The sequence below is a fragment of the Rhinolophus ferrumequinum genome, chromosome 4 (genome assembly GCF_004115265.2).
Source record: "Rhinolophus ferrumequinum isolate MPI-CBG mRhiFer1 chromosome 4, mRhiFer1_v1.p, whole genome shotgun sequence".
Taxonomy (NCBI): domain Eukaryota; kingdom Metazoa; phylum Chordata; class Mammalia; order Chiroptera; family Rhinolophidae; genus Rhinolophus; species Rhinolophus ferrumequinum.
This window is the reverse complement of record NC_046287.1, coordinates 88,826,215-88,880,099: the sequence shown is the minus strand read 5'-3', so window position 1 is coordinate 88,880,099 and position 53,885 is coordinate 88,826,215. Positions and strand designations below refer to the sequence as shown.

Genomic DNA, 53,885 nt, shown 5'->3' with positions numbered 1-53,885 from the left:
GAGCTTCTCTTGAATGTTCTGCATAGACAATCCAATTCTCTGGACATAATATTTCCCTTCCATTTCAATAATTATCTTTCATTGATTTTTCTCATTTCTATCTCTGGTGAAGACCTCTAGAATTAAGTGGAATGGAAACAGTAAGGGTGAGATCCTTGCCATGTTCTTGACTTCTAACAAAATGCTTCTATTGTTTCACCACTTAGTATGATATTTGTGGTAAATTTTTGATAAATGCTCTTTATCAGTTGAAGAAATTTCCCTTCTGTTTCTAAGTGCTAAAATGTTCTTTTGATTGCTTTAAAAGCATGAATAAATGTGGAATTTTATTAAAGTTTTGGGGGCATATATTGAGATTATCATATATTTTTTAAAGTTATCAATGTGGAAAATGACATTCATAAAATTTCATGTCTTAAATTATCCTTATATTTCTGAAATACACCCTAATTAGTCATGATAATTTTTAATATATATTGCTGAATTCAGTTTGCAAATATTGTATTTGTGATATTTGTATCCATATTCATACTTAAGCTTACCTATACAGTTTTCTTCTTATATATTTTGGTCTAATTCTGATTTGGGAAGTGGCTTTCCTTTTCCTATTATCTGGGACATTTTGTATAAGAAAAGAGTTACTTGCTCCTTAAAGTTTGGGTAAAACTTGTTTGTAAAATCTTCTGGGCATGGTACTTCTTGGTGTGTAGACTTTTGACCTCTGATTTAATTTCTTCAACAGAGATGTATGAGATTGATAGTCATTTAATACACATGGTAAATCTATATCAGCTGTTTTCAGCAATTGTCTGTTTAGACTTGTTAGTTGTCCTTTGGTTTTTATCATTGTCTGTCCCATATCAGTTGCTGAATATTTTTAAATAGTACTCCTGGATACAAAGCTATTCAAATTTTTTTATTTCTTTTTTGAGTCAAGTTAGATAACATACATTTAACTAATAAAAAAGTCTATTTGATTGATCTAAATTTTCAAGTGTATTATTATAAAGTAGTTAAATTTTAAAAATCTTTACAGTAAATTCTTTCGTTTCTAATATGGTTTAGTTGTACCTTCCTTTTTTTCTTGATCAATCTTTCCAGAGGTTTCTTTAGACTTTATTAATCTAATCTTAATTAATCTAATTTGGAGGTGTGTAGGCTGTTTTGATTGAACACTGGGCTCATTTATTTTCAATCTTTTAAAAAATGTAGACATTTACGACTATGTTTTATATTTTTTGTAAGCATCATTGGCTATATCTCATAAGTTTTCAAATACAGTGTTCATATAACATCATTCAGGTTCAAACATCTTAAAGTTAATTATGATAGTTTTCATTTCAGGCTAGTTTTAAGTGTCAGTTTCTAATTTTATTGCATTGTGGTCAATATGGTTTACATGCTACTGAATGTTAGTACTTTTAAAGACTTCCTTTGTGCCCTAGCTGAGAGCTTGGTTTTCATAAATTCTCTGTGTGTGTTCAGAGCTTTAATTGTTGGGGACAGTTTCTCGTATATCCTTATATGAAGCTTTTTAATATTATTGTTCACATTTTCTATTTTTTTCTGTCTTCTTTCTTTTCTATGTCTTCTTTTTCACCTATTCTGATATTTTATCAAATTTTCCTTTATAAAAAATGTGTGCTTGCGGCTATGTTGTTCATTGTGCAAAGTCAAGATTACTACCTCTTCCTGGTGAATTGTTTCTATCATTAAGTACCAATCCTCTTTATCACTACAACTAAAGTTTGCCTTAAAGTCTCTTTTGTCTACTATTGCTATAACTACATCACCGTCATTTAGTATTTGCAAGTTGTGTCTTTATTTTTCTTCCCTGCACTTCCAACCTTTCTGTATCATTATGATTTGAGTTTGTTTCTTATAAAAAGCATAGAACTGGATTTTAAACATTTTCTGAAAGAATATCTGGTTTTTAATAAGCTTGTTTAAGCAATTTGTATGTATTGTAAGTACTGATGTATTTGGTTTTATTTCTGCTATCTTATTTTGTGTTTTGTATTTTCCATGCTTTGTTTTTGTCCTCCTCTATTACCATCACTTTACTATATTGGATTCATTAAGTTATCTTGACCCTTCAACATTTCATTTTCATTCTTTTATTGGTTGCCTTAAATTTTTAGGATGCGTAATTAATCTAACAAACTCTAATGTTAATTGTAATAGTCTGTTACATTGAATGCACATGTGCCTCTTGGTATGCATGCCCTTGTGCAGTCCCCAGCCCTTGGGTCTGGGCTTGTCTTTAACCAACAGGACATGGCAAAAGTGATAGTATGTGAGGTCTTGATGTAAGATTTTAAAAGGCCTTCTGGCTTCTGCTACCATACTCTTGGAAGCCCTGAGCTTACATGTAAGAAGTCTGGCTATCCTGCTGGAAAGTCACATGGAGAGGGAGAAGCCCTCAGACTATATAAAAAAGAACTGAGTAACTGAGCTGACAGTGAGAATATAGGTCCTAGCATATGACCCCATTTGTGTTTCAGCCAACACCAGGTATTTGAACCATACTAGTACAAGTACTAGACAAGGGAGTAAAAAAACATTTACCTACAGAATTGTGAGTAAATAAAATGATTGTTGTTTTAAGCTTCTGATACTTGGGGTATATGAAAATAGATAACTGCAATGTTAATGAATTCTTGATCTTCATACTGAATTGTATACCATTCTTATGCTTTAATTCCAATTTTCTCCCTACTTGCCAATCTTTCATGTTTTGATATTTCTTTGGTTTTATATTCCCTTTAAACATCTCAAAATTAGTCATTTTTATCATTTTATAGTTAATAATTCATTGTATATGCCAACATGTTATCCAGTTCCTTTGCTTCTTGCATTTCCATATTTATTTTGAGTCCAATTTCCTTCTGATCTGACTGCATCCCTTAGTTGATCACTCAGTAATAAGTGAGTGGTAAGCTCAGTTTTTATTAGTTTCAAAAGTTCTTCATTTTGTCCTTACCTTTAAATGATAGTTTCGCTTGATTAAAATTAAAGGTTGACATTTATATTTCTCTTACTTTGAAGAGACTACATCATTGCCATTTGGTTTCTATTGTTGCTATTGAGTCATGTGCTATGAGTTTAAATTTCATTTCTTCTTGATAGTATGTGTTTCCTTTCAGGTTGCTTTAAAATTTGTTTTCTCATTACTATTCTCATTATGCAAATTCACCATGATTTACCTATGAGGAATTTACTTTTTATTTCCCCCTCGTACTCTTACAGTCTGAGGATTTTTTCACCAACTCAGTTTAATTCAATCCTAAAATGATAGTCTTTTCACCTAACTAGGTTTTCAATACACAGTACCTACATTTATGGGAGGCATGCAACTATAGAGATTTGCATTATTAAAAATTCACATAAGTCAAGACTAATCCTTGCCACAACATAGAAAGATGTGAGAAATAATAGAAAATAACAACATGAATTTTTTTAAAAAGTGAATCCAGGTAAGGAGAACTGTTTGATTGTCAGATGTGAAACTGCTGCATATTTATCAAAATATGGTGTCTTTAAGATTTAAGGAAGAAAGAGGTTTTTTTTCAGGTTTGAAAATATTTTCTAGGCTTTGGTTCATCCCATTCACTTTTATATTTCTTTGAAATTTAAGAAAAGTAGAGATTGTTTTAGTAATTATTGATGCTTATTTCTATTTAAATACAAATTTTTTTTCACAACATACTATGCTTATTGAGTTTATGAACTGATATATGGACACATTAACAATTAGCCTTTTTTTCTGATTCAAAATGAATTACTACTGCCTCTTAGGAACTGATAGAACTACTATTAGACTGAAAATCAGCAAGGATAGAAGATATAAGTAACTCAATCAAACAACAGGATGTAATTGGCATACAGAACATTCCACCAAACAAAAACAGAACACATATTTTTTTCAGGCAAGATGGAACATACCCAAGATAGACAATATCCTAGGTAACAATAATAATACCAATAATAATAACAAATTTTAAAAAACTGAAATTGTACAGAGATTGTTTTCTCTGACCGTAATGCAATCAAACTAAAAATCAGTAACAGAAAAACAACAGGAAAATCTCTAAATATATGGAAATTAAACGATAGATTTCTAAATAATCCATAGTTAAAGAGGAATTCTCAAAGGAAAATAAAATACATAGAACTGGGAGAAATGAAAATAAAACATAATAATATATGTGGGGTACAGCTAAAGCATTCTTAAAAATGAATGCTTATATTAGAAATGAGAAAAGATCTCAAATCAATAATTTAGATTATTACCCCTAAGAAGCTAGAAAAAGAAGATAAAAATAAGCCCAAATTAAGCAGTAGGAAGAAAATAATTAAAATTAGAACAAAAGTCAATGGAATAGGAAAATAATATAGAAAAGTCAATAAAACCAAAAGCTGATTCTTTGAAAAAAATCTGTGAAATTTACAAACCCCTAGCAAGACTAACCAAAATTTTTTTTTAAAGGCACAAATTACCAAAATCAGACATAAAACAGAGGTATAACTACAGATGTTATAGCAGTTAAAAACTTAACAAAGGGGGGAGCCTCTAGTCAAGATGGCAGAGTAGGTGATTCCTGGAGAGCATGCACCAACCAACTTGTGGGCTCACTCAAGCTCCTTCCAGTGACTTTTCCACACAAATAGCCTGCCTTGGCTCATGTTTTAGACTTTCCTAAAATCTCTCAAAGGTTTGCAACCCCAGACAAACCATCTTGCCTCAGCATGCCTCATACATCTTGCTAACCAGCCTCAAGCCCAGTACTAGCAGAAGCCAGCTTCAGTTCACAGCTTAGCCTCTTGCAGGCACCTCCAAGCCAACATAAGTGGCAAACAACTGCAGATCACTTTGTAGATAATACCAGATGACCACAGGCAGGGCATACACAGCAGCTGACCTTGGCCTGCACCAGATCCCCTACCAAGTGGCTCCAGAACTAACACACCTGGTAGCCAGCTTCAGACCACACCAGAGCACCACCCAACCACCTCCACAAATGATACCACCCAAAGGGAAGATTGGGAAGGCACCAGAGCCCTGCTAAAGTAAATCCTGCTCTGTTTTGTTACCTCTGCACAACAGCTCCCCCATTCTAGTCATGGCCAGTCTTTACAACAGGCCTTAAGGTCAATGCCTTCCATTGATGTGCCAACAGCAATCAAGGCTCAATTACAACAAGAGGGCACAAACAACCCTCACAAGCAACATGCCTGGAACATCTGAATCAGGTGACCAGGGAGAAAGTGCTACTGGACCCACAGAACGCCTACTACATAAGGCCAAGACTGGGAGACACAGCAGCACTACCTAATACATAGAAACAAACACAGGCAGTCAGCCAAAACGAGGAGACAAAGAAACATGTCCCAAGTGAAAGAACAGGAAAAAACTCAAGAAAAAAAACTAAACAAAAAGGAGACAATCAATCTACTATAATCTACATTAACATAGTGAACACAACTTTTCCCACTCTAGTGACTCTCTGAGAACCTGCCTCACCCAACTTGCATAATACACAAGGCTTAATCAATGGCTGAACCTTAAGGGAGCAAGCAGTGGCAGCAGGCCTCAGGGTGTCCAGGCTTTTTGCAGAGCTACCCCAGGCCTGATGCTGGTGGCAGCCGACCTCAATTCGCAGAGTGGTCTCTCCTATGCATTTCTAGGTTTAGCTTTATGGCTCCTACCAGGAAGCCCTGGCTAGCCACAGGCAGTGAGTGACCTGGGCCTTCACCAGAGCCATTCTCAAGAGATCCCACAACCAACATACTTGAAAGTTGGCTTCAGACCACAACACAACAACACCCAATTAGCCCCACAAGCGGCACTCACAAAGGGTGGTCTGAAAAGACACCAGAGCCCACTGAGGCAAATCCCACACAGTAGAGTAAGCCTCCCACACAGCAGGCTATAAGCTCTGGACATGGCCTAACCCCACAGCCAATCAGCCTGAGGGTCAATCCCGCCCACTTAAGTGCCAATAGCAATCAAGGCTCAAGTATAACAAGAGGGTGGTTATCCCACACAAGGGATATCCCTGGAGCACCTGGAGCAGGTGACCAGGGAGACTGTTCCATGGCCCCACAGGGCACCTACTACATAAGGTCATCAGGCCAAGGCTGGGAGAAATAGCAGATCTACCTAGAGATAGAAGCAAACACAGAGAAGCAGCCAAAATGAAGAAACAAAGAAAGACGTCCCAAATGAAAGAACAGGAGAAAAATCCAAAAAAGAACTAAATGAAATGGAGGTAAGCAACCTACGAGATACAGAGTTCAAAATTATGGTTATAAGGATATTCAAGGAACTTAGTGAGACCTTCACCAAAAAGATAGCGAGCATAAAAAAGGACATAGAAACCATAAAAAAGAACCAGTCAGAAGTGAAGAAAACAATAACTGAAATGAAGGATGCACTAGAAGGAATCACCAGTGGACAAGATGAAGCAGAGGAATCGAACAGCAATTTGGAAGACAAGGTAGCAGAAAACACCCAACAGAACAACAAAAGGAAAAAAGAATTTAAAAAAATGAGGATTGTTTAAGGGACCTCTGGGACAACATCAAGTGCAACAACAGTCGCATCATAGGGGTACCAGAAGGAAAGAGACAGAGCAAGGAATTGAAAACCTATGTGAAGAAATAATGACTGAAAACTTTTCTAATCTGGTGAAGGAAATAGACATACAAGTCCAGGAGGTACAGAGAGTCACCAAAAAGATGAACCCAAACAGGCCCACACCAAGACACATTATAATTACAATGGCAAAGGTGAAAGACAAAGAAAGAATCCTAAAAGTAGTAAGAGAAAGTCAACTAGTTACTTGCAAGGGAGCTCCCATAAGACTGTCAACTGATTTCTCAACATAAAATTTGCAGGCCAGAAGGGATTGGCACAAAATATTCAACGTGATGAAAAGTTAGGACCTACAACCAAGGGCACTCGACCCAGCAAAGCTATCATTTAGAATCGAAGGATAGATAAAGAACTTCCCTGACAAGAAAAAGCTAAAGAGTTCATCAGCCCTAAACCAATAATACAAAGAATGTTAGAGGGACATCTTTAAGATGGAAAAAAAAAATCAAAATTATGAATAACAAAATGGCAATAGCGACATATCCATCAGCAATTAGTTTCAATGCAAATGAATTAAGTACTCCAATCAAAAAACATAGGAAGACTGAATGGATAAGAAAACAAAACCCTTGTATATGCTGCCTACAAGAGACTCACTTCAGATTAAAAGACACACACAGACTAAAAGTAAAGGGATGGAAAAAGATATTCCATGAAAAAGGAAAATAAAAGTCTGAGGTAGCAATATTTATACCAGACAAACAGACTTTAAAACAGAGGCTCAGAGGCTATAACAAGAGACAAAGGAGGACTGAGTAATCCCACTTCTAGATATTTATCTGAAGAAACTCAAGGGGAGACATGAACATCCATATGCAGCATTGTTTACAATGGCCAGATATGGAGGCAGCCTGGGTGTCCATTGATAGAAGAATGCATAAAGAGGAGGTGGTACATATATACAATGGAATATTGCTCGGCCACGGAAGGGAATGAGTTCTTGCCATCCTCAGTGGCATGTATGGACCTGGAGGGTATTGTGCTGAGTGGAGTGTCAGACACAAAAAGACAGATGCAATATAATTTTGCTGATATGTGGAATCTAAAGAACAAAATAAATAAACAAAACAGAAACAAACTCATACATACAGAAAATATTTTTATGGTTGCCCGATGGGAGGGAGGTTTAAGGTGTGGGTGAAAAAAAGGGGAAGGGATTAAGAGGTGCAAATTGGTTCTTACAACATAGATATGGAGATGTAGGGTACAGCATAAGGAATACAGTCAATAATATTGTAATAACCATGTATGGTGTCAAATGGTACTAGATTTTGCGGGTGATAGATGGGAGGGGGTTAGAGGGTAGGGTGAAAAAATGAAGGCATTAAGAAGTATAAATTGGTAGTTACAAAATAGTCATGGGGATGTAAAGCATAGGGAATATAGTCAATGATATGGTAATAATTATGTACAGTGCCAGGTGGATACTAGACTAGTCACAGCGATTACTTCTTAAATTATGTAAATGTCTAACCACTATGCTGTATGACAATTAGGGTTAGACAATTAAGTTCGTGAACTTATTATAGAAAAAGTGCTGTATACCTCATTGCTGAATATCACTACAGTCATCTTCGAAGTACTTCCCTTGGGAAGCTATGTACCGACGCCAGTGCCTAGTCCACCCTTCAAAGCAATTTGGAACTCTTTTTCTGGAATGGACATCAGAGCTGTCGTCATATTACCCTTGATGTCCTGGATGTCATCAAAATGTCTTCCTTTCAATATTTTCTTTATCTTCAGGTAAAGAAAGAAGTTATTGGGGGCCAGATCAGGTGAGTAGGGAGGGTGTTCCAATACGGTTATTGTTATTAGCTAAAAACTCCCTCACAGACAGTGCCGTGTGAGCTGGTGCATTGTCGTGATGCAAGAGCCATGAATTGTTGGCAAAAAGTTCAGATCATCTAACTTTTTCATGCAGCCTTTTCAGCACTTCCAAATAGCAAATTTGGTTAACTGTTTGTCTAGTTGGTACACATTCATAATGAATAATCCCTCTGATATCCAAAAATGTTAGCAACATCTTTGCAACAAGTTTGCGAACGTAATTGTCAGACCTCGTATACTTGAAATTAATATAAAATAATATTGAATGTCAACTGTAATTGAAAAATTTTAAAAGGGTGGAAAAGGTGAAAGGGAATAAGTGGTCCAAATTCCAGGTATAAAACAAGTCATGGGGTATGAAATATACAGCATAGGGAATATATTCAATAATATTGTGATAGCATAGTATGGTGTCAGATGGTTGCTGGACTTATCATAGTGATCACTTCTTTAGGTATATAAATGTTGAATAAGTATGGTATACCCCTGAAATTAATATAATATTGCATGTTAACTATATTTTAAACAAAAATCTTAAATAAAACACACCCTTTTTGCAGATAACATAGTTAGCTCCATAAAGAAATCACAAGGAATCTACCAGAAGAAATCCTAGAGCTAATAAGTGAGTTCAGCAATATGTATTTCTACATAATAACAACGAACATGTAGAAACTAAAGTTAAAAACAGGATGCCATTTATAATCACTCCAAAGAAAATGAAATACAATAGTTATGTACTTAATAAAACATATACAGGATCTGCATGCCGAAAGTTACAAGGTGTTGATAATAGAAATCAAAGGAGATTTAAGTAAATGGAAAAAGATAACATGTTCATGGATTAGCAAGATTCAACCTAGTAAAGACGACAATTCTCCTAAAAAGTTCTATGGGTTTAATGCAGTTAACTCAACAAGGTTTTTTGTAAACATTAATAAATATTTTCTGAAATTTATATGGAAAGACACAGGCCCTAGAATAGCTAAAACAATCTTGACATAGAAGAATAAAGTTGGAGGCATCACTCTACTCAATACAAGTCTTACTATATAGCTATAGTAATCAAGACGGTTTCGTATTGTCAGAGGGATAGGCACATAGGTTAATGAAACAGAATAGTGAACCTGGAGATAAATACAAGTATGAGTCACTGATTTTTCACAAAGTTATAAAAGCAATTGAATGAAGGAAGTTTAGACTCTCAGTATATGGTGCTAGAGCAAATGAACACTCATAGGCAAAAACAAAACAAAAAACAAACTTAACCTAAACCTTCCACAGTACACAAAAATAAATTCAAAATGAACTTAAACGTAAAACATAAAACTATAAAACTTAAAAATAAAACAAGGGAAAATCTTTAGAATTTAGACCCAGGCAAAAAGTGCTGAGACTTGACACCAAAAGCACTATCTATAAAGGAAAATTGATAAAGTGGGTATCATTAAAATTAAAAACCTTTGTTCTGCAAAAGCCTCTGTGAAGAAGATGAAAATATAAATCACAGACTAGGAGAAAATATTTGCAAACAACATATTCAACAAGGGATTGGTTGCTGGAGAACATAAAGAATTCTCAAAACTCAACATTCACAAACAAAAATGGATAAAAGCGATGAAAAAACATTTCACTGAAGAGCTCATACAGTTGGCAAATGAGTGTATGAGATGTTCATCAGCACTTGCCACTCAGGAAATCCAAATTAAGACCATGAGAGGTCACTGTACACCCACCTGAATGGCTAAAATAAAGAATATTGACAACACGGGGTGCTGGCAAGGACGCAGTAAGAGAAAGGCAACTAACAACTTATAAGGCAGTTGGATCAGAGAAACTGGATCATTCCTACATTGTTGGTGGAAATGTAAAATGGTGTGACCATTCTGAAAACAATTTGTCATTTTCTTATAAGGCTAAATATGCAATTACCATTTGATCAAGCAATTGCACTCCTGGGCAAATGAAATGAAAACCTGCATCAATATTCATAGCAGTGCTCTGTAATAGTTAAAAACTGTAAACAACCCAGATGTATCCTTCAACAGGTGAATGATTAAACAAACTGGTATATGAATACTATGGAATACTACTCAGCAAGGAAAAGGAATGGACATTTGATACATGTAATGAGTTGGATGACTCTCCAGGGAATTATGCTTAGTGAAAAGAGCCAATCTCTAAAGGTTACACACTGTTTGATTCCTTTATGCAACATTTTTGAAATGACAAAATTTTAGAAATGGAGAACAGATTAATGGTTGCCAAGGGTTGAGGAAGGGAGGAGGGCAGAGTTAGTTGTTGTTATAAAAGGGTAACAGGAGGGACCCTGTGGTAATGGAATGTTCTATATGTTAACAGTGGTGGTACATACATAAACCTACGTATATGATAAAATTGTGTATAACTAAATACTCACACACAAATATGTACATATTAAGCTGGGAAAATATGAATAAAATAGGTGGATTGTATCAATGTAAATACCAAGTTGTGATATTATAATACAGTTTTGCAAAGTGTTACCACTGGGTAAACTGGATTGAAGGTACTCTGCATTGTTTGTTACAATTGCATGTGAATCTACAGTTATCGTGATTTAAAAATTCAATTAAAAATGCTTTACAAAATAATCTAAATTTCTTTAATTTTTCAAATAAAGTTTCATTCTTTGTCCTTTACCTGATTTATTGCATACGCTTGCAAGATAAAATTATTTTGTGTGTTACTTCTTAAAGAGGAAAGAAAATAGTAAGATAGATAAACACGCTCCCAACTAACAAAAAGTAAACAGCTGTTCCTGGTGCTAGTGTTTTTTCAGCTGAGTCAATCATAGTAAAAACCATCTTCTGTAATTAAAGGAGTAAAGTTGTAAAGAAGACACTTGTGTTGGATCTGGTCAGGCAGTACTTCCTTTGATAATGAAGTGGTTAAGACCTTCTGTTCTTAGAATTCCTATTTTGCGCAGCGTCATAGAATTAAAGGGTCATATCTCTTCAAATCTATCTGTTCTATCTTCCTACCACTGCAGAATTGTTCTCTACACTGCACTCATAATAAATGGTGATTACTGTTATTACTGTTAATGCCCCCACATTACACAGTATAATGGCTCCAGTGATTATACTGAAAAGTTTGATAGAAGCTATTTTCCTGAGCTCATCCTAAAATTTCTTCTTGCTCAATATTATCTTGTTATTTCTATTTATTTCTCCCTTAAAACCCCCGTACCCATTACATCCCTTATAATTACAAGCTCACTGGGGTGAAGCCCTATCATTTTGGTTTCCTCTTCACTGCCTGGAGCATTATGGGCATTCAGTTAATGTTGTTTCACTTTTGATGTTGACATCTTCAAATGGAGACAGGTGGCCTCACAAGTTAGGACAATCATTGCATCAACCAGGATTAATTTGATAATTTGCGTCAAGCTCATTATAATACTGGCTCTTCTCCAAGCACTTTGATTTTTGAAAGATTGGTACTGATAACCAGGTGTATTCATTCCTTCCATACTTCAGAAATTCAACCCAAAGTGCTCAGGAATATTTTGTGAATTCATTATTTACAGTGCTATTTAATTTTTAAAAGATATAAGGTCATAGTAAGGTTGATATTTGTCAATTAAATATTGAGAAATAGTAATATTACTATTTCAAGGTATATTTTTTATTATGTAACACAGATTCATCACAGATTAGCATCTGAATTGGTAAACTTATAAACTTTTAAACAGAGGAATAATGTGCATAAAAAAAATTAACTAAGCAGCAATTGCACTATTTACTGCTCCGATGTGTTTAAAAAAGGAAGTAAATAACTGAAAAACACAAAATAACCTAAGCAACTTACAGGAGGTACACTTGAATTATAATAACATGACAGGTTAAATAAACTAGACACTGTTGCCTGAAAGACTGTATTTCCTACAGTACCTGTCAGAACTGTGAGCTCAGTGAAGGCGTTTAGCTAGTGCTCATTGAAATGGATTTACAGACCCAATATACACACACATCTACAGTTGAAAGCAAATCTATAATGCTGCTGCTGCTGCTGCTGCTGCTGAATCAGAAAACAAATCTAATGCAAATAGAGTTTATGTTGACCAGTGTCTTCTTTGCTGAATTTTCCCTGCATAAAAAATGTGATAAACTCTAACTTGAGCTATTTGATACCTTATGTACAGGAAGCACCACTAACCTCAGAGGAAGAGAAAGGGAAAATGAGCATGAGAGAGATGGTAAGAGGCAGTGAGAACTGGATCTGAGACTCAGAAGTAGTTTATTCACAAGAAATGTGGCTTCACGTTTAGACAACATGGAGATTCCCAGTGAGGTTTTCTGTTCTACCACTTAGTCAACCTCATGGCCCCAAATCTCAGACCGAAACATGGTACAATTTCTCTGGATCAACTAAATAATTTATACCAAACTTAAAACCTTGATAAACAAATGAAAGGCTTACTATATGCCCAAAGTTGGACAAAATGTGGGAGAACAACAAAAGATTTTTAAAATGGTTCCTTACCTGGAGTTATCGGTGAAGAAGCCTAATGTTAGTTTTGTAATGTGGGTGAAGGTGAGTAAGGCTGATATAACACAGTGCTATGGAGTTCAAGTGGGAAACGGAGGCTGCAGAGCCTGGGCTTCTGACCACTATGTGCGCCTGTCGAAGTAACTTACATAACATGAAATGGCATTTTCCACCTCTATCTCAAATGACAGGCCTCTCAACCACGATGGTATCTTTCCCTTGAGTTCTTCCCATAGGTCTCCTTTTCAGTGGTATCTCTACTTAAGATTGCTGAAACCCAGACAAATGGCAGAAAACTTTTTATTCTCAGCAATACTTGACTGCCTCCTCTGTCGGCCGAAATGGTTTCTAATGCGAGCTGTTCTTCAATGAAATCAGATAATGTTGAACCTGATTTTCTTCTTCTGAATCTCCCACTGAACTTAAATGTACCTAATGACTAAATGTTCCCAGAAATCAGTGTTTTAAGGCCTAAAACCATGTTCTCTTTGCCCAATATCTGCACTGTGGACCTCTTTCTAGGAGATTCGTATAATACCTAGCACTACAACTACTATAATCAGGATGCAATTTAATTAACAAATATATTTCTTTATTGTCCAAATGTCCAAAATAACATAAATCGATGATCTAATGGAAAAACAGTGGGCCAAGTCTGTTTTGTCAGCTAACTGCCAGCCTTGATAAGTCAGTCACCAGACAGCTCCCAACCCCCAGCTTCCTCGTCTATGAAACAAAGAAATTGGGCTAAATAACCCCCAAATTCCCTCCGCTCTAACCCTGCTCAATTCTGCAGAGTACCAATAGAATCTTTTTCCTAATTATTTTATAGTTTCCATTTATCAATGTCATTCTTGTTGCTTAGTATCCAAACCTTGATGTATTTAAGGGTCATTATCACATTTAAATGTGTTCGTTTGAACTATTAGGTTGGTGCAAAAGTAATTGCGGTTTTTGCAATTATTTTTAACCTTTTAAACTGCAATTACTTTTGCACCAACCTAATACAAGGAACTATAGCCAAAGGAACCTTAACATAAGGCTGTGTGAGCCTGGATTTAATTTTTTAAAGTTTCCTGTCTCTGCATCATCAACTTTCAAGTCATCCAAACTTGCACTGGCCTTGATAGGCTTTTAATAAGCTGTGACTCACCAGGAAGACAAAAGCAATAGATTCTGTTAGTGTTTCAGACTGATTGCTGGTTAAAGCACCCAAGGGAAGACACAGTTGATACACAGTTGCCAACCCGCATCTTGCAAAGACATTGAAAATGAAGTTGCCACCAGAAAGGCAGAAGGGCAATTAATATCCTCAAGTTGTTGTGTTTTTTATGCAGAAATAAAGAATGATCAAGAACTGCTATCTCTTCTCTGGGGTACTGGGCAACAACAACTCATGAAAAAAATGCCCATGCTATTGCAACAAAGAAAAAGTGATGACAGTAAGAGGTGCGGGCAAATCAAGAAGGATGTTTACACTGATTTAAAAAGATCATCTTTCCTCGTCTGTGTTCCTTCCTCTTCGGGCTGCTGACCTATTCTATTCTGACAGTGATAAGAGACACTTTGAGAGGTTTTACTGACTGTGTAAGTTTGCAGTTATCAGTAAACTTGGCCTCGTGCCCCTTATTTAGGCAGAAGAAAATGAAAACAAATTATGCAATGCAGAGTTTATTTTAGAATTATTACGGGAAGGAAATATGTGCGTGCGCGAGTGTGTGTGTGTGTGTGTGTGTGTGTGTGTGTGTGTGTACACGTGCCCCAGATGAGGCACGTTGGTGAGGTAACTTTTCAGAGAACCATGCCCAAGGACAGCACAAGGCCTCAGAGACTTGAATTTCTGTGGACTTCAGGTGACATTCCATATCTTACTGCTATATTTTACAGGTATCCTTACTGGGAATATGAAGGATGGGATCTTAAGATTTATTGTGGCCCATTTGACTTTGTTACATTAAATCAAAATGTCTTCCTTCTCAGAGCCACTACAGATGAGTTTCTCAGATTTCAGAGTAAGTGCCAGCAGAGTGATAGCCTCATCAATGATATTCCTGCTTATGTGTCACAGGACCTGTGACACATAAGTCACTTAGGTGTTATGAGGCTTTAAGACTTTTGAGGTGATGGGATAGGGCATGATGGAGAGAGACTTTATGTATTTAATTCAGTTGTACTTGTTATTAAACTTCATTCAGTATATTTACAATATAATATGAAACCTTGGGTGATGTCTGAATCAAGTAGTCTGTTAAACAAATTGCAATATGTTGGAACGTTATTATACTCTTTCCATCAAAGTGATGACCTATAAATGCAAAGTGAGATGCATTTATAAACTCCATACATCAACACTTGCAGTTTTCAGGGCTCCCTATATATTCTATAATACATACACAATAAGTATAGTGTGTGTTCTTTCCTTTTAGAAAATCCAATACAGCAAAATCTAAAGTTGGAAAACACATAAAGTTCAAAGTGATTTGTCATCATAAAAGAATTCTTTACTGTCCAGAATTGTTTCACCACCCTAAAATGTCCCACCAGCTTCACATTTTCAATTCTTTTTTCCCACCCCAAATGCCTGGCAACTATTGTTCTGCTTATCATCCCTATAGTTCCCCTTTTTCCAGAATGACTTATAAATGGAATTATACTATATATAACCTTTTCCGACTTTTTCACTTAGCAATATGTAATGAAGACTCAGCCATCTATTTGCATGATCTTTTTAACATATGTTTATGAGTTTTGAGTGTTTTCTTACTGTCCGATACATCACAGGCTCATCTAATTTTCCTCCTCCAAGCCTTGAAACCTTTCCTTTTCTCAGGAAGCTGAGTCTAATGGTATTTAGAAACCAATATCTGGGCACAGGTGTGTTTATGGCTATTGAGGTATCACTGCTTCTAGGCCCCTTTAGTAGAGAGAGTTAGAATATATATTTATTTAAATTATGGCTGAATCACAGTGAATCCACTGTTCCTAATCCAAAACCACAGCATTCTTCCTTTAATGGAAAAAGATTCTACATTCATTATCTCAAATCAGTGCCCCCTAGTCAGGAGTATTTCTTGTTTTGTACTCAAGTTCGGAGCTATTTATTTCTTGTTCTGCTCCAAGAGTGGCTCAGTAAGGGGAAAGCTGATTAGTTTTTATGTGACTGGTTTTCCCAGCAGAATACGGGAGCTTCCATTCCTCTCGCCTGGTTCTGAAGGTGCAACCTGTTATTTCTTTTAGAACCAATACAAACAAACAAACAACACTTTCCAAAATCCTATGTACTTCACATGTCTCTAAGGTTCTAAGGACAACTCAAATTGTACAGCTTTCTCCAAGGAGAGCAGAGGAGAGAGAACAGGAAGGACAGGGGCTGACTGTCTTGTGTTCTCTTACAGCCTACATTTGTTATTCTTAATATTTGGAATTCTGTGACACAGAGAGCATTTCTCTCGTCAGAGAGTTAACATACGGTATCTTAATGATCCTTCTATCCCCTTGCAGGTCAAAGGTGTGTTGTGTAGAATGTTGCTGAATTTTCTATCTTTCTTGACTGCCAAAGGCTGCCTTATTTCATCAAAAAAGAGAAAACAGTTTTTCATAACAAAGCTAGCTTAATTTTCAAGTGGCGTTGCATAATTGAAGTGATTGTGACAATGACTAAAATGCGGTTTCCTGTTTCTTTCCTTTCTGTGAATTCAAAGGGGGAACAGAAATGAAATGCAAATAGGAGCTTTTTTTATCTTCTGTCTACAGAGCTTTGTTTGAGGTTCCAAATTCACTGCGAGGCGGGCAGGGCCAGGCACAGCAAAATTTCCAGCAGCTGCAGCCAGGATTAACTGTACTGTCTCGTTCTTTTGCCAAATCCATTTCTGAAACAAAAATGAAGCAGGCCCTGAACATTCCTAATCTTTGGAAGTGAGATGAACACACCGTGCGGAGAGTTCTGTGCTTGGGAAAGTCTGGGCTTGTGGCCCTTTAGGCCTTGGGCAAATAGGCTCTCTGAGCCTATTTCCTTCTGTGCAAAACAAGAATAAAAGTCATTGCTTTGCTTGCCTCATAAGGGTGTTTGAGGCTCACATTAAGTGTGATAATGTCAAAGAGCTTTGTGAACTCTAAAGAACTATAAACACAAGGCGTTATTAGAAGTGGTTGAAAGTAAATGAGACAACTTAATTTAAGTAATTTCAAATGCCTCAGGGTCAAGTAGAGCTGTGTGACAGTGTTAGATATTTTTATTGCCCTTTGGTAAAGGGAGAGAGGGCAGGGCTGGTATGGGGAGGATGGCGCTTTCTTGTCTCCCCAGTTAAATGTGGGGGGTGGGAGGAGCAGAGTTGAAATACTTTCTGGAGAGGGCAAGAAATATCTTAGAGGTTTTGAGAACGCAACTATGATGATGAACCAGGATTTAACTAACAGGAGACAGAAAGATGGCAGAAGTGGACCGAAAGATGTGGCCCAGATGGGGAAAGAAAATAGAAGAAGCTGAGCCTGTTACAGGGCAGAGGAGCGACTGCTGCTCATGGGAGGCTGTACAACTGAGGGTGAGAAGGGAAGGACTTTCCAGGCTTAGGAGCAAAGGAGCCAGCAATGCAGGGGCCGAGCCTGGAGAATCAGCTGGAAAAGGGCTTGATATCCGAGCCCAGCAGTTTTCAGACACTTAAAGATTTACTGATTTATGAGTGTCTACTGTGTGCCAGCTACAAGCAAGGGGACCCTCTTTTTAAATAAAATCTTATATAGAAACCCATTATATAAAACAGGAAAAATTGAAGCTGCTCTGTTAAAAGACCCAGGGCTTCCGAATCCTGTTGGCAGCTCCCAAGGCTCCGCTTCAGGGAGCTAGGGCTCTACTGAGAGACAGAGATAGGACCACTCATCCTTGTTATATCTCTTGTGCCTCACACATTAGGTGCTCGATATTCCCTGAATGAATGAATGCGTGAACGAATGTGTGAATGAGATAGAGAGTAGGTGGTCTGCAGGAGAGAATTCAGATAAATGAGTCCAGTGGATTCTGTCACTACATCGTGAGGCTGTAACTTACCATCTATGCATAGTTTATACATAAAGGTTTCTCAAGCTTTAGACATGGACTGGTGGGTGGATCACGGCGGCTGGCTTGCCAGGGGTTGGGGACTTCCCTAGTCAGGGACGTGTGTCCAGCCATAGGAGTCAAAGCAGTGGAGGGTAAGATGAGCCAGAACCAGAGGACACTTCTGTGGAAAATATCCTGGTCATTTCATTGTGAAAACACAACCAGCCCACTTCTCTTTTCCTGCACAGGGGGCAGGCTGTCTTCAGAACCACAGATCACAATCAAAGCAGCTAACACTTATTGACTGCTGCCTGCTTGCCAGGCACCGTACTAAGTGCTTTATGCTGTGTAGTGGGCAGAATGAGGGTCCCCCAAAGACAGCTATGTCCCAGTCCCCGCAGCCTGTGACTGGATTATGTTAGATGGCAATGGAGGAATTAAGGTTGCAGACGGAATTAAGTGTACTAAGCAGGTGACTTTGAGATGGGGACATTATGCTGGATTATCTGGTGGGCCCTGAGACCTCACAGGAGTCTTTACAAGTGAAAGCAGGAGGCAAGAGGCAGTGTCAGGAAAGGAGACGTGACTGCAGAAGCAGAGGTTGGAGTGATGCGATGTGAGAGCCCCACTGGCCACGGCTCGTTTTGAAGGAGGAAGGGGCTATGAGCCAAGGACTGTGAACGGCCTCTAGAAACTGGAGAAGCAAGGAAGCAGATTCTTCTCTAGAGCCTCCTGGTCCTGCTGACACCTCGATTTCAGCCTAGTAAAACCAGTTTCAGACTTCCGACCTCCAGAACGAAAAGATGAAAATTGTGTTTTGTTTTAAGCCACTAACTGCGGGGTATTTTGACACAGCAGCAATCGGAAACAAATACGACGTTTCTCCCCCCTCCTTCACAGCAGCCCGATCAGAGGGGGACTTAATATTGCCATTTTGTAGAGGAGTAGACTGAGGCTTGGAGAGATTTACCCACTTTACCCAGAGGTGAGTGGGTGGCCTGACTCTGGAGCTGGCTCTCTCAATCACACTGCCACCTTCGCTTCTTCCTTTCACAAAGGAGAAAATGGGGTCCCAGAGATGTGTCCTTGATCTGCCTCAGGTCACACAAGTTGGTGACAAAGCTCAACTGTACCCCACAAGAATGGTGTAGACCAGGACTTCACAGACAAACATGTGCACACAGGTCACCAGGAGTCTTGTCAGGACGCGGGCTCCACTTCAGCAGCTTGGGGCGAGGATCCAGGGCTGCACTTCTAACCAGCCCCCCAGTGAGGCCGGAGTAGCAAGGCCCCGTGTCCTGCTTTGGGGGTTCTGAGCAATCCGGACTCATCAGAGAGCTTTGGGCATCTAGTGGGATGAGGGGCACTAGGGAAGGAGAAAGGATGCTTCAAGTCGAGGAGACACAGGCGCAGATGCCGCCAAGTTCGTGCAGAATCAGATGTGGGGTCTCCGGGAAAGGTCAAAGCTAAAGATAGTCTGTAACTCTTTGGGATCCCCTGGAGAAATATGTCACACAAACGTGATGATGACTGTCATTTGAAATCATTTAAAACTAGCAGGCATCATGATTGTCTCTACTCTTTTTTTGGGACAACACACGTAGGTCGAGGCCGTTCTTTCTGCCACAAAGACTGAAACAGCTCTACATGATTGTGGAAGACAAAGCAACAGTCCCCTGTCCTACCATGTGTTTTGTCATTTTCTTTTTTTAAGAGACAAAGAAGACTGGTTATTTTTTGACAGATGTCTCTAAGGCTTTGACAGAATCAAAGAGCTTGCGCCCCTGGCCACTTCCCCTCCTCAGACCCAACACCACCCACCCAGCACACTGGGGACCGGAAGGGTAATTCTTCACTTTATGACTGCGGTTGTGGTTCTCTGAGGCTGCATTTTGTACTTCATTAAAAAAAGAAAAAGAACAAGAAAAATGTCCCTACCCACTTTGTGTGGGAGCGCCGAGATATTCTCCCCAACCTACTTCACTGTGATGGCAGAATTTCCAGCTGTCTGTGGCTCTCAGAGCTGCCTGAAGGCCTGGAATGTTCTGGTTTCATTTTGAAACAACCCGCACGCAAGAAACATCAGCTTTTCTTTCAAATACATGAACCCAGAGAGGAGACATGGCCTCTTAGGGGTATAGAGTAAAATACATGCCTCTATATGTTTACAATGGCTCAAAAATGAAAGAATTTTTTTTTTTACTCATCTGATTCAGTACTATTAACTTTCAATACTCCCTAATGTACACTTTGCAAAATGGAATTTTAAAGCATTTCTAAACTAAGTTTCCTACAAACTTCTTAGTTCTAGGGCTTGCCTCTAAAGCTAGTGATAATTCTTCTGGAAAGTAATAAAATATGTCGATTATTTGTCTGGGTTGCTCAGCAAGCACTGGGAACCCCTATAAAGTACAAGGAAGGTATCACGCTAGGTTCTTTATCTCCCCCAGGGTCCAGGTGCCCAAAGTGTGACAGGTCTGGACAGCGAGCTCTTTCATGGGCAGGACTCAGGCCATCCTGGGAACTTGATGATACGGGTGGTTTTCAGTTGTCAATGTAGGTGGTGAAAAAACATGGCTTGGGAGCCTTGTCAGTGTGCTGTCTTGGATGGGCCCCTCCTTGGCTTATTTCTCCACAATGGGCTTGTTTCCTTATCAGCGAAATATGAGTAATAATACCTTTTCTCAGGAGTACTGTGAGGATTAAAGGAGATAATATAAGAGGCATAAAGTAGGCCCCTAAAAATGTTTCCTCCTCCAGGAGTCAGAAGTCAACAGACTTTCAAGAATAATTTCTGTTTGGCTATGGAATGTATTGTTATTCTACCTTAAAACATCTTCCTCGTATTTTCCTACCAGTAAAATATTTCTTTCTTTTGCACGTACAAGTGGGAGAGACAGATCCAAAGAACTACTGTGACTGTAATCGACAACATGCAGACAGATAAAGGAGAGACAGCTGTTATGGGGGGGAAATGGTAATAAATAAATTAATTGATTATCTGGGAGATGTGAAACAAAGATTCAATGCCAGAGAGACCTTTGGTGCCTACTAGTAATTGTTGGAGACCGGAAGAGTTAGACTGATTTTTCTTTCTTTCCTGCCTTCCTTTAACATTCTCCCCACTCGCCAGGCCTGCCTAACCCCACTCCCCAACACACACTTCCCTCCCTTGCCAGCTGGCAGAAAAAGCACTTCCAGGATGATGCAGATGGAACACTCCTTTCCTCACCCTTTGCTCACTTAAGCCATATAGCTAAGGTCAGCTCAGGTGAGCCAGGTGCCAGCCCCACCCCAAGGCTGGTCCTCCCCTCCCCCACTTCCTCAGGACAAGGTTATAATATTTCACACAAGGACAGAAGGACTGGAAAGCACGAAGTTTTCCTGCATGAGCACCAGTCAAAGGGAATGAAGCTTAAGCTGGAAGATGCCTCCTTTGCACTGGCCTTTCTAAAGCCCTAGAAGTAGGTTTTCATGGTCATGTAGTTTTTATAAAATTTGCAAGAGTTATTTTAATCACAATCAGGGAAGACCCTTTTTCTTTTACTCTGATTTCCCTTCCATCATTGCTTCCCATCTCTCAGTGGCACTGTGTGTGTCCATGGGCATTTTGGGGGAAATTGAGTTGGAGATACATTTAGTTTGGAGATAGTGACATATATTTATGTCTGCTGTTGTCTCTTCTACGTAGTTAAGCTAGTCCCACTCTCTAGGGATCATGACAGGAAGACGCTGGGGACAGAGGCCACTTCCGGACATGGACATGTCCTGTGGCTTCTGGCTTAGCGAGTATTAGGAGAGTGGAGGAGAAACAAATTTTGAAATGTCTGGCATCAGAAGACAGTCTGTGAAACATTCTTCCAATCATCAGCAATTGGAAGAGTCAGTTCTCAACGACACCTAGTCAAAATGCAAGTTCTTTTCTGTCAGGAATATACTAAAAAAATACAGCACTTAGAATATATCATATACATTTTTTTCTTTTCTGCATTCATGGAAATCACCTGCAACAACACTTATCAGAATTCCTGCGTTTGTAAGCAATGACTCTGAAGCAGTGCTACAAATCAAGGTGTCGGCAGCAGTTTATAAAGGAAAAGAACAAAAATAGAGGAGTTTCAAAATTCAGGACGACAATCTTAAAAATGTACGTGACTTTACCAATAATGATCTGGAAACCAGAGAGAAAGTTTCCTAAGCAGCCAATTGTAGGAAGTAGTTTTCAATCCACCCTGCTAGAGAGAAGACTGAATTATGTTTCTATTCTCTCTATAGATGATGACAAAATCAAAGATTACACATCCAGAACAATATAGGGAAAAATAACTACAGCGATGTGTCAGGTAATTAATTAGTAAAATGTTATGTCACTTTTCTGGATTTTTAGATTTTTGTTAATAGCTTTTAAATTTTTGTAAATTATTGTGATCTATTTTCTCATTCTAAATAAATGTTTATTTTCATACCTAATTTTGGGTGTATTCTTTTGTATTGTTTTTCTTAGAGACAGCCCCCCAAATCATACAAGTTTTAGGTCCCTTAAAACCTGGATCTGCCCCTGGTGCTAATGTGTTATTTAAAACATTTTCCAAGCATGCGAAGGACTCAAAGTTAGAGATTCAGACAGCACAGAAACCAAAAATGGTGTTGCCGATGGGGCAAAATGGCCCTCCTAAGGCACCCTGGACACGACCTGGGCTCTGTGTCTCTCTGGGAAAGATGAGGGATTTGGGATGGACCACCTGCACACCCCTCTCCATCCCCAAAATGACCAACAGCAGCCCTTCTGAGCACCTCCATCCTATCAGTCCTCTCTCTTTATTCACTCTGTCTTGGGCGGTTGCTATTTCCTCTAGCTACTATCTCCAGTTTTACCTCTATGTCTCGTTTTGCTCCTTCAGCTTCCAGCATGTGTATACCCACTTCTATGTAGTAAATCCCTGTGTCTGAAGTACCTAGGATAGTGTCTGTTTTTATGACTGAACATGGACTGATACAAAGATGTTAAATATCATGTCCAATGTCACATACCCAGTAAGCAGCATGGCTATTCCTAAATTCAGGTTTTCCACAGAAGGACCCTGCTTGCGTTGCCATCGCTTCTCTTTCTCCTCCTTCTTTCCCTTCTTTTGTTGTTAAATTGAATTTGTATTTTTACAATATAATAGCTTTACATGTCATAGCTTCAAAAGGCACAGAGCGCTACGAGATTATAATGAGAAACAGCAACTTTATGTTCCCCATCTCAAGAAAACTGATTTTTTTTCCTAGGTGTTTATCTCTATACTTTAACAGAATATGCTAACCTGCAGTTTATTGATTTTTTTCAGTCGTAAGCTTTTTCTGTTAACTTTTTTACTCTTGTAATAAGAGACTTTAGTTCTCTTCCACCTCCCCTTCTTCACTTTCTACCTCCCAATAAGGACATTTCTCAAATTGGGGTTAAATCAATATTTGGTGTTTACATTATTATGTATAGTATATATATTCTTTAAGAAAAAAAAGACCTGTGCCCTGCTGCTCCCATCTGGACTGACTGCTCACTGCGTCTGCTGCTCAGCTGTGATTCCAGACTTCCTTCACCACCACCTTGGGAAATTCCTTTGCCCACACTGTGTCGGGAGCCCCTGTTTTCGAGAACCTGTCTCTTCCTGTTCCATGGTTTGATTCCTTACTTTGGTGGAACACATCCTTCAGGAACTTCCTGAGAAAGAGCTGGTGGAGGGACATTTTAAAATCCTTGTTTGTCTGAAAATGACCCTATTTTACCTTCACATTTGTTTGATAGTTTTGCAAGGCATAGAATTTCAGCTTGGAAAAAATTTCTTTCAAGATTTTGGAGACATTCCTCCATTATCTTCTAGCTTTTCATGTTATTGAGAAATCCAATCCAACACTTTCTTAGCCCTTTCTATAAACTTTCAGGATCTTTATTTCTGGTATTCTGAAGCTCCAGAGTGACATGCCTTGTTGGGTTTTTTTCTCTTTCATTTTTCTGTATCTGGATGTACTTCAGTTCTAGAAAATATTCTTGTATTAGTTCTTTGAAAAACTTGTCCTTTTCATTTTCTCTGCCTTTTATTTTGGAATACCTAATATTGTTTTATATTTTATAGAGCTCTATGCTAAGAACGCTTTAGGCACTTGGGTCATATCAGTGAAACAAAGACACAAAATCCCTGCCCTCATAGAACTTGTATCCTTAAAGTGATGGGTCAGATGTTGGACTTTCTGAATTGATCTGCTTCCTCATCTTGCCTTTTATATTTGTCTTCTTCCTTTACTTTTTTTTTCAATTAATTGACATTATTTTTAAAAGCAACTTTAATTACGGAAAAATTGTGCAGATTTCATAAAGGGTTCCACTTCATACCCTTTTCCTGTATATTTCCTGCCTCTTTTTTGCCTATTATTAACCGTTCTAATTAGTATGGTACATTTGTTATAACTGATAAAGTAATATCGACACATTATTTTTAACTAGACTCCATAGTTTGCATTAGGGTTCACTCTGTGTAGTACAGGTCTATGAGTTTTGACAAATACATGTAATATACCCAGCAGTATGGTATCATACAGAATAGTTTCACTGTCATAAAAATTACTGTGCTCCACTTATCCATCCCTCTCTCCCACCAACAGTTCTTGGCAATCACTAATTCTTTTTTTTTAATTATCTCTTTAGTTTTGCCTTTTTCCAGAATGTCATATAGTTGGAATCAAACAATATGTGGCCTTTTCAAACTGGCTTTTTTCACTTAATAATATGCATTATAGGTTCCACCATGTCGTTTCATGGCTTGATAGCTCACTTCTTTTTATCGCTGAATAACATTCCATTGTCTGGATGTACCACAGTTTATTTATTTATTCACCCATGGAAGGACATCTTGGTTGCTTCCAGATTTTGGCAATTATGAATAAAGCTGCTATAACATTTGTGTGCAGGTTTTTGTATAGACAGAAATTTTCAACTTATTTGGGTAAATACCTAATAACATGATTGCTGGATTGAACAGTAGGCTGTGGGTGTTTTCAGCTTTATTGAGATATAAGTGAATATGCTGTGTTTAGCTTTTTGAGAAATTGCCAAACTGTCTTCCAAAGTGGTACCATTTTGCATTCTTACCAACAATGAACAAGGGTTTCTGTTATTCTCCATCCTTGCCAGATTGTGGTGGTGTTAGATTTTTTGTTTGTTTGTTTGTTTTACCATTGTAATAGGTGTATAGTAGTATTTCTTAGTTGTTTTAATTTGCAATTCCCTAATGACATATGATATGGAGCATCTCTTTATATGCTTATTTGCCATCTGTATATCTTCTTTGGTGAGGTATTTGTTCAGATCTTTTGCCCATTTTAAATTGGTTTGTTTGTTTTCTTATTATTGGGTTTTGAGTTCTTTGCATATTTTAGATACAAGTCCTTTATTAGATGCATGTTTTGCCAATATTTTCTCTCAGTCTGTGGCTTGTCTTCTTATTCTCTTAGCAGTTCTCTTTCAGGAGTAGAAGATTTTGATTGTAATGAAGTCTGACATCCATTTGGATTGTGTCTTTAGTGTTCTGTTTAAAAAGTTATGCCTAACCCTAACCTAGGTCACCTAGATTTTTCTCCTATGTTATCTTCCAGAAGTCTTGTAGTTTTGCATTTAGGCCTATGACTAATTTTGAGTCGTTTTTTGTGTGAAGTGTAAAGTCTATGCCTAGATTATTTTTTTTGCATGTTTATGTCCAGTTAATTATTACAGCACCATTTGTTGAAAAGACTTCTTTATCTCTTTGTTCTACTTTCTGAGAAATTCTTATTGTCATCAGTAGATATCTTTTTCAATTATCCATCTTAAATAATTTTAGAAAACAAAGACCACTGTCTTGACCTTGGGAGGACTGGACCCATGCCCTCAGCACCCTCTTCTAACTACCCAGCATCAGTATGTATTTCTATTTGCATCTCCTGGTCATTGGGTAATTTTTATCCTACTGGCCTCCACGTTATTTCCTACTTTGTGGTTGATCATATTTGCAGGTCTTTTATAGGGATGAGTATTCCAACTTGTGGAGAAAATAGTTGATTTAAAATTCAATCCAGAATAGAGACTGACTTCCTGACACAGAAAAAGGCACTCACAGAGTCTCAGCTAGTTTAGTGGTTCCAAGCATAGACAGCCTAGGTTCAAATCCCAGCTCTGCCTCTGACTGGCCATAAGATCTTGGATGAGACATTTAAACCCTTCCTGCCTCAGTTTCCTCATCTCTAAAGTACAGGTAATAATAGAAATTATTTTCTAGGGTTATTGGGGATTAAATGATTTATTTCACACAAAGGGGATAGAACAATGCTTAGCACACAGGGAAGAGCCGTAACATGTTTGCTATTATCATTATTGCTTGACTAAGTACATGAGTCACCAAAAACTCAACACCAGAACTTTAATCCCCTTGTGTAACTTGTCACTGTTCACTTAAAGACAAGCTGAGGCTGGAATCACAGGAGTGGCTGAGTCATTCCAGCTCTTCCATTCCTGATCAGCTTTCACATTTCAACACCAATTTAGAATGAAGAGGTGCCTGCATCAATGATAAGTGAAAAGGCTTACACTGGCTTAGCAAACTATTTTAATGATCCCAGGAGTAGCAACCCTCCAGTTAAATAGTCCCAGGGGCTAGGACTGCTTAGTAAGGTTACCCTTTGATTTTACCATGCTCAATACTGGATTAGCAACACTAAATCTATGGACCAGGGAAACTTCAGGTTCTTCTGTGATTACCTGACCCTACTCTCTTGGCTCTGCTCCTATCACTTTACAACCCACAGTACCTCTGGTCCCAGCTCCCATGTTCAAAAGCAGGATCTCACCCTGCCAATCTCGCCAGGAAAAGACTCCAATTTTCATATCAGAATTTGAACTTCTATTGAGTTCAGCAACTGACAAGCTCCCCAAGATGTGGGATTCTGCCCTGAGTACTAAGTTAAAAGGAAATAATACTCCTCTTTATAATTTCATCTACTAAGCAGGAGAAGGTCAATTTATTTAGTGAGATAGTCTGGGGGAAGAAATAAAATAATCTTTTGAGGAGTTCTGAGATTTAAAAAATCCTCTAGAAGTTTTTCCTCTCCTCTGCTTCTGATCTATCTCTTTATTCTGGATTTGGGGTATAGTCGAAATGTCTTGGCTTGACGGCTGGGAGACAGGCACTGTCAAGTTGAGGAGTTTAAATCATGGGCGTCTCAGAAAATATGGCTAGCTCTCTTTCTCAGTCCTGGACAGGAAGTTCACGAAGAAGGGGAAAGTGGGTTAGTCCTTTAACAATGCAGAGAGGAGGAGGTTAAAAAGGTTAGGAAGGTCAAATCACTTGAAGACTTGGTGTGGGAATTCCATCACATCATCTTCAGGACACACAGTAATGACGGTGATGGTGTTGGTGGTGCACTGAGCTCACACAGAAGCCTTTCATCTGGAGACTCAAAGCACAACACAACCACTAATTAATTGTGAAGGCAAAGTAGGCACGTATCATTATCTGTAATTTACTTTATGCCGGGAATCCAGGCAGGAGGAAATTAAGCCCTTTACCCAAGGCCATCTCAGAGTGAAGACTAGAAAATGAAGAGTCCCTGCCTCCTCACTGTTCACTGGCCACCCGAAAGGTAGCTACAGAAGGGCTTTCTTTTATCATGCAGGCAGAGCTAGCTCCTAGGTGCATCTGATCCTTCCCATGAAAGAGTTTGGTGAGAGCTAAGAAGAGACCTGGTAGAATGATGTCTCTACCACGGAATGATTTTGGGAGCTGCCATATCTCTAACCATGGAAGCATAAGTGTGGAAGGTGCACATGAAACACTATAATCAACTTGAAGGCCAGAACTATAACTCATACATTTCACCTCCTACAATACTCAGCATAGAGTCTAGCCACAGATTGTCACAATTTTGGTTATTTCTTGATTGATAGTCCTGGTCCTTGGCAAGGAGAAGAGATGTTTCCTTTTTATCTAAAGTCTATTGAGTTAGTTTAATTTTCCTGCTCCAAGAAGGAATTTAAGGAGTGTGGCAGACACAGTAGCTGACCTCCAAGGATTTGTGTTCCCCTCCCATGTAGAGTTGTTTTGGGGAAGAGGCTGCCCAATTGGGAACAATGTTTCCTAGCAGCTTTGCAGCTGTGTGACTGATTCTGGCCAATGGAATGTGAGAGGAAATGGTGTGTGTCATTTCCAGGAGGAAGGGGTTAAGTATCTGAGTATCTTTCTACCTCTTGTAGCCACTGTGGGGCTGTATGTTGAAGCTGGCAGAGCTAAAGTACTTGGGTTCCTATGTCTCCCACTTGGAGGGGAATCACCAAGTAATATCCACATTAGACTTAGGGTGAGAGGTCAACCTCTCTTACGGTATTCACATTTTGAAGTCATTTGTGATTGCAGAGAGCCTACTCTGACTAATACAGGGAACCTTTAGAATACATCCAAGGTGATAAACAACAACTTAGAGTTGAAGCAATTAGGGCAAAAGGAAAGCAAGGGTAAGAAAATAAGATGAACTCAAGGGCAAAGTACAAATATGTACAGAAAATGCATGCTATAGGTACTGTACAAGTTTTTGGAAGCGGGTGACATATTTGGCTTTTGAGTTTTCTAGTGTCCAAAATGAAGAGGGGAATTCTTTGAAGTACAAGATGAATAATGCTGAGAGAGAAAAGCATGCTAACACTCAGGAGACACACACACTTTTCTGGTTCTTCAAACAGATACATTTCTTCTAAAAGGCCTGAGAACAGGGATCGATGCTGTCAGCTGCATTGGGTCACATCTTCCATAGCATCAGCACAGTGCTGATCACAGAAATGTTCCTATAGCTGATATAATGTCCCTTGATGCAATAAATGGCAATATATGAAAAGGAAGTTCAGAAATAGCACCTTTAAGATAATGTAGTGCCAAGATAATGTAGTGCACAAAAGCTTGTCCGGCTTAACCCTCACCCAAAAGCCTTAAAGGGGTGGCTTCCTTGACCTGGCATAGGCTTTGAGGTTATTGCTTGAGAATCAAAAAAAACACCTATCTCTGAATGAGCCATGAACTAGAAGCCCAACCACACCATGTTGCAAGAACACAGCTTGAGCCATTGGATGGATGACCTGTTCTTTAACCAGATCTGTCAGGACGTGACACTAACCATAAAGTGAGGACGGTCTCCCCCTGACCTGCTTGCTTGAGTGGATGCTCCAGGTGTGGATGTTTACTCACTTTCCACATCTCAAAGGTGGTGGTGGGAAGGAAATCAAGACCGAACTTACTGAGGTCATTCTTGGTTTCCTAAGGTGTGGACGAGAAACATCTGGCCAGGAAGCCAGCCTGCCAGAATCCTTGGAGTGAAGGCAGTCAGGAAAGAGGAAAGTTCCTCGGTGTTTTTCTGGCCAGCATTCAAATCCTCCGGGTTTGCAGAGCAATGAACTGCCTCATACAGCTGTCCTGTCAGAGGTCTGTATGCAGAATGAGGTAGGTTGCATCTCCCGATTCCTAATCCTTCCAGAAGCCAGGTGCTCAAAGCCCAGCAGGGATAACACATCTGAAAGAAGTAAGGGTTCTTGAGGAAGAGATGTGTCTGTCATGGGGAATGGTGTGACTTTTCTCCCAGAGAGCACGTTCTCCATTTGCTTAGTGGGAAAGAGAGATGGACACGTGTCAAGGATCTCAAAGCTGATTCAGCTCCAAGCCTTTCCTCTTCCTTCCCTTCCTCCTTCCCTCTCTCCTTTTAAGACACAGGTGGGAATAATATATTAACTATAACCAGAGATAATATATCTATAACCATGGTATTTATAAATGATATTTATTTACAAAGGCTGATATCAACAGGATGGAATATCCTTTTCTTCTTTTTGAAGCTTTTCATGGAATCATTTTTTTTTCTTAGCAAACATTTACTGAGAGAGTCCATGGAGTAGGTGTAGCACTCGTTTAAAATGTGCTATATAATATATGTGTATATTATGTATATATGTATATAAATAAGTATATATGTATATATAATATATGTATATAAATGTATATGTATATACATGTATATGTATATATAAATGTATATGTATATAAATGTATACATATATTAATATGTGTATATATATATATATATGTTATATATATATGTGATTTTTCCTGGCCTTTGGTGAATTTAGTCACTTTATTATTGTTTTTTGGGGATAAGAAAAACCCTTCCCTGTCTCCTGAAAATATTGTAAGAAATACATTCATTTTTCTTCTAAGTATGATAGAATTAAATTGGTTTTGTTTTAAGAATTTGGGTGAATTTCAGACTCCCTTTGAGATTGTAAGGGAAATCATGGTTGTCTGAATAAAAAACAAAGTAAGAATCAAAATGTTAAGCTAAAACTCTGTGTCTTATCATCTCTTTGATATTTGTATTCTTTAGAGCCCCTTCTAAGACCTGTAATTCTTCTGGGCAAAGGGTATACGTGGGCACTTTTCAACTAATTTTTCATCCCCATAGCTTCAAAACCATTTTCATATTCAACCGTCACCACCAAACCTTGGGTCTGACCTGTGAGGAAGTGCCTGGAGGGTTAGCTCCTGGGCAGGCACTGCCCTTGCCAGGGGCATATGTTATCCTGGGCAATCCCTGGCTGCTGCTGTTTCTGCTGCTGCTGTTGCTGCTGAGCTTAGGATGTAGGTTTTAACCTTCAGAGTTCCCTCCTGAGAGCCTTACGTGCCATCTCTCTGACATTTCTGGGGATAATCCTCTGCTTATTGGGAGTGAAAAGTGGCAAGTGAGAATTTCATTGAACATGGATGATAGCCCTTCCGCTCCTTCCTTCCTCCCACCCTCCTGACTTACAGAACACTTAGGCAATGCCTCATTTTAAGGTGAGCTAGGGCTGAGTTTTCTAATTAAAAGTAAACAGAAAGCAACTTTCCAGTGAATTTCCAGCTCACCAGTTTCCTGGTCCCTTTCTTCAGTACCAAGGTGATAAGATTGGTTTCTCAGACCCTGAAGCCTATAGGTAATAAACACCGCCTTTACCTGTGTCTTAGACTTCCGTAATGAAACGATCTTTGCTGTAATGAAAAGACCAGTGACTGGGTGGCTTAAACAACAGAAATTTATTTTTCACAGTTCTGGAGGCTGAAAGTCTAAGATCAAGTTGCTACAGGTTCTGTGTCTGTTGAGAACCCACTTCCTAGTTCATAGATAGCCATCTTCTCACTGTGTCCTCACATGGTGGAATGGGCAAGGGAGCGCTCTGGGGTCTCCTTTACAAGGGAACTAATCTCATTCAGAAGCGTTCCTCATGACCATGCAGGAAAAATGCCATCTCCCAAGGGCCCTACCTCCTAATACCATCACACCGAGGGTTACAATTTCGACATAGGAATTTCTGAGGGACATAAATATTCCATTCATCACTCCTTGGTACAAGTGTCCAGGTGTTATCATCGGGAAATCGGAAGCCAGTGGTTTCATCTAGAATAAGCCAGTGCCTAAATAAGCTAGCTTGTCAGTGGGTCAGAATCACAACTAGTCTACATTCTTGAGAAAGTGAAGAAGTAGGCACAGCCAAAGCCATGCTCTCATGCAGTGTGACACTGGTCTCCTGTAGATTCAACCACAGAGTGAGTGTGTTTTTATTAATTTAGCTAACTGCCTGACCCTCGCTGTTCATTTCTCAGGCTGCTTTTCCCTCTATGGAAAGGTCCACACTGGTAAACTCAGTGGGAGCTGCTGGCTGTTTTGTTTGCTCAGGGAAATGTCATGTAAATATGGTCATTTAATCAATAACTCTTTGCCTTTGGTGGTGGTGATGTTAGACTGTTTTCTGGAGAGTTATACAGTCCTATTATGGTACGCCTTATATCTTTGGAGCTAATCATTTTCTTAAATGTATGAATTTATACATATCCTGGCAGTGCCAAAAAAATGTATACACATGACTTGTATTCATCTTTTATTACCGTTATATATTGAGTATTACAATTTTAATACAGTTTTTTCCTTTCTTAAAATATGTATACAGTTTTGGGGGCAACTTCTGTATTTATAATATGTGCACCTAATATACTATATACTATACATATTATACACATACACACATGCACATGTATAAGTACTTTTAGATGTTCCCAATTTTAGGTAAAAACAAGAGAACTAACTGGTAGCAGAAAGTAATCTGTGGTTTTTATTGTTGTATGTTATACCTGTACCTGTCAATCCCTTGGAAGTACCATGTCTCTTGTCATCGACACCCTGTTTTGATAGTAGTGAAGACAAGTTGGAAGAAGGGCGCAGTGGAGACAGGGGGGCCCAGCAGCAGTTGCGGAGCCCACCATCTGGAAGAGCCCACCCCACCCCCTCACCTGTCTCTAATGCTGGGATTCTTTCAACCGGCAGCACAACGTTTTCTTTCAGTTCCAATTAAACAAGTATTCAAATGCTCACATGGTTAAAACCAACACCCACATGTTAAAACTTGCCTGAGGGCAGTTTTTTACCTTCAGAAAGAGAAGTGTGTGGTCACTTGGCTGGGGGTGAGAATGGGGACACCATAGGCAGTGGACTTGGGAAAGAGGAACCGGGAGCCTCAGAGCTCAAACTCATTACTTCATGCTTTTCTTTCAATTGATCTTCCTTCCCTGTCTCATCTTGGAAAGAAGCTTTCAATTCTTGACACAGCAATGTTTAATATGAACCATAGATCATTTGTTTACGTGCTCTACCTGTGCTTTAAATTTAAATTTTCGATCATTTATTCAAGGCCTGGCAATAATTAACTCACTATAAGGAAATCACATGATTTTCTTAGTGACATGGCATCAGAAAATAATTTCCTGGAGTCACTGAGAACTATAAACAGCTGTAGTCACAGTCAGGCCATTTCGTGTCAGCCAGTGCCAAAGTCCTTTTTAAGCATAGACGGCGTCTGCCCTTCGGGAGGGCTGTTGGACCTAAGCCAGGGTCTGAGCGAGGTGGGGTTTCCCGTGGGGTTTCCTGGGACTCACGTGAGCCTTGCCCGAGTCCTGCAGACATGCAATTGTACTGTGTATTTAACGCAAAGCTTCCCTGGAGCTGAAATAGTGTAACTGTTCATCCATCAAACACTTGTGAGCACCCAGTTGGTGCTGGGCACTTCTAAACTCTGGAAACAAAGAAATTGGTAAAAAAATAAAAAGCAGAAAATAATACTGTTTGGCCTTGGAAAAATATGCCTGTCACAGAGGCCTTTGGTATTTCTGTCCTGGTCAAACCGCTACTCTGTCCTCAAGGCCACAAACGCTGAAGCTCGTTCTTATTCTAATTAAAATTGCCTGTAGGCAAAAGAGGAAAGTTAGCTTCCAAAGAATTATTAGGAAAAAATAAACTTTTTACAGCCTCATAACGTTTTACCAATGCTGCCCTCTGCAGAGCAAAATGAGAATCTCAACTCAGCAGTTTGTAGGAACTTCCCAACCCTGGTTAGTTTGGAGAGAACCTGAAGGTCCAGGGGTCTTCAGACTTCGCTCATAAACCCCGCCAAAATAATTGCCAACAATTATGTACCCCCTTACACGTTTTTAAGTTGACATATAAATTTGTGTCATCAATTTAATAGTTGTAAAGCATGAATTTCCCACCTTTTCTGTGCTTTAAGTAGTTTGCAGATTGAGTTCATCCACCTTGTGAAATATGCCCCCGGCATCACCTGGTTGATGCATCATCAGCCCTCATGGTCAAACCAATCAACCGAATTACAGTGACTTTCTAACAGAAAAAAAGTTTACTTGCTTGATTGCCATTCAGTGAAACAGGGGAGCAGGGGAGTAGCTGGAGCAGGCACAGGTGCTTATGGCATGGCCCCTTAGGATTTCCTTCCAGAAAGCTTCCTTGGCTTTGTTCTCCTGGAACTTTCTTCTTTTAGATCTGAATTTTCTTAATGTGCTGTTGTTTGGTCCATGGTCTCATGCATTGGGACAGTGTATTTAGTAAGATGAAGGATGGGAAGCAGCATCTTTCTTTTGTTAGGTGGGAGAAGGGAGATTGTGAAAGTGGAGGTGTAAACCAGAGGTGAGGGGCAGCCCACTGATTGAGCAACCATAGGCACTTTCTCGGGCAATTAATGGTAGGAACACAGAAGTTAAGCATGTGGAAAACAATTTCTGTAGACTACCTAAGGGGTGATGTCCTCCAGGGTGGAGGCTAACCTAATTCACCTGAGGAACACGGCCACCTGAGAGCCATATTCTGGCCACAGCCAGGGTCCCAGAGGTCGTTTATTCTCAGGTGGGTTTTCTTATTCCTCCAGTCTTGCTATGACCTTTGATGACGGCTTTCTTTCAGGGTCTTCTAGAGTGCAGGACTGTGATGTACCTCTGACATGTTTTTTTTTAAAAGATTAGGCCTTCTAGAAAATAACTTTTCCTTCCCGGCCCTTCTTGAGGTCTCTTGAAGTTAACTTTTAGTCCCCAGGAGTTACTTAGCAAGTGGTAAATGTCACTTTACAGCAGTCTGTTCATATTGACAGGTCAAGAGGTTTCCCATCTGGGGGGTAGCAGGGCAAAGTGTTCCGTATGGATGTGGATAACTAAGCCAGAGGGTCAGGGGGAGACAGAGATTGTGAACATGACCCACCCTAAATGCCAGACTAGGACTAGGTCCTGTGCCACCTTTGTAGGTTCAGCAACTGCTGTATCCTACATCCTACTGGTGGGATTAGAATGTGCTTCCCACAGACCCTATGCTGTTCCCTCTGCCTGGCTTGCCTTGACCCTCATCTTGGTATGTCAAAAGCCTGTTTCAAGGCTAAAATCCTGTTTTCTAGTACAAGTACAAGCCTCTCTCCTTCCTTTTAATCCTATAGCATGCTGTCATTTTTAGGGCATGTATTGTATTTTGCCTTGGGCTGTAATTATTTAACTACGTGTCTCTTGGCTCTTTGAGGAGAGAGGGGCAAATTCATCTTTATATTTCCCAGCTGTCTAGCTCAAGATCTGGTAAGGATCAGGTACTCAGAAAGTATTTCAGGTCCCATGCCCGTCCCATTACCACTGCTATGTGCATTTATAAAATACAACTGCCAAGTAAATACAGATTCTGTTTCCTCAGATCAAAGGATGCACTTCTTCTCATCACACATCTAAAGAATGACAGGGTAGCTTCTGGAGTGCCAGCAAAAGGCATCTGTGAGGATAAGGGAACTAGCAAGGATTTTAGCAAGGACAATCAAGGATTTAATCATGGATGATGACACACTTTGGGTGGTGTTTCTAAAGCAGTGACTGGTGGTGATTCTAGGCCAGTAGACCTGAAATCAGGGATGGCATGCTGTGCACCAAAGGAAAAACAGGAAGCTTAATCTGGATTCATGCATTTCCCCCCACTCTCTTATAGAAGATGTTCTGCTCAAGACCCAGATTTATTTCTTGATTCAAGAAATTTTTAAAACATCAAATTTTTAAACATTCCTAAATGTTGTTTCCAAATTTTGTCAAAGACACAGAAACATAATAAAATAAACTGAAATCAAACTTCATGGCAATTCCCTAAACATCCCTCAGCCCCCAACTAAATGTGTGACTTAGATTTAAATAATGGTCATGTGCCATCACTTAATGGAGACAGGATAAATGAAAAATAGAACAAGGGATGAAAAAGTTCCACCTAAATTGTATCTAAATTGGCAGGGGACAAGCTCATTTAGATATTCATAAATCTGCAAATAAATAGGAGAGTAGCTGAATTGTTCTGTAGTGTAGTGATTTTCCAAAACAAATCAAGTCAGACAAACCAAAGAATTGAGAAAAATGCAGTCTGTGTAAATTGTCTTATACACAATGCAGAAAGAATTATGCCTCTGGAAAAATGTGGTTTTATTTTACCCTGTATGAACGGAAGTCTTAGCTATCAAGTAGGAAAGCAAAATCTTAAAAGGAAGTGTGCCAAGGCTTAGACACAGCAGGACAGTTTCTTGCCTGAGGGCTGTTTGTCCCAGCTGTGTCATTAACCAGTTGAGTGACTTTGCCTAAAGATCTGTCCATTTTTATACTTAAAAAGTTGAACATTGAATGTAGATAAGAAGCTTTGGATTGCTAATTAGTCTATGTAAGAGTCACCTATTCTTTAGGTGCTAAAGTTTAGAGAATTCATCTACCAAATCTCTCACCCAACCCGTCCTTGTTCATTGAGCACCTGCTAAGAGCTCTGCATGCCACCTCCTGAGTACTTGGCAGCCAAGGTGTTCCCATGGAAACCAATTCTACTCTGGGAGAGTTTTCCAGTCTGGCTGTCAATTGGGGTTAGTGGGAGCAGCGTCCATCCTGCTAAGAAACAAAGCCAGCCTTTCATAGGAGTGAGTAGCTGGTTCTTTACCGCATGTTTTTCCAACATCCTCTATAGAAACTCTTTGTGGTGTTCTCTGATGGCCTCTCACTGACCTTTCCGTTATATTCTCAATGCCATTCTCATGCCAAGGTTGATGACAGTTTTCATTCTTTCTGCAATAACCTGTTTCCCTAAAATTAAGACCTAGCCAGACAATCAGCTCTAATGCGTCTTTTGGAGCAAAAATTAATATATGGCCCAGTATTATATTACATTATATTATATTATATTATATTGTATTGTATTATATTATATTATGTTATATTATATTATATTATATTATATTATATTATATTATATTATATTAAAGACCCAGTCTTATATTATAGTAAAATAAGACCGGGTCTTATATTAATTTTTGCTCCAAAAGATGCATTAGAGCTGATTCTGGCTAGGTCTTATTTTCATGGAAACATAGTAGTAGGGTTGTCAGATTTAGCAAATAAAATACAGGACATCTGGTATTAAATTTGAATTCCAGATAAACAACAAAAATTTTTTAATATACAATATTTGGGACATACTTTGACTAAAAATATATTCATTATTTATCTGAAATTGAATAGAATGGGGCATCCTGTTGGTCAATGTCTACAGATTCAAATGTCTACTGGAATGTTTGTTTGTTTGTTTCTGTTTATCCCTCATATCAGGAAATAATGCTACAGAGCCCAGAACTATTGCACTTACCAAAAAAGCACATGTGCTCTCCCTCCCTCAAAAGTTATCAATAATACGTAATAGACACCCTTTTCATTAATGACTCCTGAGTTTTGTCTATTCTCTTCTCTGATGCATATAATTATTTCTTTTCAGTCTTTACCTCTTCAGTTCCATCTCTGTCACCACTTGTCTCATTTTCTTAAATAAAAAAAGGAAAATGCTTTATTTCAACCATGGAATGTGAAGGATAGAGTTCCCAAATTCTTTAGCTACAGGGGTTATGCAATCACATGTGTGCTGCATCTAATAATCGAACAGCTAGCCTGGACCTACTCTTTCTGTTGCTAAGTAGCACTTGTATAAAGTAAAGATGAGCCTCACGTTTTAGGTGAAACAGTTGGAGAAGACTCTTTATTTTCCTTTTTTTTTTTTTTTTGAGTTAACATAGTCATCTGGGAAGGTGGTTTGAGAATCAACAACAACCACATGTTTCACTGCTCACTTTTGGAAGCTTTTATCTTAACTGTTGTCACAACTAAACGTTTCCTTCCAAGCATTTCTGCCCACAGAAAGTCTGTGGTGCCTCCTCAGCGTCTGGACAATGTCCAGTCTCCATCTACAGCAGAATCTGTGTGGGAACCTGCTGACAGACTCTAGGTTAGCTGGCGCACAAGCCGGTGCCACATTCTGGGAGGCAACAGAGAACTAATTACACAGAGGAAACAGAGTCAGCAGAATAGGCAATTGTCTAGGGTTTATTTCTGATTAACTGCATGGGGAGATAAAGCAGGAAGGTATGATCATACGGCAGAGATAAACATATTTAGGGTGAGGCACGTAAGCATATTTTGACTTCTTAAGGTACTTATAACTTGGCCCCACACAAAGTTCAAAAACAAGCACAAAAAAACAACCAGGAAGGGAACCCTGGCAGCTATTGCGGCTCTAAATATGAAGGATGGAGGAGACAGAATCCCCCTGGAGGTACTAGAAGCAGGCTCAGCAAAAGGAACATTTTAGAAAACTTAGGAACAGGACATCAATTACACACATCTCCCTGAATTGACCCACAACTCAGACACCAGCGAGAGGACACCTCTTGCAGGATCAGGCCTGAACTGCCCACTCCAACATTCAAGGTCCCCAGTCCCACCTGAGCCTCATCTCCCCAGCCTGTCCCTCGTGTCTCTCTTACTTGCTGAGGGGTGGGGTCAACCAGAAGATCACAAGGGCATAGAATCTGTGTCTTTGCTGGTGCCCCTTCTGTTACCCAGACCACCTACGGTAAACCCCACCCAGGCCAGGCAGCATGGCCTCTTGCAGTCCCAGACCACTACTGGTGCTTTCCTCCCATGTCCCTAGTGGGAAAGCCCTCTCCTCTCTAGCTCTCTCTACATAGCCCCGCCCCTCCCCCACCCCATCTTTTCTGCCCTGTCCAAGGCTCTATTCTTGTTAGCTTGATTCTGAGCCTGACCGGTGGGTGAGTATGCATGGGCCTTCCCCACAGAGCTGCAAACATCTCAGGGCAGGAGCTGCCTCTTACCTATTTTTCTACCTCTGTCTTCTGGATTAGTATAGAATCTGGAACAGTGTAGGTCCTTAGTAAATGTTTGTTGTTGAACTAGGTGGATGGATGGATGGATGGATGGAATGTGGATAATGGCTGAGTGACAGAAATCCTCACTGAACAGGAAACCACTTCTAAGTTCTCCCTGGACTATGAAAGCAGCAGAACAACAGAAAGAGCGTGCACCAGTAGACAGAGGAGAGGCTTTTCACCCTAGCTTCTTCATCCTTGGCCATGTGACCTTGGTTGAGTCACTGAACCCCTCCAGCCCCAGTTACCATTCATTTGTAAATCGACACGGACACCTGTCAGTCTGAAGTTAGGGAGTTGAACTGGATGGTCTCTTGAAATCTTTTTCAGCTGATTCTCAGAGTTTGTTCTTCTCACATGTTCTCCAAGACAAGTCACGGGGAGGAGGTTTCCCAACACAGAGCTCCTGGGGTAATATATGGAACTGGGGAAGCAGCCTCATGATGTTTTATTCAGTGACAATCCACAGAGCTTGACCCTTACCAGCATCCCTGACCCTACAATGCTAATAATACTTGTCAGACGCTTTTCAACTTCTGGGCCAGCAATACCTCAAAACGCAACCTATGAAATTTTGCCCGGCTTCTATTATTGCTCCCAGACTGAACTCACTGAGCAGAAGTGAGTTCTCAGAAGGCAGAGCCGTCATGTATGAGGGGTTTCCCCTTCACAGAGTAGAAGGATGTATACTGACAGCCTGCATGGGCTGCTCAGCCTAGTTTCCTCCTTCCGTGAGATGGAGAATTAAGTAATAAACTTGCTTTAACACCAAGAATTAATGCACCAAGGCTTGATGAACACATTTTTCTAGAGCAGCAAAAGTATTTTAAAAACAGTGATTCCTGTGATACTAGTCTTTGGAGTGACTCAGAAGAGTATAAATTATTTCCCCACAGTTGGTTTCTGTTTGCCCAATAGTATTGTAGGTCTGACCTTTGGAAGTGTTTCCACCCTACGGTAGACTGCCTTCCTCCCCCTTCCCCTACTCAGGTAGGTGGCCTGTGTGTGTGTGGTGATTGTTAGTCTATGTGGGTGGGTGGGTGGCAAGGGGTGTGTAAAGAGAGAAGGAGCCAACTAGAGTTTGCTTCCCTGGACCCCTGGAATTCAGAGAGGACCACCTCTTAGCAGGATGTTTCAGTGACTGAATTTTGCTTTGAGGCAAACACCCTTTCCCTGACCCTGAGCTTCAGGCCCCCGTTAGTTTGTGGTGGTTTTGTGACACCTGGTTTGGCTTCCCCATTGCCTTAGTCCAGGTCCTGGTGAGGGTGTCAGATTAGTGTTGCTTCCACATTTGCCTTTGCTTCTGAGTGTGTACACACATGTGTCTGTGTGGCATGTCTGTGAGTCTGTGAGCTATGTCCTGGCCACCAGGCAAGAAGCTGCTTTGCACATCTGCTGGGCAGCTGGTGGCCCTCACACTGCATAGGACACAGCCTAATGGAAAATCCCTCAGCAAATTGTGTTTGGGGGCATAGCATTTAAACTTGCATCACTGCAGAAAATTAGGAGTTTAGAAATAAGGGGCAGTGTGTGTGTTGCGTGTGTGTGTGTGTGTGTGTGTGTGTGTGTGTGTACTAAAACAAATATATGCTCTTGGTAACAAATATTTCAAATCTCCAGAAGTATATAGAGATATCTGCATCTTCGATGGCCTCCTTCTCTGTAATATTTCCCCGAGGTCACCACTCAGTGAAGGGTTTGGGGCCCAATCCCAATATTTATTGTGGATGTTAAATTTTTGATGCTTTCTGCCTCTCATCAAGTTTCTGCCTCAGGCCTCCTTTTCCTTCCCTCGGTGATTTCCTCACACCTTCCGCAGTGTGTGTGAGAAGCCTAATGGCCCTGGGCATTCAACACATCCTTTCATGGTTTCTTGTTTATTTCAGTTATTGTCTCTTTTCCTGAGCATTCTTTTTCCTTTTTAATCTTGGGATGTTTTTGCTTGGGGAGTGGGTGTAGAGAGGTGCATAGAACAGTGGGAAAAGTGGAAAGGAAAACCACCTCATTGGATTAAAGGAATGTGTCCTCCTACAGAAAATAATTGCCTCGGGTGACAGGATGTGAGGTTTAGGAGGCCTGTTGTGAGATGTTGCTAGACCAAACCATTATTTCAGACAAGGTGCACCAGGCGTTAGCTTTCTGGCTTTCACTGGGGTAGCTTAGTGTTTGGATTAATTGCTGGGATTCTATATAAATGCAAATTATCACCTCCCCCGTCACAGAGTCCCTCTCAGGCACAGAAATGGGTAATAGCTGAGGAAAATGAGGTGGACTTGGATTTACTGGTTGGCTGTAGCTTCATCTGAACGTCATATCTGGGGGTGGGGGCGCAGATTGTGCAAAAGCCATCGTCACACTCTAGCATTTGCACAATGAAGTCACCTGTGCAAAGGCTCAGCCTTTGACACTTGAGCACAATACTAATGACCCAGGGCCACAGGGTACCAATAAGGAATCTTAGGTTGGAAGGGAAAAATGTCACCAAAATATTGATCTTTGTACATACAAAGGAACAGGTACTTAAGGAGTTTTATGGTATAAGAGATTCTGGCTTCACACTTACCAGTAACTGATGTTTCTTTTCCATACAAGGCAGAGTGGGGGTGGGGAAGGGAGGACTGTGAGGGTGACAGGAGCGGATGGGGTCCTACTCACCCCAGAAAGGTTGCTGGGAAGGAGGGAAGAGCGAGGCTTGGAGGCCACATATCCCTGGGCTGCCATTGACTGCCTGGGTGAACTTGGGCACCAAACCTAACCTCTGGGGCCACTGGACATCAGTGGACATGAGGCTTGCCTCACAGGAAGGCTGAGGAAGCTTTTGAGATGTGTCTGCAAATTGCTTAGCACAGTGCACATAATAACTGTTTAACAAATACCGGGTGATATGTGACCATGACTTTGTTCCTTTTCGGGTTTCTAATTACTTTGCCTTTGACACTTTTCTCCCAGAACCTGCAGAGGGTGGCAGAGCGCTTCGGTTGGCAGTCTTTACTCCAGCCTCTGTTCTCCGTGGGAATTTCCCTTTGGGCGCAGCAGCCACGGGCTCATGAGACTTTTGGAGACCCATGAAAATGTTTTAAATTTTCTTAAAATCAAAAGAAAAAACACGTTTAATGAATATGTAACAATGAATCCAGTCTATATTATATTAATCTTTATATCAGCCCAATCATCAAGTATAATTTCTAATATTTTTTAACGAAGGAAGAAGCCGGGACAGCAAAGTACCTTGAGCCCACTAAAGTCGTAATGCGGCTCCGCAGGTTCTGGAACTCACTTCAGACAGCCCAGGTGGCAAGCCCAGGGGGACTCTGGAGATATGCTTTATCAGCTATGGAAAAGCACAAACCTTTTTCTGGAGAAAACCTCAGTGCCCAGATCTGCAGAGTAAACAGCCCTGGTTTGCCCAGGGAACTGAACACGTGGAGTCTGAAGGCGACCTTACCGTGAGAGCTTGGGGTGTGGCCAACTGCGCTGAATTCAGTGTGGGGACGAAAGGGGCCACAAGAGGCCATTTTCCACATAGATGAAGCTTGCTGCTTGTTGACGGCAGCCATTTTTGAGGAAACCTCTTTATAATGTGCCACGTTACCTACACTTCTTGGTGCATTTTTTACTTTTATCAGTAGAGTGTATACACACACACACACACACACACACACACACACGTCAATAGTACTAAAAGACTAAGACCAATAACAGTGGTTCCTTGATTCACATGTCTGCCTTTCCAGATCCTCATTCCTGCTCTTTGCTTGAAAGCAATCACCTTCAACCCTTCCAAACCCCTTCTATTTTTTGGGTACTTAAATCCATATTTCTAAGGAATATACACATACTGCTATTTCGCATCTTGTCAGTTTCACACAGTAGCTATTGTTGTCCTGTTTCGGTTGAGGAAGATTTAGCGGCTGTACACCCTCCACATTAGTTCTCTGTTCTACCCCAGCTATCACTAAAGTTAGAATTTTCTTCTTTTTTTTTAAAAAGATTTTTATTAAAAATATAGCTAACATACAATATTATATTAGTTTCAGGGGTACACCGTAGTTATTCAACATTTATTTACCTAAAGAAGTGATCACCACGATAAGTCCAGCAACCACCTGACACTGTACTATGCTATCATAATATTATTGACTATATTCTCTATGCTGTACATTATGTCCCCACGACTTATTAATTTTATACCTGGAGAGTTGGACGTCTTATTCCCCTCCCCGTCTTCCCCCCTTTTTTAAAGTTTACAATTACAATTGACATTCAATATTATTTTTTATTAATTTAAGGTGTACAGCATAGTGGTTTGACATTTATGTAATTTAAGAAGTGATCCCTCTGACTAGTCTAGTACCCACCTAGCACTGTACATAGTTATTACCATATTATTGACTATAATCCCTATGCTTTACTTTACATCTCCATGACTATTTTGTAACAACCAGTTTGTACTTCTTAATCCCTTCACCTTTTTCACTCTGCCCCCCTAATCCCCTTACATCTATCACCCCAATAAATCTAGTACCCACTTGACACCATACATACTTATTACAATATTATTGACTATATTTCTTATGCTATGCCCTACATCCCCAGGATTACTGTGTAACAACCAATTTGTACTTCTTAATTCCTTTCCTATTTTCTATGCACCCCCAAGCCCCTACCCATCTGGCAATCATCAATATGTTCTCTGTATCTATGAGTTTGTTTCTGTTTTGTTTGTTAGTTTATTTTGTTCTTTAGATTCCACATATAAGCAAAATCACATTGCATCTGTCTTTCTCTGTGTGACATGCTTCACTGAGCACCAGGTCCATCCATGCTGCAACAGATGGCAAGAACCCATTCCCTTCCATAGCTGAGCAATATTCCATTGTATATATGTACCACCTCTTCTTTATCCATTCTTCCATCGACAGACACTCAGGCTGCCTCCACATCTTGACCGTTGTAAATAATGCTGCAATGAACATATGGCTGCACATGTACCTTTGAAGTAGCGTTCGGGTTTCTTCAGGTAAATACACTGAAGTGGGATTACTGGGTCCTTCTTTGTCTCTTGTTATAGCCTTTGTTTTGAAATCTATTTTGTCTGGTATAAGCATTGCTACCCTAGGTTTTATTTTGTTTCATTTTTTTCATTTCTATTTTCATGAAATACTTTTCCATCACTTACTTTACACCTGCGTGTGTCTCTCAATCTGAAGTGAATCTCTTATGGGCAGCATATGTTATGGTTTCGGTTTCTTATCCATTCAGACTTGCTGTCTTTTGGTGAGAGCATTTAATCCATTTACTATGAAAGTAATTGTTCATAGATATGTATTTATTGCCATTTTATTATTTATGTTTTAATTTTAATTTTTTCCCCCTCTCTTAAAGAAGTCCCTTTAAAATTCCTTGTAATTCTGGTGCGGTATTGATGAACTCCTTTTAGTGCATTCTTCATTTCAGTTAATGTTTCCTTCATTTCTGACTGGTTCTTTTGTATGATTTCTATGTCCTTTTTTATGTTTGCTGTCTCTTTGTTGAACTTCTCACTGAGTTAATCTATTTTTCCCCTAAGTTTATTAGGCATCCTTATAACCATTGTTTTGAATTCTGTATCTGGTAGTTTGCTTGCCTCCATTTTGTTTAGTTCTTTTTCTGGAGTTTTCTCCTGTTCTTTTATATGGGACACATTTCTTTGTTTCCTCATTTTGGCCGACTCCCTGTGTTTGTTTCTCTGTGTTATGTAGATCTGCTATGTCTCCTAGTCTTGGCCAGATGGACTTACGTAGTAGGTGTTCTGTGCTAGTTGAGCCTTTATTGCTATTGGTACATCAATTGGTGGGATTGACCCTTAGGCTGACTAGCTGTGGAGTCTGGCCATGTCCACACCTTATGGGCTGTTGTGTGAGAAGCTTACTCCACTGAGTGCCCGTTGAGACTCTGGTGCCCGTTGAGACTGCCCTTTGGGTGTGCTGCTTGAGGCGAACTGGTGGTGTTCTGCTGTTGTCTGAAGCCAACCTCCAGGTATATTGGTTCTGGGGTCTTGTGAGAGGGGCTCCAGTGTGGGCCCATGTCAGCTACTGTCTGTGACTGGCTGGGGGATACCTGGTAGGAACTACAAAGTGATCCACTGTTGTTTGCCTCCTATCTGGACCTGGAGGCATGTGGGAGAGGTCACGCTGTGAACTGAGGATGGCTGCTACCAGTACAAGGTCTGGGGTAGCTCCACAAAAAGCTGAGACACCCCAAGGCCTGCTTCCACCTGCTGGCTCCCTTAAGGTTCAGCTACTGATAACACCCCATGCAGTACACGAGTTGGGTGAGGCAGGGTCTCAGGAAGTCACCAGAGTGGGAAAAATTGTGGTCACTAGGTTAATGTAAATTCTGGTTTGGTGCCGGTGCTGTGCCTAGAGCTACTCAGCAAAAGTCTCAGAGCACACTGAGACTAGTTGATGCCCACCTGGAGCCTGTCAGACTCCGATAGCTTTCCAAGAAAGAGTGCAATGCTGGTGGGGCTGGCTGCTCGAAAAGAAAGTGCCTCCAGGTGTGCATGAGTTGAGAGGGGCGGGTTCCCAGTGAGTCAGCAGGGCAGAGCAGCAGAGCTCACCAGGCCAATCAGATTCAGATTTGGCTGGAAGGGGCAGGCTCAACACAGGAAAGATGGTGCCTATCTGCCGGTTGCACAAAAGTGGACCACTCCCTGGGAAAATGCTGACTGTCCTTTAGTCCTCCCTGCAAATCCACACACGTCAGTCTCCGAGGCTCCCAGAGTCACTGTCCCTTCGCTGGAGCCCAAGGTGAGTGCCTGTGAGTGAGTCTGTGTGTGGGCCATTTAAGAGGAGGTCTGTGTTTTCCGCAGCCTTCAGGCCCACCTGAATGGTTGGAATCCCCACTTTTTTTCACAGCCAGATGTTGTGGGGGCTTTTCTTCTCAGCACGTACTGTGGCCTGGGGAGCCTAGTGTGGAGGGCTGGGGCCCCTCACTTCTTCAGGGGGAACCTCCTGATTCTCAACCTCCACATGCAGGGGTGAGGCCCGTTCCGCGTCTCTGCCCCTCCTACCAGTCTCGACATGGCTTCGGTATACATTTAGTTGTAAGACTTCTGTTCAGCTAGACTTCAAATGGTTCTCCTGGTAGATTGTTTTATAATTTAGTTGTAATTTTAGCGTATTCACGAAAGGACACAGGCATAGTGTTTATCTACTCTGCCATCTTGGATTTCTCCTAGAATTTTTTTATTTCATCTATATTTAGAATTTTCATTATTAGAACTATGGAAATGTCCACTGCTGAGCCAACAGTTACTTTCCCTTTCTTATACAATATTTACATTGTCTAGAAATTAATATTTGCTTCACTTTTAATATTTGTTTGGTTATCTTTTGTTAAACTCCTTAATCCTTCCTAAAGAGTCCAAATAATCTGTAGAACATGATCAAAGGCATTAAGTAATTTATCTGTTCTTTTCATCTCTCTGGAGCCTTTTCTTGGAGCCCTCATGCTTCCTGCTGGAAAATGGTGTGGTCTTACCCTCTCCAGGTGGCTCCACTGCTAGGCTCCTGGCATTCCTCCTGACTACTCACCTGTGTGGATTACTAGTTTTCTGGACCCACTGTCTTTCCCTTTCTTCCTGCATTCACTCTTTCCCTTTTTTCTTATATTTACTCTTTTAGTTGATAGCTTCTTGAGAAAGCATATATGAGATACACATATTTTCAAATCACTCCATCTGAAAAGGTCTTAATTCTGCACTTAATTGATAGATTGGCTTTTCTATAATATTCTAGCTTCCAGTGTTGTAGAGAACTCCAAAGTCATTCTGTCCTTTATATTTCATTGTGACTCCTTTGTAGAAGCTTTTAAGATGTTCTTTTTATTCCAGGAATTCTAAAATTTCATGATGACTTGCTGTAGGGTGGGTCTTTTTTATTCATTGTGTTGGACATTTGGTGTGCTCCTTTCAACCCAGAGACTTGGTTCCTTCAGCCTTGTACTCTTTCCTTAGCAGTTCCTTCCCTCTGTTTTTTTCAACTCTCCCTCTCTTGATCTCCTATAAGTCAGATATTGTACCAGCTGTTATTGATCCTCTAATTTTCTTACTCCCTTTCAATTATCCCTCTCTTTGTTATATTATCCTACTTTCTGTATCATTATATTACTTTATTTTCCAAATGTTCTGTACAAATAAATGTCTCTGAATCTCCAAAATCTTTTATCATCTTCTAAAATTATATTCACAATTCTTGTCCATCATTGTTTCCTTTTGTGTTCTCTTTTTACTTGTGGATTTATACCTTTTAAATTTCTTGTGACTTTGGTAGGGTTTTCCAGGATTTTGGGGAGCAGTGCTGGTGGGGATAGGAAAAGTGTGGAGGCCTCAGTATTGGGACTACCTGGTGGTTTCATTTGTGTCCTGTTGCTGATCTGCTACCCCATGGGACCTAGACACATCTTTGGTTTCAGTCACAACCCTCTTCTTCAAGCCGATCCTTAATAACATTCTCAGTTTATAGAGGCAGAGGGTATAATGGAAGCTTTCTGGTTTGGAGTCCTATGAAGTCAGTTCAATCTCCAGCAGTGTGCTTTATTAGCAGTGCCAACTTACTCAAGGCACTGAAACTTAGTGTCACTGTGTCCTCCTCTGAAGTAGTTCTATCATACCTGCTGTACCTATGACAGGTGGATTATGAACAGGTGGATCAAGATATATCATGTATAGAGTGTTGTTAAATTATGACCATGTTAATAAGAGTAACAGTGAATGGTAGAGCTGACAGCTAGTTACTTAGGAGGATTCCATGTTTGGAGGCAGAGAACAGAGTTTTTTTACTTCCTGGCTGTCTGCATCTGCCATGATTTTTTCTGAATGCTTGCTATAGACTATGAACTTGGAAACTCAGTTGGCCTTTGTGGAGGAAATGAGGATGAATCATCATGTGCTGAACAAAACTTCCCCCAAGAGATACAAATGGGAAGTTGGGGAGACTTCAGCTCACTTACTTTCAGACAAGGTGACCTGGGTTCCAAGGTGTAGCCACCAGAAGGAGTGATTAGAAGGTGGGTGTAACCAAGAAAGTTATAACTGGCTTATACCTTGTTTGAAGAAAGAATTTTCCAACCCAAGGGCAGATCTACAGAATAAAAGGGAGAACAGGGAGCAAAATGTTATCAGTGTTTACTGTACCATCCAGTGAAGATACCAGTGAGGACGCCCATCACATCTGCCTGGCAGCTGTGTTTTCATAGCAGAGATGGCTGTATCAGTCCACACAAGCTTAGCAACCCCAACACCAACAGGACAATCAAACAAAATTTCCTTGTCCTAATTTTATGTTGATTAAAGAACTCTGCATTTATTCAACAAATATTCCTTGAGCACATGCTATGTGCTCGTCATTCTTCTTAGGTGCCTGGGATACAACAATGAACAAGAAAGGCAAATATGTTTGCTCTCCTGGAGTGTACCTGATATGACAAAATAACTTTTTGAGTGATTTTTCACTGTGCTTAGTGTTGGAATGACAGTAATAAGGACTAAGACTGGCCTTCTAGGGACTCAACAGTTAATAGATATGGCTTCCCAATTAGATTTTTCCATGAGAGAATGGATGAATAGTTAACTGCTCAGTTCCTTTGGCATACTAAAAATTAATTAATTGCATTCTGGCCTCTTGGGAGTTTGGTTAGCTTGAGGCAGACCCCAACACTCAACCATGAGTGCCTTGTCAAGATGGGATTTCCAGGCTCAATAACTTCTGACTAGACCATGGAAAGTGCTGACTCTATAAAGTTGTTTTTCCTTAGCTGCTCCAGGCCTAAATATCCTTCTATAATTTCTCTGTCACCCCTTTCTCTTTATAACCTCAACAGAGATGTTTGTTATGTCATCCATAATCATACTACCTCTTGCAAAGCACGTGTAGGAACAGATACAAACGAGTTATTCATACATTCATTTATCAGATATCTGTTTTTATTATTTTTAAAAAATAAAAATTTATTTTTTTCAGTTATAGTCAACATTCAATATTATTTTATATTACTTTCAGGTGTACATCATAGTGGTTAGACACTTATATTATTTATGCAATGATCCTCTCGGTTAGTCTAGTAACCACCTGGCAGTATATATAATTGTTACACTATTATTGACTATATTCTCTAAGCTGTACTTTACATCCCCATGACTATATTGTAACTACCAATCTGTACTTCTTAATACGTTCACCTTTTTCACCCAGCTCCCCAAAACCCCTCCCCTCTGGCAACCATTCTCTGTATCTATGAGTCTGTTTCTCTTTTGTTTGTTCGTTTATTTTGTTCTTTAGATTTCACATATAAGTGAGATCATATGGTATTTGTCTTTCTCAATAAGAATTATTTTACTTAGCATAATACCCTCTAGGTCCATCCATGTTGTCCCAAATGGTAGGATTTCATTTTTTCTTTTATGGCTGAGTAATATTTCATTGTATATATGCCAGTTCTTCTTTATCCAATCATCTATTGATAGGCACTTAGGTTGCTTCCATATCTTGACTATTGTAAATAGTGCTGCAGTGAACATAGGGATGCATATATCTTTTTGAATTTGTGTTTTGAATTTCTTTGGGTAAATACCTTGAACTAGAATTGCTGGGTCATAAGGTAGTTCAATGTTTAATTATTTGAGGAAGCTCCAAACTGTTTTCCATAGAGGCTGCACAAATTTGCAATCTCGTCAACAGTGCACGAGGGTTCCCTTTTCTCCACATCTTTGCCAATGCTTGTTGTTTGTAGATTTATTCATGATAGCTGTTCTGACAGGTGTGAGGTGATATCTCATTGTGGCTTTAATTTGCATTTCTCTGATCAGTTACATTGAGCATCTTTTCATGTGTCTATTGGCCATGTGTATGTCCTCTTTGAAGATATGTCTATTCAGGTCCTCTGCCCATTTTTAATTGGATTGTTTGTTGTTTTGGTGTTGAGTTGTATAAATTCTTTATAAATTTTAGATATTAAACCCTTATCAGATGTATGAGGTCGAACAATTAAGTTTGCGAACTCATTCTCGAAAAAGTGTTACATATCTCATTGCTGAATATCACTATGGTCACCTTCGAAGTACTCCCTTTGGGAAGCTATGCACTGATGCCAGCACCTAGTCCACCCTTCAAAGCAATTTTGGAACTCTTTTTCTGGAATGGCCATCAGAGTTGTCATCATATTACCCTTGATGTCCTGAATGTCATCAAAATGTCTTCCTTTTAATATTTCCTTTATCTTCGGGTAAAGAAAGAAGTCATTGGGGGCCAGATCAGGTGAGTAGAGAGGGTGTTCCAATACAGTTATTTGTTTACTGGCTAAAAACTCCCTCACAGACTATGCCATGTGAGCTTGTGCATTGTTATGATGCAAGAGCCATGAATTGTTGGTGAAAAGTTCAGGCCGTCTAACTTTTTCATGCAGCCTTTTCAGCACTTCCAAATAGTAAACTCGGTTAACTGTTTGTCCAGTTGGCACAAATGCATAATGAATAATCCCTCTGATATAAAAAACGGTTAGCAGCATCGTTGCAACAAGTTCGTGAACTTAATTGTCAGAGCTCGTAGCATTGGTGACTATCTTCTCCCATTCAAAAGGTTGTCTTTTCGTTTTGATGATGGTTTCCTTTGCTGTGCAAAAACTTGTTAGTTTGATGTAGTCATATTGTTTATATTTTCTCTTTTTTTAAAAAATTTATTGGGGTGACAATTGTTAATAATATATTTTCTTTTGTTTCCCTTGCCTGAGGACCTAGATCTGAAAAAATATCACTAAGAACCATGTCAGAGAGTTTACTGTTTATGTTTTCATCTTGGAGTTTTATGGCTTTGGGTTTTGTATTTAAACCTTTAATCAATTTTGAGTTTATTCTTATGTGGTGACCCAGTTTTATTTTTTTGCATGTATCTGTCCATTGTTCCCAACACCATTTATTGAATAGACTGTCTTTATCCCATTGTGTATTCTTGCCTCTTTTGTCATAGATTAAATGACCATGAAGGTGTGGGTTTATTTCTGGGCTCTCTATTCTGTTTCATTGATCTGTGTGTCTGTTTTTATGCCAGTGACATATTGTTTTGATTGCTATAGCCTTGTAGTATAATTTGATATCAAGTAGCATGATACCTCCAATTTCTTCTTTCTCAAGATTGCTGTGGCTAGGGGCAGCCAGATAGCTCAGTTGGTTAGAACTCGAGCTCTCAACAACAAGGTTGCCAATTCAATTCCCGCATGGGATGGTGGGCTGCACCCCCTACAACTAAAGATTAAAAATGGCAACTGGACTTGGAGCTGAGCTGTGCTCTCCACAACTAGATTGAAGGACAACAATTAGAGCTGATGGGCCCTGGAGAGATACACTGTTCCCCAATATTCCCCAATAAAATTTTTAAAAAAATTAATTTAAAAAAAAGATTGCTGTGGCTATTTGGGGTCTTTTGTGTTTCCATATAAATGTTATGGTTATATGTTCTAGTTCTGTGAAAAATGCCATTGGTATTATGATAGGGATTGCACTGAATCTATTGATTGCTTTGGGTAGTTGGACATCTCAACAATGTTAATTCTTCCTATCCATGAGCATGGTATACACTTCCATTTCTTTGTATCTTCATCAATTTCTTCATTGTCTTACAGTTTTCTGAGTATAGGTCTTTATCTCCGTAGTTGAATTTATTCCTAGATATTTAATTAATTAATTAATTAATTAATTAATTTATTTATTTATTTACTTTGATGGGATTGTTTTCTTAATTTCTCTTTCTGACAGTTTATTATTGGTGTATAAAAATGCAACCGATTTCTGAATATTAATTTTGTATCCTGCTACTTTACTGAATTCATTTATCAGTTCTAATAGTTTTTAGTGAAATCTTTAGGGTTCTTTATATATAGTATGACATCATCTGTAAATGACCACAGGTTTAATTCTTCATTGCCAGTTTGGATGACTTTATTTCTTTTTCTTCTTTGATTGCCGGGGCTAGGACTTCCAATACGATGTTTAATAAAAGTGGTGAAAGTGAGCAGCCTTGTCTTGTTCCTGATCTTAAGGAGACTGCTTTTAGCTTTTTTCCATTGAGTATGAGGTTAGCTGTGGTTTATCACATTAATATGTGGCCTTTATTGTGTTGAGGTATGTTTCCTCTATTCCCACTTTGCTGAGAGTTTTTAACATAAATGGATGCTGGATTTAGTCAATGCTTTTTCTGCATCTATTGATATGATCATATAATTTTTATCTTTCATTTTGTTTATTAATTAATTTGCAGATATTGAACCAACCTTGTATCTCAGGAATAAGGGATGGCTTCTGCAGGACGACTTCCCCTCTGAAATGCCACTGTTCAAAGAAACACATCAGATTGTTCAAAGCTCTTCAGTAGGTGACAGAATGCTGCTTCTCCTTTCCTTAATGCCCAGAAAATTATCCCATGTCTCTATCGACTCTGAAATCAAAGTAATAACCCCACAATTTGTACTTGCATGGCTGTGCATGGGCATCACTTGTCTTTCCCAATGTTGGGTGTCCCTCCTTCATTGCAAATGGAGGTGTGTCAAATAAGCCTGAGAGACAATGAACAAATTAGAGGAAATACACTTAAATAAAGTAGGCATGTTATATTTCAAAAAATAAAAATAAGAAAATAAATACCACTTGATCCTGGTGTATGATCTTTTTAATGTATTGCCGAATTCAGTTTGCTAATATTTTATTGAGGATTTTTGCCTCTATGTTCATCAGGAATCTTGGCCTATGATTTTTTTTTTTTGTTTGTTTTTTTTGTAGTGTCTTTATATGGTTTTGGAATCAGGGTAATGGTGGCCTGGTAAAATCAGTTTGGAAGGTTTCCCTCTTGAAGTTTTTGGAATAGTTTGAGAAGGTTTTAGTGTTTGGTAAAATTCACCTGTGAAGCTATCCTGTCCAGGACTTTTGTTTGTTGGGAAATTTTTGATTACAGATTCAATTTCGTTAATAGTAGTCATTCAGTTCAGACTTTCTGCTTCTTCTTTAGTCTGTCTTGGAAGATTGTATGTTCTAGGAATTTAGTCATTTCCTCCAGATTATCCAATTTGTTGGCATATAATTATTCATACTATTTTCTTATAGTTCTTTGTGTTTCTGTGGTGTCAGCTGTCACTTCTCTCTCATTTTTGAATTTATATATTTGAGTCTTCTCTCTTTTATCTTGATGAGTCTGGTTGAAGGTTTATCAATTTTGTTTGCAAAGAAGCAGCTCTTCGTTTCACTGGTCTTTTGTATATTTTTTAGATTCTTTTTGGTTTATTTCCACTCTGATCTTTATTATTTCCTTCCTTTTACTCACTTTGGGCTTTGTTTACTGTTCTTCATCTTGTTATTTTAAGTGTAAAGTTAGATTGTTTATTTGAGATTTTTCTTGTTTCTTGAGGTAGGCCTGTATTGCTATGAATTTCCCTCTTAGAACTGCTTTCACTGTGTGTCATAGATTTGGGGTCACTGTATTTCCATTTTCATTGTTTTGAGGTATCTTTTGATTTCTTTCTTGATGTCATTTTAACCCATTCATTATTTAGTCATGTTATCTAGCCTCCATGTGTTTCTGTGTTTTTCAGTTTTTTTCTTGTAATTAATTTCTAGCTTTAATCCATTGTGGTCAGAGAAGATGCTTGATATGATTTAAATTTTCTTAAATTTATGAGAGTTGTTTTATGACCTACCATATGGCCTATTGTGGAAAATGTTCCTTGTGCACTTGAAAAGAATGTATATTCTGCTACTTTGCGATGAAATGCTCTAAAAATATCAATTTAATCTATCTAGTCTATTGTGTCATTTCAGGCTGCTGTTTCTGTGTTGATTTTCTGTCTGGAAGATCTCTCCGTCAGTGTCAGTGAGGTGGTGAAGTCCCCTACTATGACTGTATTACTGTCCATCTCTCCCTTAATAGTAGTCAATATTTGCTTTGTATATTTAGGTGCTTTTGTGTTGGATGCATAAATGTTTATGAGGGTTATATCTTCTTGTTGAATTGATCGATTTATCATTATGTAATAACTCTCTTTGTCTCTTATTATACCCTTTGTTTTAAAGTCCATTTTGCCTGCTATAACTATTGCTACCCTAGCTTGTTTTCATTTCCATTTGTATGAAATATCCTTTTCCATCCCTCTACTTTCATTCTTTGTGTGTTTTTCGATCTGAA

General features: G+C 39.4%; 1 long non-coding RNA gene across 1 annotated transcript; it reads left to right on the top strand.

Annotated features, from left to right (window-relative positions):
- Positions 1 to 29,416: 29,416 nt before the first annotated feature.
- LOC117021126 (uncharacterized) lies at positions 29,417 to 52,166 on the top strand. The gene is made up of 3 exons (XR_004422816.1): positions 29,417 to 29,548; positions 43,602 to 43,699; positions 51,972 to 52,166. It is a non-coding gene; the product is annotated as an uncharacterized LOC117021126 (long non-coding RNA).
- Positions 52,167 to 53,885: the final 1,719 nt, after the last annotated feature.